This window comes from Phyllobates terribilis, unplaced genomic scaffold, assembly GCF_046119375.1.
Source record: "Phyllobates terribilis strain yellow unplaced genomic scaffold, ASM4611937v1 Scaffold_126__1_contigs__length_5098115, whole genome shotgun sequence".
Taxonomy (NCBI): Eukaryota; Metazoa; Chordata; class Amphibia; order Anura; family Dendrobatidae; genus Phyllobates; species Phyllobates terribilis.
In genome coordinates, this window is record NW_027362886.1 from 656,559 (window position 1) to 722,127 (window position 65,569).

Here is a 65,569-nt window from a genome sequence, read left to right on the forward strand (position 1 = left end):
GAGTAAGTGAGTGTGTGTGTGAGTGTGTGCGAGTGTTTGTGAGTGTGTGTGTGAGTGTGTGCGACTGTGTGTGCGAGTGTGTGCGCGTGTGTGCGAGTGTGTATGAGTGTATGTGCGAGTGTGTGTGCGAGTGTGTGCGAGTGTGTGTGTTTGAGTGTGTTCAAGTGTGTGCAAGTGTGTGTGCGAGTGCGTACAAGTGTGTGCGATTGTGCATGAGTGTGTGCGTGTGAGTGTGTGCGAGTGTGTGCGTGCGAGTGTGTGCGAGTGTGCTCGAGTGAGTGTGTGCAAGTGTGTGTGAGTGTGTATGAGCGAGTGTGTGCGTGTGTGCGAGTTTGTGTGCGAGTGAGTGTGTGTGAATGTGTGTGAGTGTGTGCGAGTGTGTGTGAGTGTGTGTGCGAGTGCGTGCGAGTGTGTGCGTTCGAGTGTGTGCAAGTGTGAGTGAGTGTGTGCGAGTGTGTGTGCGAGTGTGTGTGCGAGAGTGTGCGAGTGTGTGCGAGTGTGTGCAAATGTGCCTGAGTGTGCGGGAGTGTGCACGAGTGAGTGGGTGCGAGTGTGTGCGAGTGTGAATGATCGAGTGTGTGCGTGTGTGCGAGTTTGTGTGCGAGTGAGTGTGTGCGAATGTGTGCGAGTGTGTGCGAGTGTGTCTGTGCGAGTGTGTGTGCGAGTGTGTGCGTGCGAGTGTGTGTGTGCGATTGTGTGCGAGTGTGTGTGAGTGTGTGCGAGTGTGTGTGCGAGTGTGTGTGCGAGAGTGTGCGAGTGTGTGCAAATGTGCCCGACTGTGTGTGAGTGTGCACGAGTGAGTGGGTGCGAGTGTGTGCGAGTGTGTGTGAGTGTGTGCATGTGAGTGTGTGCGAACGTGTGCGAGTGTGTGTGAGTGTGTGTGCATGTGTGTGTGTGCGAGTGTGTGCGAGTGTGTGTGAGTGTGTGTGCGAGTGTGTGCAAGTGTGTTTGAGTGTGTGCGAGTGTGTGCGTGCGAGTGTGTGCGACTGTGCGAGTGTGTGAGTGCAAGTGTGTCCGAATGTGTGCGAGTGTGTGCGTGCGAGTGTGCGCTAGTGTGCACGAGTGTGTGCATGTAAGTGTGTGCGTGCGAGTGTGTGCGAGTGTGCTCGAGTGAATTGGTGAGAGTGTGTGCGAGTGTGTGTGACTGTGTGCGAGTAAGTGTGTGTGTATGAGTGAGTGTGTGTGAGTGTGTGTGCGAGTAAGTGTGTGCGAGTGAGTGTGTGCGAGTGTGTGCGAGTTTGTGTGCGAGTGTGTGTGCGAGTGTGTGCGTGCGAATGTGTGTGTTCGAGTGTGTGCGCGTGAGTGTGTGAGTGCGAATGTGTGTGCGTGTGAGTGTGTGCGAGTGTGTATGAGTGTATGTGCGAGTGTGTGCCAGTGTGTGCGAGTGTGTGTGTGCGAGTGTGTGCGAGTGTGTGCGAGAGTGTGCGAGTGTGTGTGAGTGTGTGTCTGTGAGTGTGTGTGCAATTGTGTACGAGTGTGTGCGAGTGTGTGTGAGTTTGTGCAAGTGTGTGCGTGTGTTCGTGCGAGTGCGTGCGAGTGAATGCGGGTGTGTGTATGCGAGTGTGTGTGCGATTGTGTATGAGTGTGTGTGAGTTTGTGCAAGTGTGTGCGTTTGTGTGTGAGTGCGTGCGAGCACGCGCAAATGTGTGCGAGAGTGTGCGAGTGTGGGCGTGCGAGTGTGTGCTAGTGTGCGCGAGTGTGTGAGTGTGTGCGAGTGTGCATGAGTAAGTGTGTGTGTAAGTGCGTGCGAGTGTTTCCGAGTGTGTGTGTGAGTGTGTAGGACTGTGTGTGCGAGTGTGTGTGCGAGTGTGTGAGTACGAGTGTGTTCGAGTGTGTGCAATTGTGTGCGAGTGTGTGTGTGAGTGCGTATGAGTGAGTGTGTGCGAGTGTGTGTTTGCTAGTGTGTGTGCGAGTGTGTGCGAGTGTGTGCGAGTGTATGTGCGAGTGTGTGCGTGTGAGTGTGTGCGTGTGTACGAGTTTGTGTGCGAGTGAGTGTGTGCGAATGTGTGCGAGTGTGTCTGTTCGAGTGTGTGTGCGAGTGTGTGTGCGAGTGTGTGCGTGCGAGTGTGTGCGCGAGAGTGTGCGAGTGTGTGCGAGTGTGTGCAAATGTGTCCGAGTGTGCGCGAGAGTGCACGAGTGAGTGGGTGCGAGTGTGTGTGAGTGTGGGCATGTGAGTGTGTGCGAGTGTGTGTGAGTGTGTGTGAGTGTGTGCATGTGTGTGTGCGAGTGTGTGCGAGTGTGTATGAGTGTGTGTGTGCGAGTGTGTGAAAGTGTGTGTGATTGTGTGCGAGTGTGTGTGTGCAAGTGTGTGCGAGTGTGTGCGAGTGTGTGCGAATGTGTATGAGTGTATGTGCGAGTGTGTGTGCGAGTGTGTGTGAGTGTGTGCGATTGTGTGTAGGAGTGTGTGTGAGTGTGTGCGATTGTGTGTGTGAGTGTGTAGGACTGTATGTGCGAGTGTGTGCGAGTGTGTGTGCGAGTGTGTGCGTGCGAGTGTGTTTGGGTTTTTGCGTGTGAGTGAGTGCGAGTGTGTGCAAATGTGTGTGAGCGTGTGCGAGTGTGTGCGAGTGTGTGTGAGTGTGTGCGAGTGTGTGCGTGTGAGTGAGTGTGTGTGTGAGTCTGTGCGAGTGTGTGCTTGCGAGTGTTTGCTAGTGTGCACGAGTGTGTGAGTGTGTGCGAGTGTGTGCGTGTGAGTAAGTGAGTGTGTGTGTGAGTGTGTGCGAGTGTTTGCGAGTGTGTGTGTGAGTGTGTGCGACTGTGTGTGCGAATGTGTGCGCGTGTGTGCGAGTGTGTATGAGTGTATTTGCGAGTGTGTGTGCAAGTGTGTGCGAGTGTGTGTGTTCGAGTGTGTGCAAGTGTGTGCAAGTGTGTGTGCGAGTGCATACAAGTGTGTGCGAGTGTGCATGAGTGTGCACGAGTGAGTGTGTGCGAGTGTGTGCGAGTGTGCATGAGCGAGTTTGTGTGAGTGTGTGCGTGTGTGCGAGTTTGTGTGCGAGTGAGTGTGTGCGAATGTGTGCAAGTGTGTGCGAGTGTGTCTGTGCGAGTGTGTGTGCGAGTGTGTGCATGCGAGTGTGTGCGTGCGATTGTGTGCGAGTGTGTGTGAGTGTGTGCGAGTGTGTGTGCGAGTGTGTGTGCGAGAGTGTGCGAGTGTGTGCGAGTGTGTGCAAATGTGCCCGACTGTGCGTGAGTGTGCACGAGTGAGTGGGTGCGAGTGTGTGCGAGTGTGTGTGAGTGTGTGCATGTGAGTGTGTGCGAACGTGTGCGAGTGTGTGTGAGTATGTGTGCGAGTGTGTGTGCATGTGTGTGTGTGCGAGTGTGTATGAGTGTGTGCGAGTGTGTGCAAATGTGTTTGAGTGTGTGCGTGCGCGTGTGTGCGAGTTTGTGTGCGAATGAGTGTGTGCGAATTTGTGCGAGTGTGTGTGAGTGTGTGTGAGTGTGTGTGTGTGAGTATGTCTGTGCGAGTGTGTGCGTGCGAGTGCGTGCGAGTGTGTGCAAGTGTGAGTGAGTGTTTGCGAGTGTGTGTGCAAGTGTGTGTGCGAGAGTGTGCGAGTGTGTGCAAATGTGCCCGAGTGTGCGCGAGTGTGCACGAGTGAGTGCGTGCGAGTGTGTGCGAGTGTATGTGCGAGTGTGTGCGTGTGAGTGTGTGTGTGTGCGAGTTTGTGTGCGAGTGAGTGTGTGCGAATGTGTGTGAGTGTGTGCGAGTGTGTCTGTAAGAGTGTGTGTGCGAGTGTGTGTGCGAGTGTGTGCGTGCGAGTGTGTGTGCGAGAGTGTGCGAGTGTGTGCGAGTGTGTGCAAATGTGCCCGAGTGTGCGTGAGTGTGCACGAGTGAGTGAGTGCGAGTGTGTGTGAGTGTGTGCATGTGAGTGTGTGCGAGTGTGTGCGAGTGTATGTGAGTGTGTGCGAGTGTGTGTGAGTGTGTGCGAGTGTGTGTGCATGTGTGTGTGCGAGTGTGTGCGAGTGTGTGTGCGAGTGTGTGAAAGTGTGTGTGAGTGTGTGCAAGTGTGTGTGTGCAAGTGTGTGTGAGTGTGTGCGAGTGTGTGCGAGTGTGTGTGAGTGTGTGCGAGTGTGTGTGCGAGTGTGTTCAATTGTGTGCGAGTGTGTGTGTGAGTGTGAGTGAGTGTGTACGAGTGTGGGCTTGTGTGTGCGAGTGTGTGTGCGAGTGTGTGTGAGTGTGTGCGAGTGTGTGTGTGAGTGTGTGAGAGTGTGTGCGATTGTGTGTGTGAGTGTGTAGGACTGTATGTGTGAGTGTGTATGAGTGTGTGTGTGAGTGTGTGCGAGTGTGTGCAAGTGTGTGCAAGTGTGTGCGAGTGAGTGTGTGCGAGTGTGTGTGCGAGTGTGTGCGTGCGAGTGTGTTTGGGTTTTTGCGTGTGAGTGAGTGCGAGTGTGTGCAAATGTGTGTGAGCGTGTGCGAGTGTGTGCGAGTGTGTGTGAGTGTGTGCGAGTGTGTGCGTGTGAGTGAGTGTGTGTGTGAGTCTGTGCGAGTGTGTGCTTGCGAGTGTTTGCTAGTGTGCACGAGTGTGTGAGTGTGTGCGAGTGTGTGCGTGTGAGTAAGTGAGTGTGTGTGTGAGTGTGTGCGAGTGTGTGCGAGTGTGTGTGTGAGTGTGTGCGACTGTGTGTGCGAATGTGTGCGCGTGTGTGCGAGTGTGTATGAGTGTATTTGCGAGTGTGTGTGCAAGTGTGTGCGAGTGTGTGTGTTCGAGTGTGTGCAAGTGTGTGCAAGTGTGTGTGCGAGTGCGTACAAGTGTGTGAGAGTGTGCATGAGTGTGTGCGTGTGAGTGTGTGCGAGTGTGTGCGTGCGAGTGTGTGCGAGTGTGCTCGAGTGAGTGTGTGTGAGTGTTTGCGAGAGTGTATGAGCGAGTGTGTGCATGTGTGCGAGTTTGTGTGCGAGTGAGTGTGTGCGAATGTGTGTGAGTGTGTGCGAGTGTGTGTGAGTTTGTGTGCGAGTGCGTGCGAGTGTGTGCGTTCGAGTGTGTGCAAGTGTGAGTGAGTGTGTGCGAGTTTGTGTGCGAGAGTGTGCAAGTGTGTGCGAGTGTGTTCAAATGTGCCTGAGTGTGCGGGAGTGTGCACGAGTGAGTGTGTGCGAGTGTGTGCGAGTGTGCATGAGCGAGTTTGTGTGAGTGTGTGCGTGTGTGCGAGTTTGTGTGCGAGTGAGTGTGTGCGAATGTGTGCGAGTGTGTGCGAGTGTGTCTGTGCGAGTGTGTGTGCGAGTGTGTGCATGCGAGTGTGTGCGTGCGATTGTGTGCGAGTGTGTGTGAGTGTGTGCGAGTGTGTGTGCGAGTGTGTGTGCGAGAGTGTGCGAGTGTGTGCGAGTGTGTGCAAATGTGCCCGACTGTGCGTGAGTGTGCACGAGTGAGTGGGTGCGAGTGTGTACGTGTGTGTGTGAGTGTGTGCATGTGAGTGTGTGCGAACATGTGCGAGTGTGTGTGAGTGTGTGTGCGAGTGTGTGTGCATGTGTGTGTGTGCGAGTGTGTATGAGTGTGTGTGCGAGTGTGTGCAAATGTGTTTGAGTGTGTGCGAGTGTGTGCGTGCGAGTGTGTGCGAGTGTGTGCGACTATGCGAGTGTGTGAGTGCGAGTGTGTCCGAATGTGTGCGAGTGTGTGCGTGCGAGTGTGCGCGAGTGTGCACGAGTGTGTGCATGTAAGTGTGTGCGTGCGAGAGTGTGCGAGTGTGCTCGAGTGAATTGGTGAGAGTGTGTGCGAGTGTGTGTGAGTGTGTGCGAGTAAGTGTGTGTGTATGAGTGAGTGTGTGTGAGTGTGTGCGAGTTTGTGTGCGAGTGTGTGCGAGTGAGTGTGTGCGAGTGTGTGCGAGTTTGTGTGCGAGTGTGTGTGCGAGTGTGTGCGTGCGAGTGTGTGTGTTCGAGTGTGTGCGCGCGAGTGTGTGCGAGTGTGTGAGTGCGAATGTGTGTGCGTGTGAGTGTGTGCGAGTGTGTATGAGTGTATGTGCGAGTGTGTGCCAGTGTGTGCGAGTGTGTGTGTTCGAGTGTGTGCGAGTGTGTGCGATTATGTGCGAGTGTGTGTGTGCGAGTGTGTGCAAATGTGCCCGAGTGTGCGCGAGTGTGCACGAGTGAGTGGGTGTGAGTGTGTGTGAGTGTGTGCATGTGAGTGTGTGCGAGTGTGCGCGAGTGTGTGTGAGTGTGTGCGAGTGTGTGTGCATGTGTGTGTGCGAGTGTGTGCGAGTGTGTATGAGTGTGTGTGCGAGTGTGTGAAAGTGTGTGTGAGTGTGTGCGAGTGTGTGTGTGCAAGTGTGTGCGAGTGTGTGCGAGTGTGTGCGAATGTGTATGAGTGTATGTGCGAGTGTGTGTGCGAGTGTGTGTGAGTGTGTGCGAGTGTGTGTAGGAGTGTGTGTGAGTGTGTGCGATTGTGTGTGTGAGTGTGTAGGACTGTATGTGCGAGTGTGTGCGAGTGTGTTCGAGTGTGTGTGTGTGTGTGCGAGTGTGTGAGTGTTTGCAAGTGTGTGTGTGCGAGTGTGTGTGTGAGTGTGTGCGACTGTGTGTGCACGTGTGTGTGCGAATGTGTATGAGTGTATGTGCGAGTGTGTGTGCGAGTGTGCGCGAGTGTGTGCGTGTGAGTGGGTGTGTGTGTGAGTGTGTGCAATTGTGTGCAAGTGTGTTTGTGAGTGTGTGCAAGTGTGTGCGTGCGAGTGTGTGCGTGCGAGTGTGTGCGATTGTGTGTGTGCGTGTGTGTGCGAGTGTGTACGAGTGTGTATGAGTGTGTGTGCGTGTGTGCAAGTGTGTGCGAGTGCGTGCGAGTGTGTGTGTGAGTGTGTGGGAGTGTGTGCGAGTGAGTGTGATTGAGTGTGTGCGAGTGTGTGCGAGTGTGTGTGTGCGATTGTGTATGAGTGATTGTGTGAGTGTGTGCGAGTGTGTGTGAAAGTGCGTGCGAGTGTGTGTGTGAGTGTGTGCGAGTGTTTGTGAGTGTGTGCGGGTGTGTGCGTGCGAGTATGTGCGAGTGTGTGCAAGCGTGTGCGAGTGTGTGCGAGTGTGTGCTTGCGAGTGTTTGCTAGTGTGCGTGAGTGTGTGTGCGTGTGAGTGTGTGCGTGCGAGTGTGTGCGAGAGTGTGCGAGTGTGTGCGAGTGTGTGTGTGCGAGTGTGTGTGCAATTGTGTATGAGTGTGTGCGAGTGTCTGTGAGTTTGTGCAAGTGTGTGCGTGTGTTCGTGCGAGTGCGTGCGAGTGAATGCGGGTGTGTGTATGCGAGTGTGTGTGCGATTGTGTATGAGTGTGTGTGAGTTTGTGCAAGTGTGTGCGTGTGCGTGCGAGTGCGTGCGAGCACGCGCAAATGTGTGCGAGAGTGTGTGAGTGTGGGCGTGCGAGTGTGTGCTAGTGTGCGCGAGTGTGTGAGTGTGTGCGAGTGTGCGTGAGTAATTGTGTGTAAGTGCGTGTGATTGTTTTCGAGTGTGTGTGAGTGTGTAGGACAGTGTGTGCGAGTGTGTGTGCGAGTGTGTGAGTACGAGTGTGTTCGAGTGTGTGCAATTGTGTGCGAGTGTGTGTGTGAGTGCGTATGAGTGAGTGTGTGCGAGTGTGTGTTTGCGAGTGTGTGTGCGAGTGTGTGCGAGTGTGTGCGAGTGTGTGCGAGTGTGTGCGAGTGTATGTGCGAGTGTGTGCGTGTGAGTGTGTGTGTGTGTGCGAGTTTGTGTGCGAGTGAGTGTGTGCGAATTTGTGCGAGTGTGTCTGTTCGAGTGTGTGCGAGTGTGTGTGCGAGTGTGTGCATGCGAGTGTGTGTGCGAGAGTGTGCGAGTGTGTGCGAGTGTGTGCAAATGTGCCAGAGTGTGCGCGAGTGTGTACGAGTGAGTGGGTGCGAGTGTGTGTGAGTGTGTGCATGTGAGTGTGTGCGAGTGTGTGCGAGTGTGTGTGAGTGTGTGCGAGTGTGTGTGCATGTGTGTGTGCGAGTGTGTTCGAGTGTGTATGAGTGTGTGTGCGAGTGTGTGTAGGAGTGTGTGTGAGTGTGTGTGATTGTGTGTGTGAGTGTGTAGGACTGTATGTGCGAGTGTGTGCGAGTGTGTTCGAGTGTGTGTGTGTGCGAGTGTGTGAGTGTGTGTGAGTGTGTGCAAGTGTGTGTGTGCGAGTGTGTGTGTGAGTGTGTGCGACTGTGTGCGCACGTGTGTGTGCGAATGTGTATGAGTGTATGTGCGAGTTTGTGTGCGAGTGTGTGCGAGTGTGGGTGCGAGTGTGTGTGTTTGAGTGTGTGCAAGTGTGTGCGAGTGGGTATACGTGTGCGTACGAGTGTGTGCGTGTGTGCGAGTGTGTGCTTGCGAGTGTGTGCGAGTGTGCTCGAGTGAGTGGGTGCGAGTGTGTGTGAGTGTGTGCGAGTGAGTGTGTGCTAGTGTGCACGAGTGTGTGAGTTTGTGCGAGTGTGCATGAGTGTGTGCGTGTGAGTGAGTGTGTGTGTGAGTGTGTGCAAGTGTGTGCAAGTGTGTTTGTGAGTGTGTGCGTGCGAGTGTGCGCGTGCGAGTGTGTGCGAATGTGTGTGTGCGTGTGTGTGCGAGTGTGTACGAGTGTGTATGAGTGTGTGTGCGTGTGTGCAAGTGTGTGCGAGTGCGTGCTTGTGTGTGTGTGAGTGTGTGGGAGTGTGTGCGAGTGAGTGTGATTGAGTGTGTGCGAGTGTGTGCGAGTGTGTGTGCGATTGTGTATGAGTGAGTGTGTGAGTGTGTGCGAGTGTGTGTGAAAGTGCGTGCGAGTGTGTGTGTGAGTGTGTGTGAGTGTGTGCGGGTGTGTGCGTGCGAGTGAGTGCGAGTGTGTGCAAGCGTGTGCGAGTGTGTGCGAGTGTGTGTGACTGTGCACGAGTGTGCAAGTGTGAGTGAATGTGTGTGTGAGTCTGTGCGAGTGTGTGCTTGCGAGTGTTTGCTAGTGTGCGTGAGTGTGTGTGCGTGTGAGTGTGTGCGTGCGAGTGTGTGTGAGTGTGTATGAGTGAGTGTGTGTGAGTGTGTGCATGTATGCGAGTTTGTGTGCGAGTGAGTGTGTGCGAATTTGTGCGAGTGTGTGTGAGTGTGTGTGTGAGTGTGTGTGTGTGAGTATGTGCGTGCGAGTGTGTGCGTGCGAGTGCGTGCGAGTGTGTGCAAGTGTGAGTGAGTGTTTGCGAGTGTGTGTGCAAGTGTGTGTGCGAGAGTGTGCGAGTGTGTGCAAATGTGCCCGAGTGTGCGCGAGTGTGCACGAGTGAGTGCGTGCGAGTGTGTGCGAGTGTATGTGCGAGTGTGTGCGTGTGATTGTGTGCGAGTTTGTGTGCGAGTGAGTGTGTGCAAATGTGTGCGAGTGTGTGCGTGTGATTGTGTGCGAGTGTGTGCGTGCGAGTGTGTGTGCGAGAGTGTGTGAGTGTGTGCGAGTGTGTGCAAATGTGCCAGAGTGTGCGCGAGTGTGCACGAGTGAGTGGGTGCGAGTGTGTGTGAGTGTGTGCATGTGAGTGTGTGCGAGTGTGTGTGAGTGTGTGCGAGTGTGTGTGAGTGTGTGCGAGTGTGTGTGCATGTGTGTGTGCGAGTGTGTGCGAGTGTGTGCGAGTGTGTGTGCGAGTGTGTGAAAGTGTGTGTGAGTGTGTGCGAGTGTGTGTGTGCAAGTGTGTGCGAGTGTGTGCGAGTGTGTGCTAGTGTGTGTGAGTGTGTGTGCGAGTGTGTGTGCGAGTGTGTTCAATTGTGTGCGAGTGTGTGTGTGAGTGTGAGTGAGTGTGTACGAGTGTGTGCGAGTGTGTGTGCGAGTGTGTGTGAGTGTGTGCGAGTGTGTGTGTGAGTGTGTGCGAGTGTGTGCGATTGTGTGTGTGAGTGTGTAGGACTGTATGTGCGAGTGTGTATGAGTGTGTGTGAGTGTGTGCGAGTGTGTGCAAGTGTGTGCGAGTGAGTGTGTGCGAGTGTGTGTGCGAGTTTGTGCGTGCGAGTGTGTTTGGGTTTTTGCGTGTGAGTGAGTGCGAGTGTGTGCAAATGTGTGTGAGCGTGTGCGAGTGTGTGCGAGTGTGTGTGAGTGTGTGCAAGTGTGTGCGTGTGAGTGAGTGTGTGTGTGAGTCTGTGCGAGTGTGTGCTTGCGAGTGTTTGCTAGTTTGCGCGAGTGTGTGAGTGTGTGCGAGTGTGTGCGTGTGAGTAAGTGAGTGTGTGTGTGAGTGTGTGCGAGTGTTTGTGAGTGTGTGTGTGAGTGTGTGCGACTGTGTGTGCGAGTGTGTGCGCGTGTGTGCGAGTGTGTATGAGTGTATGTGCGAGTGTGTGTGCGAGTGTGTGCGAGTGTGTGTGTTTGAGTGTGTTCAAGTGTGTGCAAGTGTGTGTGCGAGTGCGTACAAGTGTGTGCGATTGTGCATGAGTGTGTGCGTGTGAGTGTGTGCGAGTGTGTGCGTGCGAGTGTGTGCGAGTGTGCTCGAGTGAGTGTGTGCAAGTGTGTGTGAGTGTGTATGAGCGAGTGTGTGCGTGTGTGCGAGTTTGTGTGCGAGTGAGTGTGTGTGAATGTGTGTGAGTGTGTGCGAGTGTGTGTGAGTGTGTGTGCGAGTGCGTGCGAGTGTGTGCGTTCGAGTGTGTGCAAGTGTGAGTGAGTGTGTGCGAGTGTGTGTGCGAGTGTGTGTGCGAGAGTGTGCGAGTGTGTGCGAGTGTGTGCAAATGTGCCTGAGTGTGCGGGAGTGTGCACGAGTGAGTGGGTGCGAGTGTGTGCGAGTGTGAATGATCGAGTGTGTGCGTGTGTGCGAGTTTGTGTGCGAGTGAGTGTGTGCGAATGTGTGCGAGTGTGTGCGAGTGTGTCTGTGCGAGTGTGTGTGCGAGTGTGTGCGTGCGAGTGTGTGTGTGCGATTGTGTGCGAGTGTGTGTGAGTGTGTGCGAGTGTGTGTGCGAGTGTGTGTGCGAGAGTGTGCGAGTGTGTGCAAATGTGCCCGACTGTGTGTGAGTGTGCACGAGTGAGTGGGTGCGAGTGTGTGCGAGTGTGTGTGAGTGTGTGCATGTGAGTGTGTGCGAACGTGTGCGAGTGTGTGTGAGTGTGTGTGCATGTGTGTGTGTGCGAGTGTGTGCGAGTGTGTGTGAGTGTGTGTGCGAGTGTGTGCAAGTGTGTTTGAGTGTGTGCGAGTGTGTGCGTGCGAGTGTGTGCGACTGTGCGAGTGTGTGAGTGCAAGTGTGTCCGAATGTGTGCGAGTGTGTGCGTGCGAGTGTGCGCTAGTGTGCACGAGTGTGTGCATGTAAGTGTGTGCGTGCGAGTGTGTGCGAGTGTGCTCGAGTGAATTGGTGAGAGTGTGTGCGAGTGTGTGTGACTGTGTGCGAGTAAGTGTGTGTGTATGAGTGAGTGTGTGTGAGTGTGTGTGCGAGTAAGTGTGTGCGAGTGAGTGTGTGCGAGTGTGTGCGAGTTTGTGTGCGAGTGTGTGTGCGAGTGTGTGCGTGCGAATGTGTGTGTTCGAGTGTGTGCGCGTGAGTGTGTGAGTGCGAATGTGTGTGCGTGTGAGTGTGTGCGAGTGTGTATGAGTGTATGTGCGAGTGTGTGCCAGTGTGTGCGAGTGTGTGTGTGCGAGTGTGTGCGAGTGTGTGCGAGAGTGTGCGAGTGTGTGTGAGTGTGTGTCTGTGAGTGTGTGTGCAATTGTGTACGAGTGTGTGCGAGTGTGTGTGAGTTTGTGCAAGTGTGTGCGTGTGTTCGTGCGAGTGCGTGCGAGTGAATGCGGGTGTGTGTATGCGAGTGTGTGTGCGATTGTGTATGAGTGTGTGTGAGTTTGTGCAAGTGTGTGCGTTTGTGTGTGAGTGCGTGCGAGCACGCGCAAATGTGTGCGAGAGTGTGCGAGTGTGGGCGTGCGAGTGTGTGCTAGTGTGCGCGAGTGTGTGAGTGTGTGCGAGTGTGCATGAGTAAGTGTGTGTGTAAGTGCGTGCGAGTGTTTCCGAGTGTGTGTGTGAGTGTGTAGGACTGTGTGTGCGAGTGTGTGTGCGAGTGTGTGAGTACGAGTGTGTTCGAGTGTGTGCAATTGTGTGCGAGTGTGTGTGTGAGTGCGTATGAGTGAGTGTGTGCGAGTGTGTGTTTGCGAGTGTGTGTGCGAGTGTGTGCGAGTGTGTGCGAGTGTATGTGCGAGTGTGTGCGTGTGAGTGTGTGCGTGTGTACGAGTTTGTGTGCGAGTGAGTGTGTGCGAATGTGTGCGAGTGTGTCTGTTCGAGTGTGTGTGCGAGTGTGTGTGCGAGTGTGTGCGTGCGAGTGTGTGCGCGAGAGTGTGCGAGTGTGTGCGAGTGTGTGCAAATGTGTCCGAGTGTGCGCGAGAGTGCACGAGTGAGTGGGTGCGAGTGTGTGTGAGTGTGGGCATGTGAGTGTGTGCGAGTGTGTGTGAGTGTGTGTGAGTGTGTGCATGTGTGTGTGCGAGTGTGTGCGAGTGTGTATGAGTGTGTGTGTGCGAGTGTGTGAAAGTGTGTGTGATTGTGTGCGAGTGTGTGTGTGCAAGTGTGTGCGAGTGTGTGCGAGTGTGTGCGAATGTGTATGAGTGTATGTGCGAGTGTGTGTGCGAGTGTGTGTGAGTGTGTGCGATTGTGTGTAGGAGTGTGTGTGAGTGTGTGCGATTGTGTGTGTGAGTGTGTAGGACTGTATGTGCGAGTGTGTGCGAGTGTGTGTGCGAGTGTGTGCGTGCGAGTGTGTTTGGGTTTTTGCGTGTGAGTGAGTGCGAGTGTGTGCAAATGTGTGTGAGCGTGTGCGAGTGTGTGCGAGTGTGTGTGAGTGTGTGCGAGTGTGTGCGTGTGAGTGAGTGTGTGTGTGAGTCTGTGCGAGTGTGTGCTTGCGAGTGTTTGCTAGTGTGCACGAGTGTGTGAGTGTGTGCGAGTGTGTGCGTGTGAGTAAGTGAGTGTGTGTGTGAGTGTGTGCGAGTGTTTGCGAGTGTGTGTGTGAGTGTGTGCGACTGTGTGTGCGAATGTGTGCGCGTGTGTGCGAGTGTGTATGAGTGTATTTGCGAGTGTGTGTGCAAGTGTGTGCGAGTGTGTGTGTTCGAGTGTGTGCAAGTGTGTGCAAGTGTGTGTGCGAGTGCATACAAGTGTGTGCGAGTGTGCATGAGTGTGCACGAGTGAGTGTGTGCGAGTGTGTGCGAGTGTGCATGAGCGAGTTTGTGTGAGTGTGTGCGTGTGTGCGAGTTTGTGTGCGAGTGAGTGTGTGCGAATGTGTGCAAGTGTGTGCGAGTGTGTCTGTGCGAGTGTGTGTGCGAGTGTGTGCATGCGAGTGTGTGCGTGCGATTGTGTGCGAGTGTGTGTGAGTGTGTGCGAGTGTGTGTGCGAGTGTGTGTGCGAGAGTGTGCGAGTGTGTGCGAGTGTGTGCAAATGTGCCCGACTGTGCGTGAGTGTGCACGAGTGAGTGGGTGCGAGTGTGTGCGAGTGTGTGTGAGTGTGTGCATGTGAGTGTGTGCGAACGTGTGCGAGTGTGTGTGAGTGTGTGTGCGAGTGTGTGTGCATGTGTGTGTGTGCGAGTGTGTATGAGTGTGTGCGAGTGTGTGCAAATGTGTTTGAGTGTGTGCGTGCGAGTGTGTGCGAGTGTGTGCGATTATGCGAGTGTGTGAGTGCGAGTGTGTCCGAATGTGTGCGAGTGTGTGCGTGCGAGTGTGCGCGAGTGTGCACGAGTGTGTGCATGTAAGTGTGTGCGTGCGAGTGTGTGCGAGTGTGCTCGAGTGAATTGGTGAGAGTGTGTGCGAGTGTGTGTGAGTGTGTGCGAGTAAGTGTGTGTGTATGAGTGAGTGTGTGTGAGTGTGTGTGCGAGTTTGTGTGCGAGTGTGTGCGAGTGAGTGTGTGCGAGTGTGTGCGAGTTTGTGACCGAGTGTGTGTGCGAGTGTGTGCATGCGAGTGTGTGTGTTCGAGTGTGTGCGCGTGAGTGTGTGCGAGTGTGTGAGTGCGAATGTGTGTGCGTGTGAGTGTGTATGAGTGTATGTGCGAGTGTGTGCCAGTGTGTGCGAGTGTGTGTGTGCGAGTGTGTGCGAGTGTGTGCGATTGTGTGCGAGTGTGTGTGTGCGAGTGTGTGTGCAATTGTGTATGAGTGTGTGCGAGTGTCTGCGAGTTTGTGCAAGTGTGTGCGTGTGTTCGTGCGAGTGCGTGCGATTGAATGCGGGTGTGTGTATGCGAGTGTGTGTGCGATTGTGTATGAGTGTGTGTGAGTTTGTGCAAGTGTGTGCGTGTGCGTGCGAGTGCGTGCGAGCACGCGCAAATGTGTGCGAGAGTGTGCGAGTGTGGGCGTGCGAGTGTGTGCTAGTGTGCGCGAGTGTGTGAGTGTGTGCGAGTGTGCGTGAGTAATTGTGTGTAAGTGCGTGCGAGTGTTTCCGAGTGTGTGTGTGTGTAGGACAGTGTGAACGAGTGTGTGTGCGAGTGCGTGAGTACGAGTGTGTTCGAGTGTGTGCAATTGTGTGCGAGTGTGTGTGTGAGTGCGTATGAGTGAGTGTGTGCGAGTGTGTGCGAGTGTGTGTTTGCGAGTGTGTGTGCGAGTGTGTGCGAGTGTATGTGCGAGTGTGTTCATGTGAGTGTGTGCGTGTGTGCGAGTTTGTGTGCGAGTGAGTGTGTGCGAATGTGTGCGAGTGTGTCTGTTCGAGTGTGTGTGCGAGTGTGTGTGCGAGTGCTTGCGTGCGAGTGTGTGTGCGAGAGTGTGCGAGTGTGTGCGAGTGTGTGCAAATGTGCCCGAGTGTGCGCGAGTGTGCACGAGTGAGTGGGTGCGAGTGTGTGTGAGTGTGTGCATGTGAGTGTGTGCGAGTGTGTGCGAGTGTGTGTGAGTGTGTGCGAGTGTGTGTGCATGTGTGTGTGCGAGTGTCTATGAGTGTGTGTGCGAGTGTGTGAAAGTGTGTGTGAGTGTGTGCGAGTGTGTGTGTGCAAGTGTGTGCGAGTGTGTGCGAGTGTGAGCAAATGTGTATGAGTGTATGTGCGAGTGTGTGTGCGAGTGTGTGTGAGTGTGTGCGATTGTGTGTGTGAGTGTGTAGGACTGTATGTGCGAGTGTGTGCGAGTGTGTTCGAGTGTGTGTGAGTGTGTGCAAGTGTGTGTGTGCAAGTGTGTGTGTGAGTGTGTGCGACTGTGTGTGCACGTGTGTGTGCGAATGTGTATGAGTGTATGTGCGAGTGTGTGTGCGAGTGTGTGCGAGTGTGGGTGCGAGTGTGTGTGTTTGAGTGTGTGCAAATGTGTGCGAGTGGGTGTACGAGTGCGTACGAGTGTGTGCGAGTGTGCTCGAGTGAGTGGGTGCGAGTGTGTGTGAGTGTGTGCGAGTGAGTGTGTGCTAGTGTGTGCGATTGTGTGTGTGAGTGTGTAGGAATGTATGTGCGAGTGTGTATGAGTGTGCGTGAGTGTGTGCGAGTGTGTGCAAGTGTGTGCGAGTGAGTGTGTGCGAGTGTGTGTGCAAGTGTGTGCATGTGAGTGTGTGCGTGCGAGTGTGTTTGGGTTTGTGCGTGTGAGTGAGTGCGAGTGTTTGCAAATGTGTGTGAGCGTGTGCGAGTGTGTGCGAGTGTGTGTGAGTGTGTGCGAGTGTGTGAGTGTGTGAGTCTGTGCGAGTGTGTGCTTGCGATTGTTTGCTACTGTGCACGAGTGTGTGAGTGTGTGCGAGTGTGTGCGTGTGAGCAAGTGAGTGTGTGTGAGTGTGTGCGAGTGTTTGCGAGTGTGTGTGAGTGTGTGCGACTGTGTGTGCGAGTGTGTGCGCGTGTGTGCGAGTGTGTATCAGTGTATGTGCGAGTGTGTGTGCGAGTGTGTGCGAGTGTGGGTGTTCGAGTGTGTGCAAGTGTGTGCAAGTGTGTGTGCGAGTACGTACAAGTGTGTGCGAGTGTGCATGAGTGTGTGAGTGTGTGCGAGTGTGTGCGAGTGTGCTCGAGTGAGTGTGTGCGAGTGTGTATGAGTGAGTGTGTGTGTGTGCGAGTTTGTGTGCGAGTGAGTGTGTGCGAATGTGTGTGTGTGTGTGTGAGTGTGTGTGCGAGTGCTTGCGAGTGTGTGCGTTCGAGTGTGTGCAAGTGTGAGTGAGTGTGTGCGAGTGTGTGTGCGAGTGTGTGTGTGAGAGTGTGTGAGTGTGTGCGAGTGTGTGCAAATGTGCCTGAGTGTGCGGGAGTGTGCACGAGTGAATGGGTGCGAGTGTGTGCGAGTGTGCATGAGCGAGTGTGTGTGAGTGTGTGCGTGTGTGCGATTTTGTGTGCGAGTGAGTGTGCGAATGTGTGCGAGTGTGTCTGTGCGAGTGTGTGTGCGAGTGTGTGCGTGTGAGTGTGTGCGTGCGAGTGTGTGCGTGTGATTGTGTGCGAGTGTGTGTGAGTGTGTGCGAGTGTGTGCGAGTGTGTGCAAATGTGCCCGAGTGTGCGTGCGTGTGCACGAGTGAGTGGGTGCGAGTGTGTGCGAGTGTGTGTGAGTGTGTGCATGTGAATGTGTGCGAACGTGTGCGAGTGTGTGTGAGTGTGTGTGCGAGTTTGTGTGCATGTGTGTGTGTGCGAGTGTGTGCGAGTGTGTATCAGTGTGTGTGCGAGTGTGTGCAAGTGTGTGTGAGTGTGTGCGAGTGTGTGCGAGTGTGTGCGTGCGAGTGTGTGCGAGTGTGTGCGAGTGTGTGAGTGCGAGTGTGTCCGAATGTGTGCGAGTGTGTGCGAGTGTGTGAGTGCGAGTGTGTCCGAATGTGTGCGAGTGTGTGCATGCGAGTGTGCGCGAGTGTGCACGAGTGTGTGCATGTAAGTGTGTGCGTGTGAGTGTGTGCGAGTGTGCTCGAGTGAATTGGTGAGAGTGTGTGCGAGTGTGTGTGAGTGTGTGCGAGTAAGTGTGTGTGAGTGTGTATGAGTGAGTGTGTGTGAGTGTGTGTGTGCGAGTTTGTGTGCGAGTGTGTGTGAGTGAGTGTGTGCGAGTGTGTGCGAGTTTGTGTGCGAGTGTGTGTGCGAGTGTGTGTGCGAGAGTGTGTGAGTGTGTGCGACTGTGTGCAAATGTGCCTGAGTGTGCGGGAGTGTGCACGAGTGAGTGGGTGCGAGTGTGTGCGAGTGTGCATGAGCGAGTGTGTGTGAGTGTGTGCGTGTGTGCGAGTTTGTGTGCGAGTGGGTGTGTGCGAATGTGTGCGAGTGTGTGCGAGTGTGTCTGTGCGAGTGTGTGTGCGAGTGTGTGCGTGCGAGTGTGTGCGTGCGATTGTGTGCGAGTGTGTGTGAGTGTGTGCGAGTGTGTGTGCGAGTGTGTGTGCGAGAGTGTGCGAGTGTGTGCGAGTGTGTGCAAATATGCCCAACTGTGCGTGAGTGTGCACGAGTGAGTGGGTGCGAATGTTTGCGAGTGTGTGTGAGTGTATGCATGTGAGTGTGTGTGAACGTGTGCGAGTGTGTGTGAGTGTGTGTGCGAGTGTGTGTGCATGTGTGTGTGTGCGAGTGTGTGCGAGTGTGTATGAGTGTGTGTGTGAGTGTGTGCAAGTGTGTTTGAGTGTGTGCGAGTGTGTGCGTGTGAGTGTGTGCGAGTGTGTTCGACTGTGCGAGTGTGTGAGTGCGAGTGTGTCCGAATGTGTGCGAGTGTGTGCATGCGAGTGTGCGCGAGTGTGCACGAGTGTGTGCATGTAAGTGTGTGCGTGCGAGTGTGTGCGAGTGTGCTCGAGTGAATTGGAGAGAGTGGGTGCGAGTGTGTGTGAGTGTGTGCGAGTAAGTGTGTGTGTATGAGTGAGTGTGTGTGAGTGTGTGTGTGAGTTTGTGTGCGAGTGTGTGCGAGTGAGTGTGTGCGAGTGTGTGCGAGTTTGTGTGCGAGTGTGTGTGCGAGTGTGTGCGTGCGAGTGTGTGTGTTCAAGTGTGTGCGCGCTAGTGTGTGCGAGTGTATGAGTGCGAATGTGTGTGCATGTGAGTGTGTGCGAGTGTGTATGAGTGTATGTGCGAGTGTGTGCCAGTGTGTGCGAGTGTGTGTGTGCGAGTGTGTGCGAGTGTGTGCGAGTGTGTGTGTGGGAGTGTGTGTGCAATCGTGTATGAGTGTGTGTGAGTGTGTGTGAGTTTGTGCAAGTGTGTGCCTGTGTTCGTGCGAGTGCATGCGAGTGAATGCGGGTGTGTGTATGCGAGTGTGTGTGCGATTGTGTATGAGTGTGTGTGAGTTTGTGCAAGTGAGTGCGTGTGCGTGCGAGTGCGTGCGAGCACGCGCAAATGTGTGCGAGAGTGTGTGAGTGTGGGCGTGCGAGTGTGTGCTAGTGTGCGCGAGTGTGTGAGTGTGTGCGAGTGTGTGTGAGTAATTGTGTATAAGTGCGTGCGAGTGTTTCCGAGTGTGTGTGAGTGTGTAGGACAGTGTGTGCGAGTGTGTGTGCGAGTGTGTGAGTACGAGTGTGTTCGAGTGTGTGCAATTGTGTGCGAGTGTGTGTGTGAGTGCATATGAGTGAGTGTGTGCGAGTGTGTGCGAGTGTGTGTTTGCGAGTGTGTGTGCGAGTGTGTGCGAGTGTGTGCGAGTGTGTGCGAGTGTGTGCGAGTGTATGTGCGAGTGTGTGCGAGTGAGTGTGTGCGTGTGTGCGAGTTTGTGTGCGAGTGAGTGTGTGCGAATTTGTGCGAGTGTGTCTGTTCGAGTGTGTGCGAGTGTGTGTGCGAGTGTGTGCATGCGAGTGTGTGTGCGAGAGTGTGCGAGTGTGTGCGAGTGTGTGCAAATGTGCCCGAGTGTGCGCGAGTGTGCACGAGTGAGTGGGTGCGAGTGTGTGTGAGTGTGTGCATGTGAGTGTGTGCGAGTGTGTGCGAGTGTGTGTGAGTGTGTGCGAGTGTGTGTGCATGTGTGTGTGCGAGTGTGTTCGAGTGTGTATGAGTGTGTGTGCGAGTGTGTGAAAGTGTGTGTGAGTGTGTGCGAGTGTGTGTGTGCAAGTGTGTGCGAGTGTGTGCGAGTGTGTGCGAATGTGTATGAGTGTATGTGCGAGTGTGTGTGCGAGTGTGTGTGAGTGTGTGCGAGTGTGTGTAGGAGTGTGTGTGAGTGTGTGCGATTGTGTGTGTGAGTGTGTAGGACTGTATGTGCGAGTGTGTGCGAGTGTGTTCGAGTGTGTGTGTGTGCGAGTGTGTGAGTGTGTGCAAGTGTGTGTGTGCGAGTGTGTGTGTGAGTGTGTGTGACTGTGTGCGCACGTGTGTGTGCGAATGTGTATGAGTGTATGTGCGAGTGTGTGTGCGAGTGTTTGCGAGTGTGGGTGCGAGTGTGTGTGTTTGAGTGTGTGCAAGTGTGTGTGAGTGGGTATACGTGTGCGTACGAGTGTGTGCGTGTGTGCGAGTGTGTGCTTGCGAGTGTGTGCGAGCGTGCTCGAGTGAGTGGGTGCGAGTGTGTGTGAGTGTGTGCGAGTGTGTGCGAGTGAGTGTGTGCTAGTGTGCGCGAGAGTGTGAGTTTGTGCGAGTGTGCATGAGTGTGTGCGTGTGAGTGAGTGTGTGTGTGAGTGTGTGCAAGTGTGTGCAAGTGTGTTTGTGAGTGTGTGCAAGTGTGTGCGTGCGAGTGTGCACGTGCGAGTGTGTGCGAATGTGTGTGTGCGTGTGTGTGCGAGTGTGTACGAGTGTGTATGAGTGTGTGTGCGTGTGTGCAAGTGTGTGCGAGTGCGTGCGAGTGTGTGTGTGAGTGTGTGGGAGTGTGTGCGAGTGAGTGTGATTGAGTGTGTGCGAGTGTGTGCGAGTGTGTGTGCGATTGTGTATGAGTGAGTGTGTGAGTGTGTGCGAGTGTGTGTGAAAGTGCGTGCGAGTGTGTGTGTGAGTGTGTGTGAGTGTGTGTGGGTGTGTGCGTGCGAGTGAGTGCGAGTGTGTGCAAGCGTGTGCGAGTGTGTGCGAGTGTGTGTGACTGTGCACGAGTGTGCAAGTGTGAGTGAATGTGTGTGTGAGTCTGTGCGAGTGTGTGCTTGCGAGTGTTTGCTAGTGTGCGTGAGTGTGTGTGCGTGTGAGTGTGTGCGTGCGAGTGTGTGTGAGTGTGTATGAGTGAGTGTGTGCGTGTGTGCGAGTTTGTGTGCGAGTGAGTGTGTGCGAATTTGTGCGAGTGTGTGTGAGTGTGTGTGTGAGTGTGTGTGTGTGAGTATGTGCGTGCGAGTGTGTGCGTGCGAGTGCGTGCGAGTGTGTGCAAGTGTGAGTGAGTGTTTGCGAGTGTGTGTGCAAGTGTGTGTGCGAGAGTGTGCGAGTGTGTGCAAATGTGCCCGAGTGTGCGCGAGTGTGCACGAGTGAGTGCGTGCGAGTGTGTGCGAGTGTATGTGCGAGTGTGTGCGTGTGATTGTGTGCGTGTGTGCGAGTTTGTGTGCGAGTGAGTGTGTGCAAATGTGTGCGAGTGTGTGCGAGTGTGTCTGTGCGAGTGTGTGTGCGAGTGTGTGCGAGTGTGTGCGTGCGAGTGTGTGTGCGAGAGTGTGCGAGTGTGTGCGAGTGTGTGCAAATGTGCCAGAGTGTGCGCGAGTGTGTACGAGTGAGTGGGTGCGAGTGTGTGTGAGTGTGTGCATGTGAGTGTGTGCGAGTGTGTGTGAGTGTGTGCGAGTGTGTGTGAGTGTGTGCGAGTGTGTGTGCATGTGTGTGTGCGAGTGTGTGCGAGTGTGTGCGAGTGTGTGTGCGAGTGTGTGAAAGTGTGTGTGAGTGTGTGCGAGTGTGTGTGTGCAAGTGTGTGCGAGTGTGTGCGAGTGTGTGCGAGTGTGTGTGAGTGTGTGTGCGAGTGTGTGTGCGAGTGTGTTCAATTGTGTGCGAGTGTGTGTGTGAGTGTGAGTGAGTGTGTACGAGTGTGTGCGAGTGTGTGCGAGTGTGTGTGCGAGTGTGTGTGAGTGTGTGCGAGTGTGTGTGTGAGTGTGTGCGAGTGTGTGCGATTGTGTGTGTGAGTGTGTAGGACTGTATGTGCGAGTGTGTATGAGTGTGTGTGAGTGTGTGCGAGTGTGTGCAAGTGTGTGCGAGTGAGTGTGTGCGAGTGTGTGTGCGAGTTTGTGCGTGCGAGTGTGTTTGGGTTTTTGCGTGTGAGTGAGTGCGAGTGTGTGCAAATGTGTGTGAGCGTGTGCGAGTGTGTGCGAGTGTGTGTGAGTGTGTGCGAGTGTGTGCGTGTGAGTGAGTGTGTGTGTGAGTCTGTGCGAGTGTGTGCTTGCGAGTGTTTGCTAGTGTGCGCGAGTGTGTGAGTGTGTGCGAGTGTGTGCGTGTGAGTAAGTGAGTGTGTGTGTGAGTGTGTGCGAGTGTTTGTGAGTGTGTGTGTGTGAGTGTGTGCGACTGTGTGTGCGAGTGTGTGCGCGTGTGTGCGAGTGTGTATGAGTGTATGTGCGAGTGTGTGTGCGAGTGTGTGCGAGTGTGTGTGTTCGAGTGTGTGCAAGTGTGTGCAAGTGTGTGTGCGAGTGCGTACAAGTGTGTGAGAGTGTGCATGAGTGTGTGCGTGTGAGTGTGTGCGAGTGTGTGCGTGCGAGTGTGTGCGAGTGTGCTCGAGTGAGTGTGTGTGAGTGTTTGCGAGAGTGTATGAGCGAGTGTGTGCATGTGTGCGAGTTTGTGTGCGAGTGAGTGTCTGCGAATGTGTGTGAGTGTGTGCGAGTGTGTGTGAGTTTGTGTGCGAGTGCGTGCGAGTGTGTGCGTTCGAGTGTGTGCAAGTGTGAGTGAGTGTGTGCGAGTTTGTGTGCGAGAGTGTGCAAGTGTGTGCGAGTGTGTTCAAATGTGCCTGAGTGTGCGGGAGTGTGCACGAGTGAGTGTGTGCGAGTGTGTGCGAGTGTGCATGAGCGAGTTTGTGTGAGTGTGTGCGTGTGTGCGAGTTTGTGTGCGAGTGAGTGTGTGCGAATGTGTGCGAGTGTGTGCGAGTGTGTCTGTGCGAGTGTGTGTGCGAGTGTGTGCATGCGAGTGTGTGCGTGCGATTGTGTGCGAGTGTGTGTGAGTGTGTGCGAGTGTGTGTGCGAGTGTGTGTGCGAGAGTGTGCGAGTGTGTGCGAGTGTGTGCAAATGTGCCCGACTGTGCGTGAGTGTGCACGAGTGAGTGGGTGCGAGTGTGTGCGTGTGTGTGTGAGTGTGTGCATGTGAGTGTGTGCGAACGTGTGCGAGTGTGTGTGAGTGTGTGTGCGAGTGTGTGTGCATGTGTGTGTGTGCGAGTGTGTATGAGTGTGTGTGCGAGTGTGTGCAAATGTGTTTGAGTGTGTGCGTGCGAGTGTGTGCGAGTGTGTGCGACTATGCGAGTGTGTGAGTGCGAGTGTGTCCGAATGTGTGCGAGTGTGTGCGTGCGAGTGTGCGCGAGTGTGCACGAGTGTGTGCATGTAAGTGTGTGCGTGCGAGAGTGTGCGAGTGTGCTCGAGTGAATTGGTGAGAGTGTGTGCGAGTGTGTGTGAGTGTGTGCGAGTAAGTGTGTGTGTATGAGTGAGTGTGTGTGAGTGTGTGCGAGTTTGTGTGCGAGTGTGTGCGAGTGAGTGTGTGCGAGTGTGTGCGAGTTTGTGTGCGAGTGTGTGTGCGAGTGTGTGCGTGCGAGTGTGTGTGTTCGAGTGTGTGCGCGCGAGTGTGTGCGAGTGTGTGAGTGCGAATGTGTGTGCGTGTGAGTGTGTGCGAGTGTGTATGAGTGTATGTGCGAGTGTGTGCCAGTGTGTGCGAGTGTGTGTGTTCGAGTGTGTGCGAGTGTGTGCGATTATGTGCGAGTGTGTGTGTGCGAGTGTGTGCAAATGTGCCCGAGTGTGCGCGAGTGTGCACGAATGAGTGGGTGTGAGTGTGTGTGAGTGTGTGCATGTGAGTGTGTGCGAGTGTGTGCGAGTGTGTGTGAGTGTGTGCGAGTGTGTGTGCATGTGTGTGTGCGAGTGTGTTCGAGTGTGTATGAGTGTGTGTGCGAGTGTGTGAAAGTGTGTGTGAGTGTGTGCGAGTGTGTGTGTGCAAGTGTGTGCGAGTGTGTGCGAGTGTGTGCGAATGTGTATGAGTGTATGTGCGAGTGTGTGTGCGAGTGTGTGTGAGTGTGTGCGAGTGTGTGTAGGAGTGTGTGTGAGTGTGTGCGATTGTGTGTGTGAGTGTGTAGGACTGTATGTGCGAGTGTGTGCGATTGTGTTCGAGTGTGTGTGTGTGTGTGCGAGTGTGTGAGTGTTTGCAAGTGTGTGTGTGCGAGTGTGTGTGTGAGTGTGTGCGACTGTGTGTGCACGTGTGTGTGCGAATGTGTATGAGTGTATGTGCGAGTGTGTGTGCGAGTGTGCGCGAGTGTGTGCGTGTGAGTGGGTGTGTGTGTGAGTGTGTGCATGTGTGTGCAAGTGTGTTTGTGAGTGTGTGCAAGTGTGTGCGTGCGAGTGTGTGCGTGCGAGTGTGTGCGATTGTGTGTGTGCGTGTGTGTGCGAGTGTGTACGAGTGTGTATGAGTGTGTGTGCGTGTGTGCAAGTGTGTGCGAGTGCGTGCGAGTGTGTGTGTGAGTGTGTGGGAGTGTGTGCGAGTGAGTGTGATTGAGTGTGTGCGAGTGTGTGCGAGTGTGTGTGTGCGATTGTGTATGAGTGATTGCGTGAGTGTGTGCGAGTGTGTGTGAAAGTGCGTGCGAGTGTGTGTGTGAGTGTGTGCGAGTGTGTGTGAGTGTGTGCGGGTGTGTGCGTGCGAGTAAGTGCGAGTGTGTGCAAGCGTGTGCGAGTGTGTGCGAGTGTGTGCTTGCGAGTGTTTGCTAGTGTGCGTGAGTGTGTGTGCGTGTGAGTGTGTGCGTGCGAGTGTGTGCGAGAGTGCGAGTGTGTGCGAGTGTGTGTGTGCGAGTGTGTGTGCAATTGTGTATGAGTGTGTGCGAGTGTCTGTGAGTTTGTGCAAGTGTGTGCGTGTGTTCGTGCGAGTGCGTGCGAGTGAATGCGGGTGTGTGTATGCGAGTGTGTGTGCGATTGTGTATGAGTGTGTGTGAGTTTGTGCAAGTGTGTGCGTGTGCGTGCGAGTGCGTGCGAGCACGCGCAAATGTGTGCGAGAGTGTGTGAGTGTGGGCGTGCGAGTGTGTGCTAGTGTGCGCGAGTGTGTGAGTGTGTGCGAGTGTGCGTGAGTAATTGTGTATAAGTGCGTGCGAGTGTTTCCGAGTGTGTGTGAGTGTGTAGGACAGTGTGTGTGAGTGTGTGTGCGAGTGTGTGAGTACGAGTGTGTTCGAGTGTGTGCAATTGTGTGCGAGTGTGTGTGTGAGTGCGTATGAGTGAGTGTGTGCGAGTGTGTGTTTGCGAGTGTGTGTGCGAGTGTGTGCGAGTGTGTGCGAGTGTGTGCGAGTGTGTGCGAGTGTATGTGCGAGTGTGTGCGTGTGAGTGTGTGCGTGTGTGCGAGTTTGTGTGCGAGTGAGTGTGTGCGAATTTGTGCGAGTGTGTCTGTTCGAGTGTGTGCGAGTGTGTGTGCGAGTGTGTGCATGCGAGTGTGTGTGCGAGAGTGTGCGAGTGTGTGCGAGTGTGTGCAAATGTGCCCGAGTGTGCGCGATTGTGCACGAGTGAGTGGGTGCGAGTGTGTGTGAGTGTGTGCATGTGAGTGTGTGCGAGTGTGTGCGAGTGTGTGTGAGTGTGTGCGAGTGTGTGTGCATGTGTGTGTGCGAGTGTGTTCGAGTGTGTATGAGTGTGTGTGCGAGTGTGTGCGAGTGTGTGTAGGAGTGTGTGTGAGTGTGTGCGATTGTGTGTGTGAGTGTGTAGGACTGTATGTGCGAGTGTGTGCGAGTGTGTTCGAGTGTGTGTGTGTGCGAGTGTGTGAGTGTGTGTGAGTGTGTGCAAGTGTGTGTGTGCGAGTGTGTGTGTGAGTGTGTGCGACTGTGTGCGCACGTGTGTGTGCGAATGTGTATGAGTGTATGTGCGAGTTTGTGTGCGAGTGTGTGCGAGTGTGGGTGCGAGTGTGTGTGTTTGAGTGTGTGCAAGTGTGTGCGAGTAGGTATACGTGTGCGTACGAGTGTGTGCGTGTGTGCGAGTGTGTGCTTGCGAGTGTGTGCGAGTGTGCTCGAGTGAGTGGGTGCGAGTGTGTGTGAGTGTGTGCGAGTGAGTGTGTGCTAGTGTGCACGAGTGTGTGAGTTTGTGCGAGTGTGCATGAGTGTGTGCGTGTGAGTGAGTGTGTGTGTGAGTGTGTGCAAGTGTGTGCAAGTGTGTTTGTGAGTGTGTGCAAGTGTGTGCGTGCGAGTGTGCGCGTGCGAGTGTGTGCGAATGTGTGTGTGTGTGTGTGTGCGAGTGTGTACGAGTGTGTATGAGTGTGTGTGCGTGTGTGCAAGTGTGTGCGAGTGCGTGCTTGTGTGTGTGTGAGTGTGTGGGAGTGTGTGCGAGTGAGTGTGATTGAGTGTGTGCGAGTGTGTGCGAGTGTGTGTGCGATTGTGTATGAGTGAGGGTGTGAGTGTGTGCGAGTGTGTGTGAAAGTGCGTGCGAGTGTGTGTGTGAGTGTGTGTGAGTGTGTGCGGGTGTGTGCGTGCGAGTGAGTGCGAGTGTGTGCAAGCGTGTGCGAGTGTGTGCGAGTGTGTGTGACTGTGCACGAGTGTGCAAGTGTGAGTGAATGTGTGTGTGAGTCTGTGCGAGTGTGTGCTTGCGAGTGTTTGCTAGTGTGCGTGAGTGTGTGTGCGTGTGAGTGTGTGCGTGCGAGTGTGTGTGAGTGTGTATGAGTGAGTGTGTGTGAGTGTGTGCGTGTATGCGAGTTTGTGTGCGAGTGAGTGTGTGCGAATTTGTGCGAGTGTGTGTGAGTGTGTGTGTGAGTGTGTGTGTGTGAGTATGTGCGTGTGAGTGTGTGCGTGCGAGTGCGTGCGAGAGTGTGCAAGTGTGAGTGAGTGTTTGCGAGTGTGTGTGCAAGTGTGTGTGCGAGAGTGTGCGAGTGTGTGCAAATGTGCCCGAGTGTGCGCGAGTGTGCACGAGTGAGTGCGTGCGAGTGTGTGCGAGTGTATGTGCGAGTGTGTGCGTGTGATTGTGTGCGAGTTTGTGTGCGAGTGAGTGTGTGCAAATGTGTGCGAGTGTGTGCGTGTGATTGTGTGCGAGTGTGTGTGCGAGTGTGTGCGAGTGTGTGCGTGCGAGTGTGTGTGCGAGAGTGTGCGAGTGTGTGCGAGTGTGTGCAAATGTGCCAGAGTGTGCGCGAGTGTGCACGAGTGAGTGGGTGCGAGTGTGTGTGAGTGTGTGCATGTGAGTGTGTGCGAGTGTGTGTGAGTGTGTGCGAGTGTGTGTGAGTGTGTGCGAGTGTGTGTGCATGTGTGTGTGCGAGTGTGTGCGAGTGTGTGCGAGTGTGTGTGCGTGTGTGTGAAAGTGTGTGTGAGTGTGTGCGAGTGTGTGTGTGCAAGTGTGTGCGAGTGTGTGCGAGTGTGTGCTAGTGTGTGTGAGTGTGTGTGCGAGTGTGTGTGCGAGTGTGTTCAATTGTGTGCGAGTGTGTGTGTGAGTGTGAGTGAGTGTGTACGAGTGTGTGCGAGTGTGTGTGCGAGTGTGTGAGTGTGTGCGAGTGTGTGTGTGAGTGTGTGCGAGTGTGTGCGATTGTGTGTGTGAGTGTGTAGGACTGTATGTGCGAGTGTGTATGAGTGTGTGTGAGTGTGTGCGAGTGTGTGCAAGTGTGTGCGAGTGAGTGTGTGCGAGTGTGTGTGCGAGTTTGTGCGTGCGAGTGTGTTTGGGTTTTTGCGTGTGAGTGAGTGCGAGTGTGTGCAAATGTGTGTGAGCGTGTGCGAGTGTGTGCGAGTGTGTGTGAGTGTGTGCGAGTGTGTGCGTGTGAGTGAGTGTGTGTGTGAGTCTGTGCGAGTGTGTGCTTGCGAGTGTTTGCTAGTTTGCGCGAGTGTGTGAGTGTGTGCGAGTGTGTGCGTGTGAGTAAGTGAGTGTGTGTGTGAGTGTGTGCGAGTGTTTGTGAGTGTGTGTGTGAGTGTGTGCGACTGTGTGTGCGAGTGTGTGCGCGTGTGTGCGAGTGTGTATGAGTGTATGTGCGAGTGTGTGTGCGAGTGTGTGCGAGTGTGTGTGTTCGAGTGTGTGCAAGTGTGTGCAAGTGTGTGTGCGAGTGCGTACAAGTGTGTGCGATTGTGCATGAGTGTGTGCGTGTGAGTGTGTGCGAGTGTGTGCGTGCGAGTGTGTGCGAGTGTGCTCGAGTGAGTGTGTGCAAGTGTGTGTGAGTGTGTATGAGCGAGTGTGTGCGTGTGTGCGAGTTTGTGTGCGAGTGAGTGTGTGTGAATGTGTGTGAGTGTGTGCGAGTGTGTGTGAGTGTGTGTGCGAGTGCGTGCGAGTGTGTGCGTTCGAGTGTGTGCAAGTGTGAGTGAGTGTGTGCGAGTGTGTGTGCGAGTGTGTGTGCGAGAGTGTGCGAGTGTGTGCGAGTGTGTGCAAATGTGCCTGAGTGTGCGGGAGTGTGCACGAGTGAGTGGGTGCGAGTGTGTGCGAGTGTGAATGAGCGAGTGTGTGCGTGTGTGCGAGTTTGTGTGCGAGTGAGTGTGTGCGAATGTGTGCGAGTGTGTGCGAGTGTGTCTGTGCGAGTGTGTGTGCGAGTGTGTGCGTGCGATTGTGTGCGAGTGTGTGTGAGTGTGTGCGAGTGTGTGTGCGAGTGTGTGTGCGAGAGTGTGCGAGTGTGTGCAAATGTGCCCGACTGTGTGTGAGTGTGCACGAGTGAGTGGGTGCGAGTGTGTGCGAGTGTGTGTGAGTGTGTGCATGTGAGTGTGTGCGAACGTGTGCGAGTGTGTGTGAGTGTGTGTGCATGTGTGTGTGTGCGAGTGTGTGCGAGTGTGTGTGAGTGTGTGTGCGAGTGTGTGCAAGTGTGTTTGAGTGTGTGCGAGTGTGTGCGTGCGAGTGTGTGCGACTGTGCGAGTGTGTGAGTGCAAGTGTGTCCGAATGTGTGCGAGTGTGTGCGTGCGAGTGTGAGCGAGCGTGCACGAGTGTGTGCATGTAAGTGTGTGCGTGCGAGTGTGTGCGAGTGTGCTCGAGTGAATTGGTGAGAGTGTGTGCGAGTGTGTGTGACTGTGTGCGAGTAAGTGTGTGTGTATGAGTGAGTGTGTGTGAGTGTGTGTGCGAGTTTGTGTGCGAGTGTGTGCGAGTGAGTGTGTGCGAGTGTGTGCGAGTGAGTGTGTGCTAGTGTGTGCGATTGTGTGTGCGAGTGTGTAGGAATGTATGTGCGAGTGTGTATGAGTGTGCGTGAGTGTGTGCGAGTGTGTGCAAGTGTGTGCGAGTGAGTGTGTGCGAGTGTGTGTGCAAGTGTGTGCATGTGAGTGTGTGCGTGCGAGTGTGTTTGGGTTTGTGCGTGTGAGTGAGTGCGAGTGTTTGCAAATGTGTGTGAGCATGTGCGAGTGTGTGCGAGTGTGTGTGAGTGTGTGGGAGTGTGTGTGTGTGTGTGTGAGTCTGTGCGAGTGTGTGCTTGCGATTGTTTGCTACTGTGCACGAGTGTGTGAGTGTGTGCGAGTGTGTGCGTGTGAGTAAGTGAGTGTGTGTGAGTGTGTGCGAGTGTTTGCGTGTGTGTGTGAGTGTGTGCGACTGTGTGTGCGAGTGTGTGCGCGTGTGTGCGAGTGTGTATGAGTGTATGTGCGAGTGTGTGTGCGAGTGTGTGCGAGTGTGGGTGTTCGAGTGTGTGCAAGTGTGTGCAAGTGTGTGTGCGAGTGCGTACAAGTGTGTGCGAGTGTGCATGAGTGTGTGAGTGTGTGCGAGTGTGTGCGTGCGAGTGTGTGCGAGTGTGCTCGAGTGAGTGTGTGCGAGTGTGTATGAGCGAGTGTGTGTGTGTGTGTGCGAGTTTGTGTGCGAGTGAGTGTGTGCGAATGTGTGTGTGTGTGTGTGTGTGAGTGTGTGTGCGAGTGCTTGCGAGTGTGTGCGTTCGAGTGTGTGCAAGTGTGAGTGAGTGTGTGCGAGTGTGTGTGCGAGTGTGTGTGTGAGAGTGTGTGAGTGTGTGCGAGTGTGTGCAAATGTGCCTGAGTGTGCGGGAGTGTGCACGAGTGAATGGGTGCGAGTGTGTGCGAGTGTGCATGAGCGAGTGTGTGTGAGTGTGTGCGTGTGTGCGATTTTGTGTGCGAGTGAGTGTGCGAATGTGTGCGAGTGTGTCTGTGCGAGTGTGTGTGCGAGTGTGTGCGTGTGAGTGTGTGCGTGCGAGTGTGTGCGTGTGATTGTGTGCGAGTGTGTGTGAGTGTGTGCGAGTGTGTGCGCGAGTGTGTGCGAGTGTGTGCAAATGTGCCCGAGTGTGCGTGAGTGTGCACGAGTGAGTGGGTGCGAGTGTGTGCGAGTGTATGTGAGTGTGTGCATGTGAATGTGTGCGAACGTGTGCGAGTGTGTGTGAGTGTGTGGGTGCGAGTGTGTGTGTTCGAGTGTGTGCGCGTGAGTGTGTGCGAGTGTGTGAGTGCGAATGTGTGTGCGTGTGAGTGTGTGTGAGTGTGTATGAGTGTATGTGCGAGTGTGTGCCAGTGTGTGCGAGTGTGTGTGTGCGAGTGTGTGCGAGTGTGTGCGATTGTGTGCGAGTGTGTGTGTGCGAGTGTGTGTGCAATTGTGTATGAGTGTGTGCGAGTGTCTGCGAGTTTGTGCAAGTGTGTGCGTGTGTTCGTGCGAGTGCGTGCGAGTGAATGCGGGTGTGTGTATGCGAGTGTGTGTGCGATTGTGTATGAGTGTGTGTGAGTTTGTGCAAGTGTGTGCGTGTGCGTGCGAGTGCGTGCGAGCACGCGCAAATGTGTGCGAGAGTGTGCGAGTGTGGGCGTGCGAGTGTGTGCTAGTGTGCGCGAGTGTGTGAGTGTGTGCGAGTGTGCGTGAGTAATTGTGTGTAAGTGCGTGCGAGTGTTTCCGAGTGTGTGTGTGTGTAGGACAGTGTGAACGAGTGTGTGTGCGAGTGCGTGAGTACGAGTGTGTTCGAGTGTGTGCAATTGTGTGCGAGTGTGTGTGTGAGTGCGTATGAGTGAGTGTGTGCGAGTGTGTGCGAGTGTGTGTTTGCGAGTGTGTGTGCGAGTGTGTGCGAGTGTATGTGCGAGTGTGTTCATGTGAGTGTGTGCGTGTGTGCGAGTTTGTGTGCGAGTGAGTGTGTGCGAATGTGTGCGAGTGTGTCTGTTCGAGTGTGTGTGCGAGTGTGTGTGCGAGTGTTTGCGTGCGAGTGTGTGTGCGAGAGTGTGCGAGTGTGTGCGAGTGTGTGCAAATGTGCCCGAGTGTGCGCGAGTGTGCACGAGTGAGTGGGTGCGAGTGTGTGTGAGTGTGTGCATGTGAGTGTGTGCGAGTGTGTGCGAGTGTGTGTGAGTGTGTGCGAGTGTGTGTGCATGTGTGTGTGCGAGTGTGTATGAGTGTGTGTGCGAGTGTGTGAAAGTGTGTGTGAGTGTGTGCGAGTGTGTGTGTGCAAGTGTGTGCGAGTGTGTGCGAGTGTGAGCAAATGTGTATGAGTGTATGTGCGAGTGTGTGTGCGAGTGTGTGTGAGTGTGTGCGATTGTGTGTGTGAGTGTGTAGGACTGTATGTGCGAGTGTGTGCGAGTGTGTTCGAGTGTGTGTGTGTGTGCGAGTGTGTGAGTGTGTGTGAGTGTGTGCAAGTGTGTGTGTGCAAGTGTGTGTGTGAGTGTGTGCGACTGTGTGTGCACGTGTGTGTGCGAATGTGTATGAGTGTATGTGCGAGTGTGTGTGCGAGTGTGTGCGAGTGTGGGTGCGAGTGTGTGTGTTTGAGTGTGTGCAAATGTGTGCGAGTGGGTGTACGAGTGCGTACGAGTGTGTGCGAGTGTGCTCGAGTGAGTGGGTGCGAGTGTGTGTGAGTGTGTGCGAGTGAGTGTGTGCTAGTGTGTGCGATTGTGTGTGTGAGTGTGTAGGAATGTATGTGCGAGTGTGTATGAGTGTGCGTGAGTGTGTGCGAGTGTGTGCAAGTGTGTGCGAGTGAGTGTGTGCGAGTGTGTGTGCAAGTGTGTGCATGTGAGTGTGTGCGTGCGAGTGTGTTTGGGTTTGTGCGTGTGAGTGAGTGCGAGTGTTTGCAAATGTGTGTGAGCGTGTGCGAGTGTGTGCGAGTGTGTGTGAGTGTGTGCGAGTGTGTGAGTGTGTGTGTGAGTCTGTGCGAGTGTGTGCTTGCGATTGTTTGCTACTGTGCACGAGTGTGTGAGTGTGTGCGAGTGTGTGCGTGTGAGCAAGTGAGTGTGTGTGAGTGTGTGCGAGTGTTTGCGAGTGTGTGTGAGTGTGTGCGACTGTGTGTGCGAGTGTGTGCGCGTGTGTGCGAGTGTGTATCAGTGTATGTGCGAGTGTGTGTGCGAGTGTGTGCGAGTGTGGGTGTTCGAGTGTGTGCAAGTGTGTGCAAGTGTGTGTGCGAGTGCGTACAAGTGTGTGCGAGTGTGCATGAGTGTGTGAGTGTGTGCGAGTGTGTGCGTGCGAGTGTGTGCGAGTGTGCTCGAGTGAGTGTGTGCGAGTGTGTATGAGTGAGTGTGTGTGTGTGCGAGTTTGTGTGCAAGTGAGTGTGTGCGAATGTGTGTGTGTGTGTGTGTGAGTGTGTGTGCGAGTGCTTGCGAGTGTGTGCGTTCGAGTGTGTGCAAGTGTGAGTGAGTGTGTGCGAGTGTGTGTGCGAGTGTGTGTGTGAGAGTGTGTGAGTGTGTGCGAGTGTGTGCAAATGTGCCTGAGTGTGCGGGAGTGTGCACGAGTGAATGGGTGCGAGTGTGTGCGAGTGTGCATGAGCGAGTGTGTGTGAGTGTGTGCGTGTGTGCGATTTTGTGTGCGAGTGAGTGTGCGAATATGTGCGAGTGTGTCTGTGCGAGTGTGTGTGCGAGTGTGTGCGTGTGAGTGTGTGCGTGCGAGTGTGTGCGTGTGATTGTGTGCGAGTGTGTGTGAGTGTGTGCGAGTGTGTGCGAGTGTGTGCAAATGTGCCCGAGTGTGCGTGCGTATGCACGAGTGAGTGGGTGCGAGTGTGTGCGAGTGTGTGTGAGTGTGTGCATGTGAATGTGTGCGAACGTGTGCGAGTGTGTGTGAGTGTGTGTGCGAGTTTGTGTGCATGTGTGTGTGTGCGAGTGTGTGCGAGTGTGTATCAGTGTGTGTGCGAGTGTGTGCAAGTGTGTGTGAGTGTGTGCGAGTGTGTGCGAGTGTGTGCGTGCGAGTGTGTGCGAGTGTGTGCGAGTGTGTGAGTGCGAGTGTGTCCGAATGTGTGCGAGTGTGTGCGAGTGTGTGAGTGCGAGTGTGTCCGAATGTGTGCGAGTGTGTGCATGCGAGTGTGCGCGAGTGTGCACGAGTGTGTGCATGTAAGTGTGTGCGTGTGAGTGTGTGCGAGTGTGCTCGAGTGAATTGGTGAGAGTGTGTGCGAGTGTGTGTGAGTGTGTGCGAGTAAGTGTGTGTGAGTGTGTATGAGTGAGTGTGTGTGAGTGTGTGTGTGCGAGTTTGTGTGCGAGTGTGTGTGAGTGAGTGTGTGCGAGTGTGTGCGAGTTTGTGTGCGAGTGTGTGTGCGAGTGTGTGTGCGAGAGTGTGTGAGTGTGTGCGACTGTGTGCAAATGTGCCTGAGTGTGCGGGAGTGTGCACGAGTGAGTGGGTGCGAGTGTGTGCGAGTGTGCATGAGCGAGTGTGTGTGAGTGTGTGCGTGTGTGCGAGTTTGTGTGCGAGTGGGTGTGTGCGAATGTGTGCGAGTGTGTGCGAGTGTGTCTGTGCGAGTGTGTGTGCGAGTGTGTGCGTGCGAGTGTGTGCGTGCGATTGTGTGCGAGTGTGTGTGAGTGTGTGCGAGTGTGTGTGCGAGTGTGTGTGCGAGAGTGTGCGAGTGTGTGCGAGTGTGTGCAAATATGCCCAACTGTGCGTGAGTGTGCACGAGTGAGTGGGTGCGAATGTTTGCGAGTGTGTGTGAGTGTATGCATGTGAGTGTGTGTGAACGTGTGCGAGTGTGTGTGAGTGTGTGTGCGAGTGTGTGTGCATGTGTGTGTGTGCGAGTGTGTGCGAGTGTGTATGAGTGTGTGTGCGAGTGTGTGCAAGTGTGTTTGAGTGTGTGCGAGTGTGTGCGTGTGAGTGTGTGCGAGTGTGTTCGACTGTGCGAGTGTGTGAGTGCGAGTGTGTCCGAATGTGTGCGAGTGTGTGCATGCGAGTGTGCGCGAGTGTGCACGAGTGTGTGCATGTAAGTGTGTGCGTGCGAGTGTGTGCGAGTGTGCTCGAGTGAATTGGAGAGAGTGGGTGCGAGTGTGTGTGAGTGTGTGCGAGTAAGTGTGTGTGTATGAGTGAGTGTGTGTGAGTGTGTGTGTGAGTTTGTGTGCGAGTGTGTGCGAGTGAGTGTGTGCGAGTGTGTGCGAGTTTGTGTGCGAGTGTGTGTGCGAGTGTGTGCGTGCGAGTGTGTGTGTTCAAGTGTGTGCGCGCTAGTGTGTGCGAGTGTATGAGTGCGAATGTGTGTGCATGTGAGTGTGTGCGAGTGTGTATGAGTGTATGTGCGAGTGTGTGCCAGTGTGTGCGAGTGTGTGTGTGCGAGTGTGTGCGAGTGTGTGCGAGTGTGTGTGTGGGAGTGTGTGTGCAATCGTGTATGAGTGTGTGTGAGTGTGTGTGAGTTTGTGCAAGTGTGTGCCTGTGTTCGTGCGAGTGCATGCGAGTGAATGCGGGTGTGTGTATGCGAGTGTGTGTGCGATTGTGTATGAGTGTGTGTGAGTTTGTGCAAGTGAGTGCGTGTGCGTGCGAGTGCGTGCGAGCACGCGCAAATGTGTGCGAGAGTGTGTGAGTGTGGGCGTGCGAGTGTGTGCTAGTGTGCGCGAGTGTGTGAGTGTGTGCGAGTGTGTGTGAGTAATTGTGTATAAGTGCGTGCGAGTGTTTCCGAGTGTGTGTGAGTGTGTAGGACAGTGTGTGCGAGTGTGTGTGCGAGTGTGTGAGTACGAGTGTGTTCGAGTGTGTGCAATTGTGTGCGAGTGTGTGTGTGAGTGCATATGAGTGAGTGTGTGCGAGTGTGTGCGAGTGTGTGTTTGCGAGTGTGTGTGCGAGTGTGTGCGAGTGTGTGCGAGTGTGTGCGAGTGTATGTGCGAGTGTGTGCGAGTGAGTGTGTGCGTGTGTGCGAGTTTGTGTGCGAGTGAGTGTGTGCGAATTTGTGCGAGTGTGTCTGTTCGAGTGTGTGCGAGTGTGTGTGCGAGTGTGTGAATGCGAGTGTGTGTGCGAGAGTGTGCGAGTGTGTGCGAGTGTGTGCAAATGTGCCCGAGTGTGCGCGAGTGTGCACGAGTGAGTGGGTGCGAGTGTGTGTGAGTGTGTGCATGTGAGTGTGTGCGAGTGTGTGTGAGTGTGTGCGAGTGTGTGTGCATGTGTGTGTGCGAGTGTGTTCGAGTGTGTATGAGTGTGTGTGCGAGTGTGTGAAAGTGTGTGTGAGTGTGTGCGAGTGTGTGTGTGCAAGTGTGTGCGAGTGTGTGCGAGTGTGTGCGAATGTGTATGAGTGTATGTGCGAGTGTGTGTGCGAGTGTGTGTGAGTGTGTGCGAGTGTGTGTAGGAGTGTGTGTGAGTGTGTGCGATTGTGTGTGTGAGTGTGTAGGACTGTATGTGCGAGTGTGTGCGAGTGTGTTCGAGTGTGTGTGTGTGCGAGTGTGTGAGTGTGTGCAAGTGTGTGTGTGCGAGTGTGTGTGTGAGTGTGTGTGACTGTGTGCGCACGTGTGTGTGCGAATGTGTATGAGTGTATGTGCGAGTGTGTGTGCGAGTGTTTGCGAGTGTGGGTGCGAGTGTGTGTGTTTGAGTGTGTGCAAGTGTGTGTGAGTGGGTATACGTGTGCGTACGAGTGTGTGCGTGTGTGCGAGTGTGTGCTTGCGAGTGTGTGCGAGCGTGCTCGAGTGAGTGGGTGCGAGTGTGTGTGAGTGTGTGCGAGTGTGTGCGAGTGAGTGTGTGCTAGTGTGCGCGAGAGTGTGAGTTTGTGCGAGTGTGCATGAGTGTGTGCGTGTGAGTGAGTGTGTGTGTGAGTGTGTGCAAGTGTGTGCAAGTGTGTTTGTGAGTGTGTGCAAGTGTGTGCGTGCGAGTGTGCACGTGCGAGTGTGTGCGAATGTGTGTGTGCGTGTGTGTGCGAGTGTGTACGAGTGTGTATGAGTGTGTGTGCGTGTGTGCAAGTGTGTGCGAGTGCGTGCGAGTGTGTGTGTGAGTGTGTGGGAGTGTGTGCGAGTGAGTGTGATTGAGTGTGTGCGAGTGTGTGCGAGTGTGTGTGCGATTGTGTATGAGTGAGTGTGTGAGTGTGTGCGAGTGTGTGTGAAAGTGCGTGCGAGTGTGTGTGTGAGTGTGTGTGAGTGTGTGTGGGTGTGTGCGTGCGAGTGAGTGCGAGTGTGTGCAAGCGTGTGCGAGTGTGTGCGAGTGTGTGTTACTGTGCACGAGTGTGCAAGTGTGAGTGAATGTGTGTGTGAGTCTGTGCGAGTGTGTGCTTGCGAGTGTTTGCTAGTGTGCGTGAGTGTGTGTGCGTGTGAGTGTGTGCGTGCGAGTGTGTGTGAGTGTGTATGAGTGAGTGTGTGCGTGTGTGCGAGTTTGTGTGCGAGTGAGTGTGTGCGAATTTGTGCGAGTGTGTGTGAGTGTGTGTGTGAGTGTGTGTGTGTGAGTATGTGCGTGCGAGTGTGTGCGTGCGAGTGCGTGCGAGTGTGTGCAAGTGTGAGTGAGTGTTTGCGAGTGTGTGTGCAAGTGTGTGTGCGAGAGTGTGCGAGTGTGTGCAAATGTGCCCGAGTGTGCGCGAGTGTGCACGAGTGAGTGCGTGCGAGTGTGTGCGAGTGTATGTGCGAGTGTGTGCGTGTGATTGTGTGCGTGTGTGCGAGTTTGTGTGCGAGTGAGTGTGTGCAAATGTGTGCGAGTGTGTGCGAGTGTGTCTGTGCGAGTGTGTGTGCGAGTGTGTGCGAGTGTGTGCGTGCGAGTGTGTGTGCGAGAGTGTGCGAGTGTGTGCGAGTGTGTGCAAATGTGCCAGAGTGTGCGCGAGTGTGTACGAGTGAGTGGGTGCGAGTGTGTGTGAGTGTGTGCATGTGAGTGTGTGCGAGTGTGTGTGAGTGTGTGCGAGTGTGTGTGAGTGTGTGCGAGTGTGTGTGCATGTGTGTGTGCGAGTGTGTGCGAGTGTGTGCGAGTGTGTGTGCGAGTGTGTGAAAGTGTGTGTGAGTGTGTGCGAGTGTGTGTGTGCAAGTGTGTGCGAGTGTGTGCGAGTGTGTGCGAGTGTGTATGAGTGTATGTGCGAGTGTGTGTGCGAGTGTGTGCGAGTGTGTGTGTTCGAGTGTGTGCAAGTGTGTGCAAGTGTGTGTGCGAGTGCGTACAAGTGTGTGAGAGTGTGCATGAGTGTGTGCGTGTGAGTGTGTGCGAGTGTGTGCGTGCGAGTGTGTGCGAGTGTGCTCGAGTGAGTGTGTGTGAGTGTTTGCGAGAGTGTATGAGCGAGTGTGTGCATGTGTGCGAGTTTGTGTGCGAGTGAGTGTCTGCGAATGTGTGTGAGTGTGTGCGAGTGTGTGTGAGTTTGTGTGCGAGTGCGTGCGAGTGTGTGCGTTCGAGTGTGTGCAAGTGTGAGTGAGTGTGTGCGAGTTTGTGTGCGAGAGTGTGCAAGTGTGTGCGAGTGTGTTCAAATGTGCCTGAGTGTGCGGGAGTGTGCACGAGTGAGTGTGTGCGAGTGTGTGCGAGTGTGCATGAGCGAGTTTGTGTGAGTGTGTGCGTGTGTGCGAGTTTGTGTGCGAGTGAGTGTGTGCGAATGTGTGCGAGTGTGTGCGAGTGTGTCTGTGCGAGTGTGTGTGCGAGTGTGTGCATGCGAGTGTGTGCGTGCGATTGTGTGCGAGTGTGTGTGAGTGTGTGCGAGTGTGTGTGCGAGTGTGTGTGCGAGAGTGTGCGAGTGTGTGCGAGTGTGTGCAAATGTGCCCGACTGTGCGTGAGTGTGCACGAGTGAGTGGGTGCGAGTGTGTGCGTGTGTGTGTGAGTGTGTGCATGTGAGTGTGTGCGAACGTGTGCGAGTGTGTGTGAGTGTGTGTGCGAGTGTGTGTGCATGTGTGTGTGTGCGAGTGTGTATGAGTGTGTGTGCGAGTGTGTGCAAATGTGTTTGAGTGTGTGCGTGCGAGTGTGTGCGAGTGTGTGCGACTATGCGAGTGTGTGAGTGCGAGTGTGTCCGAATGTGTGCGAGTGTGTGCGTGCGAGTGTGCGCGAGTGTGCACGAGTGTGTGCATGTAAGTGTGTGCGTGCGAGAGTGTGCGAGTGTGCTCGAGTGAATTGGTGAGAGTGTGTGCGAGTGTGTGTGAGTGTGTGCGAGTAAGTGTGTGTGTATGAGTGAGTGTGTGTGAGTGTGTGCGAGTTTGTGTGCGAGTGTGTGCGAGTGAGTGTGTGCGAGTGTGTGCGAGTTTGTGTGCGAGTGTGTGTGCGAGTGTGTGCGTGCGAGTGTGTGTGTTCGAGTGTGTGCGCGCGAGTGTGTGCGAGTGTGTGAGTGCGAATGTGTGTGCGTGTGAGTGTGTGCGAGTGTGTATGAGTGTATGTGCGAGTGTGTGCCAGTGTGTGCGAGTGTGTGTGTTCGAGTGTTTGCGAGTGTGTGCGATTATGTGCGAGTGTGTGTGTGCGAGTGTGTGCAAATGTGCCCGAGTGTGCGCGAGTGTGCACGAGTGAGTGGGTGTGAGTGTGTGTGAGTGTGTGCATGTGAGTGTGTGCGAGTGTGTGCGAGTGTGTGTGAGTGTGTGCGAGTGTGTGTGCATGTGTGTGTGCGAGTGTGTTCGAGTGTGTATGAGTGTGTGTGCGAGTGTGTGAAAGTGTGTGTGAGTGTGTGCGAGTGTGTGTGTGCAAGTGTGTGCGAGTGTGTGCGAGTGTGTGCGAATGTGTATGAGTGTATGTGCGAGTGTGTGTGCGAGTGTGTGTGAGTGTGTGCGAGTGTGTGTAGGAGTGTGAGTGAGTGTGTGCGATTGTGTGTGTGAGTGTGTAGGACTGTATGTGCGAGTGTGTGCGAGTGTGTTCGAGTGTGTGTGTGTGTGTGCGAGTGTGTGAGTGTTTGCAAGTGTGTGTGTGCGAGTGTGTGTGTGAGTGTGTGCGACTGTGTGTGCACGTGTGTGTGCGAATGTGTATGAGTGTATGTGCGAGTGTGTGTGCGAGTGTGCGCGAGTGTGTGCGTGTGAGTGGGTGTGTGTGTGAGTGTGTGCATGTGTGTGCAAGTGTGTTTGTGAGTGTGTGCAAGTGTGTGCGTGCGAGTGTGTGCGTGCGAGTGTGTGCGATTGTGTGTGTGCGTGTGTGTGCGAGTGTGTACGAGTGTGTATGAGTGTGTGTGCGTGTGTGCAAGTGTGTGCGAGTGCGTGCGAGTGTGTGTGTGAGTGTGTGGGAGTGTGTGCGAGTGAGTGTGATTGAGTGTGTGCGAGTGTGTGCGAGTGTGTGTGTGCGATTGTGTATGAGTGATTGCGTGAGTGTGTGCGAGTGTGTGTGAAAGTGCGTGCGAGTGTGTGTGTGAGTGTGTGCGAGTGTGTGTGAGTGTGTGCGGGTGTGTGCGTGCGAGTAAGTGCGAGTGTGTGCAAGCGTGTGCGAGTGTGTGCGAGTGTGTGCTTGCGAGTGTTTGCTAGTGTGCGTGAGTGTGTGTGCGTGTGAGTGTGTGCGTGCGAGTGTGTGCGAGAGTGCGAGTGTGTGCGAGTGTGTGTGTGCGAGTGTGTGTGCAATTGTGTATGAGTGTGTGCGAGTGTCTGTGAGTTTGTGCAAGTGTGTGCGTGTGTTCGTGCGAGTGCGTGCGAGTGAATGCGGGTGTGTGTATGCGAGTGTGTGTGCGATTGTGTATGAGTGTGTGTGAGTTTGTGCAAGTGTGTGCGTGTGCGTGCGAGTGCGTGCGAGCACGCGCAAATGTGTGCGAGAGTGTGTGAGTGTGGGCGTGCGAGTGTGTGCTAGTGTGCGCGAGTGTGTGAGTGTGTGCGAGTGTGCGTGAGTAATTGTGTGTAAGTGCGTGCGAGTGTTTCCGAGTGTGTGTGAGTGTGTAGGACAGTGTGTGTGAGTGTGTGTGCGAGTGTGTGAGTACGAGTGTGTTCGAGTGTGTGCAATTGTGTGCGAGTGTGTGTGTGAGTGCGTATGAGTGAGTGTGTGCGAGTGTGTGTTTGCGAGTGTGTGTGCGAGTGTGTGCGAGTGTGTGCGAGTGTGTGCGAGTGTGTGCGAGTGTATGTGCGAGTGTGTGCGTGTGAGTGTGTGCGTGTGTGCGAGTTTGTGTGCGAGTGAGTGTGTGCGAATTTGTGCGAGTGTGTCTGTTCGAGTGTGTGCGAGTGTGTGTGCGAGTGTGTGCATGCGAGTGTGTGTGCGAGAGTGTGCGAGTGTGTGCGAGTGTGTGCAAATGTGCCCGAGTGTGCGCGATTGTGCACGAGTGAGTGGGTGCGAGTGTGTGTGAGTGTGTGCATGTGAGTGTGTGCGAGTGTGTGCGAGTGTGTGTGAGTGTGTGCGAGTGTGTGTGCATGTGTGTGTGCGAGTGTGTTCGAGTGTGTATGAGTGTGTGTGCGAGTGTGTGCGAGTGTGTGTAGGAGTGTGTGTGAGTGTGTGCGATTGTGTGTGTGAGTGTGTAGGACTGTATGTGCGAGTGTGTGCGAGTGTGTTCGAGTGTGTGTGTGTGCGAGTGTGTGAGTGTGTGTGAGTGTGTGCAAGTGTGTGTGTGCGAGTGTGTGTGTGAGTGTGTGCGACTGTGTGCGCACGTGTGTGTGCGAATGTGTATGAGTGTATGTGTGAGTTTGTGTGCGAGTGTGTGCGAGTGTGGGTGCGAGTGTGTGTGTTTGAGTGTGTGCAAGTGTGTGCGAGTAGGTATACGTGTGCGTACGAGTGTGTGCGTGTGTGCGAGTGTGTGCTTGCGAGTGTGTGCGAGTGTGCTCGAGTGAGTGGGTGCGAGTGTGTGTGAGTGTGTGCGAGTGAGTGTGTGCTTGTGTGCACGAGTGTGTGAGTTTGTGCGAGTGTGCATGAGTGTGTGCGTGTGAGTGAGTGTGTGTGTGAGTGTGTGCAAGTGTGTGCAAGTGTGTTTGTGAGTGTGTGCAAGTGTGTGCGTGCGAGTGTGCGCGTGCGAGTGTGTGCGAATGTGTGTGTGTGTGTGTGTGCGAGTGTGTACGAGTGTGTATGAGTGTGTGTGCGTGTGTGCAAGTGTGTGCGAGTGCGTGCTTGTGTGTGTGTGAGTGTGTGGGAGTGTGTGCGAGTGAGTGTGATTGAGTGTGTGCGAGTGTGTGCGAGTGTGTGTGCGATTGTGTATGAGTGAGGGTGTGAGTGTGTGCGAGTGTGTGTGAAAGTGCGTGCGAGTGTGTGTGTGAGTGTGTGTGAGTGTGTGCGGGTGTGTGCGTGCGAGTGAGTGCGAGTGTGTGCAAGCGTGTGCGAGTGTGTGCGAGTGTGTGTGACTGTGCACGAGTGTGCAAGTGTGAGTGAATGTGTGTGTGAGTCTGTGCGAGTGTGTGCTTGCGAGTGTTTGCTAGTGTGCGTGAGTGTGTGTGCGTGTGAGTGTGTGCGTGCGAGTGTGTGTGAGTGTGTATGAGTGAGTGTGTGTGAGTGTGTGCGTGTATGCGAGTTTGTGTGCGAGTGAGTGTGTGCGAATTTGTGCGAGTGTGTGTGAGTGTGTGTGTGAGTGTGTGTGTGTGAGTATGTGCGTGCGAGTGTGTGCGTGCGAGTGCGTGCGAGTGTGTGCAAGTGTGAGTGAGTGTTTGCGAGTGTGTGTGCAAGTGTGTGTGCGAGAGTGTGCGAGTGTGTGCAAATGTGCCCGAGTGTGCGCGAGTGTGCACGAGTGAGTGCGTGCGAGTGTGTGCGAGTGTATGTGCGAGTGTGTGCGTGTGATTGTGTGCGAGTTTGTGTGCGAGTGAGTGTGTGCAAATGTGTGCGAGTGTGTGCGTGTGATTGTGTGCGAGTGTGTGTGCGAGTGTGTGCGAGTGTGTGCGTGCGAGTGTGTGTGCGAGAGTGTGCGAGTGTGTGCGAGTGTGTGCAAATGTGCCAGAGTGTGCGCGAGTGTGCACGAGTGAGTGGGTGCGAGTGTGTGTGAGTGTGTGCATGTGAGTGTGTGCGAGTGTGTGTGAGTGTGTGCGAGTGTGTGTGAGTGTGTGCGAGTGTGTGTGCATGTGTGTGTGCGAGTGTGTGCGAGTGTGTGCGAGTGTGTGTGCGAGTGTGTGAAAGTGTGTGTGAGTGTGTGCGAGTGTGTGTGTGCAAGTGTGTGCGAGTGTGTGCGAGTGTGTGCTAGTGTGTGTGAGTGTGTGTGCGAGTGTGTGTGCGAGTGTGTTCAATTGTGTGCGAGTGTGTGTGTGAGTGTGAGTGAGTGTGTACGAGTGTGTGCGAGTGTGTGTGCGAGTGTGTGTGAGTGTGTGCGAGTGTGTGTGTGAGTGTGTGCGAGTGTGTGCGATTGTGTGTGTGAGTGTGTAGGACTGTATGTGCGAGTGTGTATGAGTGTGTGTGAGTGTGTGCGAGTGTGTGCAAGTGTGTGCGAGTGAGTGTGTGCGAGTGTGTGTGCGAGTTTGTGCGTGCGAGTGTGTTTGGGTTTTTGCGTGTGAGTGAGTGCGAGTGTGTGCAAATGTGTGTGAGCGTGTGCGAGTGTGTGCGAGTGTGTGTGAGTGTGTGCGAGTGTGTGCGTGTGAGTGAGTGTGTGTGTGAGTCTGTGCGAGTGTGTGCTTGCGAGTGTTTGCTAGTTTGCGCGAGTGTGTGAGTGTGTGCGAGTGTGTGCGTGTGAGTAAGTGAGTGTGTGTGTGAGTGTGTGCGAGTGTTTGTGAGTGTGTGTGTGAGTGTGTGCGACTGTGTGTGCGAGTGTGTGCGCGTGTGTGCGAGTGTGTATGAGTGTATGTGCGAGTGTGTGTGCGAGTGTGTGCGAGTGTGTGTGTTCGAGTGTGTGCAAGTGTGTGCAAGTGTGTGTGCGAGTGCGTACAAGTGTGTGCGATTGTGCATGAGTGTGTGCGTGTGAGTGTGTGCGAGTGTGTGCGTGCGAGTGTGTGCGAGTGTGCTCGAGTGAGTGTGTGCAAGTGTGTGTGAGTGTGTATGAGCGAGTGTGTGCGTGTGTGCGAGTTTGTGTGCGAGTGAGTGTGTGTGAATGTGTGTGAGTGTGTGCGAGTGTGTGTGAGTGTGTGTGCGAGTGCGTGCGAGTGTGTGCGTTCGAGTGTGTGCAAGTGTGAGTGAGTGTGTGCGAGTGTGTGTGCGAGTGTGTGTGCGAGAGTGTGCGAGTGTGTGCGAGTGTGTGCAAATGTGCCTGAGTGTGCGGGAGTGTGCACGAGTGAGTGGGTGCGAGTGTGTGCGAGTGTGAATGAGCGAGTGTGTGCGTGTGTGCGAGTTTGTGTGCGAGTGAGTGTGTGCGAATGTGTGCGAGTGTGTGCGAGTGTGTCTGTGCGAGTGTGTGTGCGAGTGTGTGCGTGCGATTGTGTGCGAGTGTGTGTGAGTGTGTGCGAGTGTGTGTGCGAGTGTGTGTGCGAGAGTGTGCGAGTGTGTGCAAATGTGCCCGACTGTGTGTGAGTGTGCACGAGTGAGTGGGTGCGAGTGTGTGCGAGTGTGTGTGAGTGTGTGCATGTGAGTGTGTGCGAACGTGTGCGAGTGTGTGTGAGTGTGTGTGCATGTGTGTGTGTGCGAGTGTGTGCGAGTGTGTGTGAGTGTGTGTGCGAGTGTGTGCAAGTGTGTTTGAGTGTGTGCGAGTGTGTGCGTGCGAGTGTGTGCGACTGTGCGAGTGTGTGAGTGCAAGTGTGTCCGAATGTGTGCGAGTGTGTGCGTGCGAGTGTGAGCGAGCGTGCACGAGTGTGTGCATGTAAGTGTGTGCGTGCGAGTGTGTGCGAGTGTGCTCGAGTGAATTGGTGAGAGTGTGTGCGAGTGTGTGTGACTGTGTGCGAGTAAGTGTGTGTGTATGAGTGAGTGTGTGTGAGTGTGTGTGCGAGTTTGTGTGCGAGTGTGTGCGAGTGAGTGTGTGCGAGTGTGTGCGAGTGAGTGTGTGCTAGTGTGTGCGATTGTGTGTGTGAGTGTGTAGGAATGTATGTGCGAGTGTGTATGAGTGTGCGTGAGTGTGTGCGAGTGTGTGCAAGTGTGTGCGAGTGAGTGTGTGCGAGTGTGTGTGCAAGTGTGTGCATGTGAGTGTGTGCGTGCGAGTGTGTTTGGGTTTGTGCGTGTGAGTGAGTGCGAGTGTTTGCAAATGTGTGTGAGCGTGTGCGAGTGTGTGCGAGTGTGTGTGAGTGTGTGGGAGTGTGTGAGTGTGTGTGTGAGTCTGTGCGAGTGTGTGCTTGCGATTGTTTGCTACTGTGCACGAGTGTGTGAGTGTGTGCGAGTGTGTGCGTGTGAGTAAGTGAGTGTGTGTGAGTGTGTGCGAGTGTTTGCGTGTGTGTGTGAGTGTGTGCAACTGTGTGTGCGAGTGTGTGCGCGTGTGTGCGAGTGTGTATGAGTGTATGTGCGAGTGTGTGTGCGAGTGTGTGCGAGTGTGGGTGTTCGAGTGTGTGCAAGTGTGTGCAAGTGTGTGTGCGAGTGCGTACAAGTGTGTGCGAGTGTGCATGAGTGTGTGAGTGTGTGCGAGTGTGTGCGTGCGAGTGTGTGCGAGTGTGCTCGAGTGAGTGTGTGCGAGTGTGTATGAGCGAGTGTGTGTGTGTGTGTGCGAGTTTGTGTGCGAGTGAGTGTGTGCGAATGTGTGTGTGTGTGTGTGTGTGAGTGTGTGTGCGAGTGCTTGCGAGTGTGTGCGTTCGAGTGTGTGCAAGTGTGAGTGAGTGTGTGCGAGTGTGTGTGCGAGTGTGTGTGTGAGAGTGTGTGAGTGTGTGCGAGTGTGTGCAAATGTGCCTGAGTGTGCGGGAGTGTGCACGAGTGAATGGGTGCGAGTGTGTGCGAGTGTGCATGAGCGAGTGTGTGTGAGTGTGTGCGTGTGTGCGATTTTGTGTGCGAGTGAGTGTGCGAATGTGTGCGAGTGTGTCTGTGCGAGTGTGTGTGCGAGTGTGTGCGTGTGAGTGTGTGCGTGCGAGTGTGTGCGTGTGATTGTGTGCGAGTGTGTGTGAGTGTGTGCGAGTGTGTGCGCGAGTGTGTGCGAGTGTGTGCAAATGTGCCCGAGTGTGCGTGAGTGTGCACGAGTGAGTGGGTGCGAGTGTGTGCGAGTGTATGTGAGTGTGTGCATGTGAATGTGTGCGAACGTGTGCGAGTGTGTGTGAGTGTGTGTGCGAGTTTGTGTGCATGTGTGTGTGTGCGAGTGTGTGCGAGAGTGTATGAGTGTGTGTGCGAGTGTGTGCAAGTGTGTGTGAGTGTGTGCGAGTGTGTGCGAGTGTGTGCGTGCGAGTGTGTGCGAGTGTGTGCGAGTGTGTGAGTGCGAGTGTGTCCGAATGTGTGCGAGTGTGTGCGAGTGTGTGAGTGCGAGTGTGTCCGAATGTGTGCGAGTGTTTGCATGCGAGTGTGCGCGAGTGTGCACGAGTGTGTGCATGTAAGTGTGTGCGTGTGAGTGTGTGCGAGTGTGCTCGAGTGAATTGGTGAGAGTGTGTGCGAGTGTGTGTGAGTGTGTGCGAGTAAGTGTGTGTGAGTGTGTATGAGTGAGTGTGTGTGAGTGTGTGTGTTTGAGTTTGTGTGCGAGTGTGTGCGAGTGAGTGTGTGCGAGTGTGTGCGAGTTTGTGTGCGAGTGTGTGTGCGAGTGTGTGTGCGAGAGTGTGTGAGTGTGTGCGACTGTGTGCAAATGTGCCTGAGTGTGCGGGAGTGTGCACGAGTGAGTGGGTGCGAGTGTGTGCGAGTGTGCATGAGCGAGTGTGTGTGAGTGTGTGCGTGTGTGCGAGTTTGTGTGCAAGTGAGTGTGTGCGAATGTGTGCGAGTGTGTGCGAGTGTGTCTGTGCGAGTGTGTGTGCGAGTGTGTGCGTGCGAGTGTGTGCGTGCGATTGTGTGCGAGTGTGTGTGAGTGTGTGCGAGTGTGTGTGCGAGTGTGTGTGCGAGAGTGTGCGAGTGTGTGCGAGTGTGTGCAAATATGCCCAACTGTGCGTGAGTGTGCACGAGTGAGTGGGTGCGAATGTTTGCGAGTGTGTGTGAGTGTGTGCATGTGAGTGTGTGCGAACGTGTGCGAGTGTGTGTGTGCGAGTGTGTGTGCATGTGTGTGTGTGCGAGTGTGTGCGAGTGTGTATGAGTGTGTGTGCGAGTGTGTGCAAGTGTGTTTGAGTGTGTGCGAGTGTGTGCGTGCGAGTGTGTGCGAGTGTGTTCGACTGTGCGAGTGTGTGAGTGCGAGTGTGTCCGAATGTGTGCGAGTGTGTGCATGCGAGTGTGTCCGAATGTGTGCGAGTGTGTGCATGCGAGTGTGCGCGAGTGTGCACGAGTGTGTGCATGTAAGTGTGTGCGTGCGAGTGTGTGCGAGTGTGCTCGAGTGAATTGGTGAGAGTGTGTGCGAGTGTGTGTGAGTGTGTGCGAGTGTGTGTGAGTGTGTGCGAGTAAGTGTGTGTGTATGAGTGAGTGTGTGTGAGTGTGTGTGTGAGTTTGTGTGCGAGTGTGTGCGAGTGAGTGTGTGCGAGTGTGTGCGAGTTTGTGTGCGAGTGTGTGTGCGAGTGTGTGTGCGAGTGTGTGCGTGCGAGTGTGTGTGTTCAAGTGTGTGCGCGCTAGTGTGTGCGAGTGTATGAGTGCGAATGTGTGTGCATGTGAGTGTGTGCGAGTGTGTATGAGTGTATGTGCGAGTGTGTGCCAGTGTGTGCGAGTGTGTGTGTGCGAGTGTGTGCGAGTGTGTGCGAGTGTGTGTGTGGGAGTGTGTGTGCAATCGTGTATGAGTGTGTGTGAGTGTGTGTGAGTTTGTGCAAGTGTGTGCGTGTGTTCGTGCGAGTGCATGCGAGTGAATGCGGGTGTGTGTATGCGAGTGTGTGTGCGATTGTGTATGAGTGTGTGTGAGTTTGTGCAAGTGAGTGCGTGTGCGTGCGAGTGCGTGCGAGCACGCGCAAATGTGTGCGAGAGTGTGTGAGTGTGGGCGTGCGAGTGTGTGCTAGTGTGCGCGAGTGTGTGAGTGTGTGCGAGTGTGTGTGAGTAATTGTGTGTAAGTGCGTGCGAGTGTTTCCGAGTGTGTGTGAGTGTGTAGGACAGTGTGTGCGAGTGTGTGTGCGAGTGTGTGAGTACGAGTGTGTTCGAGTGTGTGCAATTGCGTGCGAGTGTGTGTGTGAGTGCATATGAGTGAGTGTGTGCGAGTGTGTGCGAGTGTGTGTTTGCGAGTGTGTGTGCGAGTGTGTTCGAGTGTGTGCGAGTGTGTGCGAGTGTGTGCGAGTGTATGTGCGAGTGTGTGCGTGTGAGTGTGTGCGTGTGTGCGAGTTTGTGTGCGAGTGAGTGTGTGCGAATTTGTGCGAGTGTGTCTGTTCGAGTGTGTGCGAGTGTGTGTGCGAGTGTGTGCATGCGAGTGTGTGTGCTAGAGTGTGCGAGTGTGTGCGAGTGTGTGCAAATGTGCCCGAGTGTGCGCGAGTGTGCACGAGTGAGTGGGTGCGAGTGTGTGTGAGTGTGTGCATGTGAGTGTGTGCGAGTGTGTGCGAGTGTGTGTGAGTGTGTGCGAGTGTGTGTGCATGTGTGTGTGCGAGTGTGTTCGAGTGTGTATGAGTGTGTGTGCGAGTGTGTGAAAGTGTGTGTGAGTGTGTGCGAGTGTGTGTGTGCAAGTGTGTGCGAGTGTGTGCGAGTGTGTGCGAATGTGTATGAGTGTATGTGCGAGTGTGTGTGCGAGTGTGTGTGAGTGTGTGCGAGTGTGTGTAGGAGTGTGTGTGAGTGTGTGCGATTGTGTGTGTGAGTGTGTAGGACTGTATGTGCGAGTGTGTGCGAGTGTGTTCGAGTGTGTGTGTGTGCGAGTGTGTGAGTGTGTGAGTGTGTGCAAGTGTGTGTGTGCGAGTGTGTGTGTGAGTGTGTGCGACTGTGTGCGCACGTGTGTGTGCGAATGTGTATGAGTGTATGTGCGAGTGTGTGTGCGAGTGTGTGCGAGTGTGGGTGCGAGTGTGTGTGTTTGAGTGTGTGCAAGTGTGTGCGAGTAGGTATACGTGTGCGTACGAGTGTGTGCGTGTGTGCGAGTGTGTGCTTGCGAGTGTGTGCGAGTGTGCTCGAGTGAGTGGGTGCGAGTGTGTGTGAGTGTGTGCGAGTGAGTGTGTGCTAGTGTGCACGAGTGTGTGAGTTTGTGCGAGTGTGCATGAGTGTGTGCGTGTGAGTGAGTGTGTGTGTGAGTGTGTGCAAGTGTGTGCAAGTGTGTTTGTGAGTGTGTGCAAGTGTGTGCGTGCGAGTGTGCGCGTGCGAGTGTGTGCGAATGTGTGTGTGTGTGTGTGCGAGTGTGTACGAGTGTGTATGAGTGTGTGTGCGTGTGTGCAAGTGTGTGCGAGTGCGTGCTTGTGTGTGTGTGAGTGTGTGGGAGTGTGTGCGAGTGAGTGTGATTGAGTGTGTGCGAGTGTGTGCGAGTGTGTGTGCGATTGTGTATGAGTGAGGGTGTGAGTGTGTGCGAGTGTGTGTGAAAGTGCGTGCGAGTGTGTGTGTGAGTGTGTGTGAGTGTGTGCGGGTGTGTGCGTGCGAGTGAGTGCGAGTGTGTGCAAGCGTGTGCGAGTGTGTGCGAGTGTGTGTGACTGTGCACGAGTGTGCAAGTGTGAGTGAATGTGTGTGTGAGTCTGTGCGAGTGTGTGCTTGCGAGTGTTTGCTAGTGTGCGTGAGTGTGTGTGCGTGTGAGTGTGTGCGTGCGAGTGTGTGTGAGTGTGTATGAGTGAGTGTGTGTGAGTGTGTGCGTGTATGCGAGTTTGTGTGCGAGTGAGTGTGTGCGAATTTGTGCGAGTGTGTGTGAGTGTGTGTGTGAGTGTGTGTGTGTGAGTATGTGCGTGCGAGTGTGTGCGTGCGAGTGTGTGCGAGTGTGTGCAAGTGTGAGTGAGTGTTTGCGAGTGTGTGTGCAAGTGTGTGTGCGAGAGTGTGCGAGTGTGTGCAAATGTGCCCGAGTGTGCGCGAGTGTGCACGAGTGAGTGCGTGCGAGTGTGTGCGAGTGTATGTGCGAGTGTGTGCGTGTGATTGTGTGCGAGTTTGTGTGCGAGTGAGTGTGTGCAAATGTGTGCGAGTGTGTGCGTGTGATTGTGTGCGAGTGTGTGTGAGTGTGTGCGAGTGTGTGTGAGTGTGTGCGAGTGTGTGTGCATGTGTGTGTGCGAGTGTGTGCGAGTGTGTGCGAGTGTGTGTGCGAGTGTGTGAAAGTGTGTGTGAGTGTGTGCGAGTGTGTGTGTGCAAGTGTGTGCGAGTGTGTGCGAGTGTGTGCTAGTGTGTGTGAGTGTGTGTGCGAGTGTGTGTGCGAGTGTGTTCAATTGTGTGCGAGTGTGTGTGTGAGTGTGAGTGAGTGTGTACGAGTGTGTGCGAGTGTGTGTGCGAGTGTGTGTGAGTGTGTGCGAGTGTGTGTGTGAGTGTGTGCGAGTGTGTGCGATTGTGTGTGTGAGTGTGTAGGACTGTATGTGCGAGTGTGTATGAGTGTGTGTGAGTGTGTGTGAGTGTGTGCAAGTGTGTGCGAGTGAGTGTGTGCGAGTGTGTGTGCGAGTTTGTGCGTGCGAGTGTGTTTGGGTTTTTGCGTGTGAGTGAGTGCGAGTGTGTGCAAATGTGTGTGAGCGTGTGCGAGTGTGTGCGAGTGTGTGTGAGTGTGTGCGAGTGTGTGCGTGTGAGTGAGTGTGTGTGTGAGTCTGTGCGAGTGTGTGCTTGCGAGTGTTTGCTAGTTTGCGCGAGTGTGTGAGTGTGTGCGAGTGTGTGCGTGTGAGTAAGTGAGTGTGTGTGTGAGTGTGTGCGAGTGTTTGTGAGTGTGTGTGTGAGTGTGTGCGACTGTGTGTGCGAGTGTGTGCGCGTGTGTGCGAGTGTGTATGAGTGTATGTGCGAGTGTGTGTGCGAGTGTGTGCGAGTGTGTGTGTTCGAGTGTGTGCAAGTGTGTGCAAGTGTGTGTGCGAGTGCGTACAAGTGTGTGCGATTGTGCATGAGTGTGTGCGTGTGAGTGTGTGCGAGTGTGTGCGTGCGAGTGTGTGCGAGTGTGCTCGAGTGAGTGTGTGCAAGTGTGTGTGAGTGTGTATGAGCGAGTGTGTGCGTGTGTGCGAGTTTGTGTGCGAGTGAGTGTGTGTGAATGTGTGTGAGTGTGTGCGAGTGTGTGTGAGTGTGTGTGCGAGTGCGTGCGAGTGTGTGCGTTCGAGTGTGTGCAAGTGTGAGTGAGTGTGTGCGAGTGTGTGTGCGAGTGTGTGTGCGAGAGTGTGCGAGTGTGTGCGAGTGTGTGCAAATGTGCCTGAGTGTGCGGGAGTGTGCACGAGTGAGTGGGTGCGAGTGTGTGCGAGTGTGAATGAGCGAGTGTGTGCGTGTGTGCGAGTTTGTGTGCGAGTGAGTGTGTGCGAATGTGTGCGAGTGTGTGCGAGTGTGTCTGCGAGTGTGTGTGCGAGTGTGTGCGTGCGATTGTGTGCGAGTGTGTGTGAGTGTGTGCGAGTGTGTGTGCGAGTGTGTGTGCGAGAGTGTGCGAGTGTGTGCAAATGTGCCCGACTGTGTGTGAGTGTGCACGAGTGAGTGGGTGCGAGTGTGTGCGAGTGTGTGTGAGTGTGTGCATGTGAGTGTGTGCGAACGTGTGCGAGTGTGTGTGAGTGTGTGTGCATGTGTGTGTGTGCGAGTGTGTGCGAGTGTGTGTGAGTGTGTGTGCGAGTGTGTGCAAGTGTGTTTGAGTGTGTGCGAGTGTGTGCGTGCGAGTGTGTGCGACTGTGCGAGTGTGTGAGTGCAAGTGTGTCCGAATGTGTGCGAGTGTGTGCGTGCGAGTGTGAGCGAGCGTGCACGAGTGTGTGCATGTAAGTGTGTGCGTGCGAGTGTGTGCGAGTGTGCTCGAGTGAATTGGTGAGAGTGTGTGCGAGTGTGTGTGACTGTGTTCGAGTAAGTGTGTGTGTATGAGTGAGTGTGTGTGAGTGTGTGTGCGAGTTTGTGTGCGAGTGTGTGCGAGTGAGTGTGTGCGAGTGTGTGCGAGTGAGTGTGTGCTAGTGTGTGCGATTGTGTGTGTGAGTGTGTAGGAATGTATGTGCGAGTGTGTATGAGTGTGCGTGAGTGTGTGCGAGTGTGTGCAAGTGTGTGCGAGTGAGTGTGTGCGAGTGTGTGTGCAAGTGTGTGCATGTGAGTGTGTGCGTGCGAGTGTGTTTGGGTTTGTGCGTGTGAGTGAGTGCGAGTGTTTGCAAATGTGTGTGAGCGTGTGCGAGTGTGTGCGAGTGTGTGTGAGTGTGTGGGAGTGTGTGAGTGTGTGTGTGAGTCTGTGCGAGTGTGTGCTTGCGATTGTTTGCTACTGTGCACGAGTGTGTGAGTGTGTGCGAGTGTGTGCGTGTGAGTAAGTGAGTGTGTGTGAGTGTGTGCGAGTGTTTGCGTGTGTGTGTGAGTGTGTGCGACTGTGTGTGCGAGTGTGTGCGCGTGTGTGCGAGTGTGTATGAGTGTATGTGCGAGTGTGTGTGCGAGTGTGTGCGAGTGTGGGTGTTCGAGTGTGTGCAAGTGTGTGCAAGTGTGTGTGCGAGTGCGTACAAGTGTGTGCGAGTGTGCATGAGTGTGTGAGTGTGTGCGAGTGTGTGCGTGCGAGTGTGTGCGAGTGTGCTCGAGTGAGTGTGTGCGAGTGTGTATGAGCGAGTGTGTGTGTGTGTGTGCGAGTTTGTGTGCGAGTGAGTGTGTGCGAATGTGTGTGTGTGTGTGTGAGTGTGAGTGCGAGTGCTTGCGAGTGTGTGCGTTCGAGTGTGTGCAAGTGTGAGTGAGTGTGTGCGAGTGTGTGTGCGAGTGTGTGTGAGAGTGTGTGAGTGTGTGCGAGTGTGTGCAAATGTGCCTGAGTGTGCGGGAGTGTGCACGAGTGAATGGGTGCGAGTGTGTGCGAGTGTGCATGAGCGAGTGTGTGTGAGTGTGTGCGTGTGTGCGATTTTGTGTGCGAGTGAGTGTGCGAATGTGTGCGAGTGTGTCTGTGCGAGTGTGTGTGCGAGTGTGTGCGTGTGAGTGTGTGCGTGCGAGTGTGTGCGTGTGATTGTGTGCGAGTGTGTGTGAGTGTGTGCGAGTGTGTGCGCGAGTGTGTGCGAGTGTGTGCAAATGTGCCCGAGTGTGCGTGAGTGTGCACGAGTGAGTGGGTGCGAGTGTGTGCGAGTGTATGTGAGTGTGTGCATGTGAATGTGTGCGAACGTGTGCGAGTGTGTGTGAGTGTGTGTGCGAGTTTGTGTGCATGTGTGTGTGTGCGAGTGTGTGCGAGAGTGTATGAGTGTGTGTGCGAGTGTGTGCAAGTGTGTGTGAGTGTGTGCGAGTGTGTGCGAGTGTGTGCGTGCGAGTGTGTGCGAGTGTGTGCGAGTGTGTGAGTGCGAGTGTGTCCGAATGTGTGCGAGTGTGTGCGAGTGTGTGAGTGCGAGTGTGTCCGAATGTGTGCGAGTGTTTGCATGCGAGTGTGCGCGAGTGTGCACGAGTGTGTGCATGTAAGTGTGTGCGTGTGAGTGTGTGCGAGTGTGCTCGAGTGAATTGGTGAGAGTGTGTGCGAGTGTGTGTGAGTGTGTGCGAGTAAGTGTGTGTGAGTGTGTATGAGTGAGTGTGTGTGAGTGTGTGTGTTTGAGTTTGTGTGCGAGTGTGTGCGAGTGAGTGTGTGCGAGTGTGTGCGAGTTTGTGTGCGAGTGTGTGTGCGAGTGTGTGTGCGAGAGTGTGTGAGTGTGTGCGACTGTGTGCAAATGTGCCTGAGTGTGCGGGAGTGTGCACGAGTGAGTGGGTGCGAGTGTGTGCGAGTGTGCATGAGCGAGTGTGTGTGAGTGTGTGCGTGTGTGCGAGTTTGTGTGCAAGTGAGTGTGTGCGAATGTGTGCGAGTGTGTGCGAGTGTGTCTGTGCGAGTGTGTGTGCGAGTGTGTGCGTGCGAGTGTGTGCGTGCGATTGTGTGCGAGTGTGTGTGAGTGTGTGCGAGTGTGTGTGCGAGTGTGTGTGCGAGAGTGTGCGAGTGTGTGCGAGTGTGTGCAAATATGCCCAACTGTGCGTGAGTGTGCACGAGTGAGTGGGTGCGAATGTTTGCGAGTGTGTGTGAGTGTGTGCATGTGAGTGTGTGCGAACGTGTGCGAGTGTGTGTGAGTGTGTGTGCGAGTGTGTGTGCATGTGTGTGTGTGCGAGTGTGTGCGAGTGTGTATGAGTGTGTGTGCGAGTGTGTGCAAGTGTGTTTGAGTGTGTGCGAGTGTGTGCGTGCGAGTGTGTGCGAGTGTGTTCGACTGTGCGAGTGTGTGAGTGCGAGTGTGTCCGAATGTGTGCGAGTGTGTGCATGCGAGTGTGTCCGAATGTGTGCGAGTGTGTGCATGCGAGTGTGCGCGAGTGTGCACGAGTGTGTGCATGTAAGTGTGTGCGTGCGAGTGTGTGCGAGTGTGCTCGAGTGAATTGGTGAGAGTGTGTGCGAGTGTGTGTGAGTGTGTGCGAGTGTGTGTGAGTGTGTGCGAGTAAGTGTGTGTGTATGAGTGAGTGTGTGTGAGTGTGTGTGTGAGTTTGTGTGCGAGTGTGTGCGAGTGAGTGTGTGCGAGTGTGTGCGAGTTTGTGTGCGAGTGTGTGTGCGAGTGTGTGCGTGCGAGTGTGTGTGTTCAAGTGTGTGCGCGCTAGTGTGTGCGAGTGTATGAGTGCGAATGTGTGTGCATGTGAGTGTGTGCGAGTGTGTATGAGTGTATGTGCGAGTGTGTGCCAGTGTGTGCGAGTGTGTGTGTGCGAGTGTGTGCGAGTGTGTGCGAGTGTGTGTGTGGGAGTGTGTGTGCAATCGTGTATGAGTGTGTGTGAGTGTGTGTGAGTTTGTGCAAGTGTGTGCGTGTGTTCGTGCGAGTGCATGCGAGTGAATGCGGGTGTGTGTATGCGAGTGTGTGTGCGATTGTGTATGAGTGTGTGTGAGTTTGTGCAAGTGAGTGCGTGTGCGTGCGAGTGCGTGCGAGCACGCGCAAATGTGTGCGAGAGTGTGTGAGTGTGGGCGTGCGAGTGTGTGCTAGTGTGCGCGAGTGTGTGAGTGTGTGCGAGTGTGTGTGAGTAATTGTGTGTAAGTGCGTGCGAGTGTTTCCGAGTGTGTGTGAGTGTGTAGGACAGTGTGTGCGAGTGTGTGTGCGAGTGTGTGAGTACGAGTGTGTTCGAGTGTGTGCAATTGCGTGCGAGTGTGTGTGTGAGTGCATATGAGTGAGTGTGTGCGAGTGTGTGCGAGTGTGTGTTTGCGAGTGTGTGTGCGAGTGTGTTCGAGTGTGTGCGAGTGTGTGCGAGTGTGTGCGAGTGTATGTGCGAGTGTGTGCGTGTGAGTGTGTGCGTGTGTGCGAGTTTGTGTGCGAGTGAGTGTGTGCGAATTTGTGCGAGTGTGTCTGTTCGAGTGTGTGCGAGTGTGTGTGCGAGTGTGTGCATGCGAGTGTGTGTGCTAGAGTGTGCGAGTGTGTGCGAGTGTGTGCAAATGTGCCCGAGTGTGCGCGAGTGTGCACGAGTGAGTGGGTGCGAGTGTGTGTGAGTGTGTGCATGTGAGTGTGTGCGAGTGTGTGCGAGTGTGTGTGAGTGTGTGCGAGTGTGTGTGCATGTGTGTGTGCGAGTGTGTTCGAGTGTGTATGAGTGTGTGTGCGAGTGTGTGAAAGTGTGTGTGAGTGTGTGCGAGTGTGTGTGTGCAAGTGTGTGCGAGTGTGTGCGAGTGTGTGCGAATGTGTATGAGTGTATGTGCGAGTGTGTGTGCGAGTGTGTGTGAGTGTGTGCGAGTGTGTGTAGGAGTGTGTGTGAGTGTGTGCGATTGTGTGTGTGAGTGTGTAGGACTGTATGTGCGAGTGTGTGCGAGTGTGTTCGAGTGTGTGTGTGTGCGAGTGTGTGAGTGTGTGAGTGTGTGCAAGTGTGTGTGTGCGAGTGTGTGTGTGAGTGTGTGCGACTGTGTGCGCACGTGTGTGTGCGAATGTGTATGAGTGTATGTGCGAGTGTGTGTGCGAGTGTGTGCGAGTGTGGGTGCGAGTGTGTGTGTTTGAGTGTGTGCAAGTGTGTGCGAGTGGGTATACGTGTGCGTACGAGTGTGTGCGTGTGTGCGAGTGTGTGCTTGCGAGTGTGTGCGAGCGTGCTCGAGTGAGTGGGTGCGAGTGTGTGTGAGTGTGTGCGAGTGAGTGTGTGCTAGTGTGCGCGAGTGTGTGAGTTTGTGCGAGTGTGCATGAGTGTGTGCGTGTGAGTGAGTGTGTGTGTGAGTGTGTGCAAGTGTGTGCAAGTGTGTTTGTGAGTGTGTGCAAGTGTGTGCGTGCGAGTGTGCGCGTGCGAGTGTGTGCGAATGTGTGTGTGCGTGTGTGTGCGAGTGTGTACGAGTGTGTATGAGTGTGTGTGCGTGTGTGCAAGTGTGTGCGAGTGCGTGCGAGTGTGTGTGTGAGTGTGTGGGAGTGTGTGCGAGTGAGTGTGATTGAGTGTGTGCGAGTGTGTGCGAGTGTGTGTGCGATTGTGTATGAGTGAGTGTGTGAGTGTGTGCGAGTGTGTGTGAAAGTGCGTGCGAGTGTGTGCGTGAGTGTGTGTGAGTGTGTGTGGGTGTGTGCGTGCGAGTGAGTGCGAGTGTGTGCAAGCGTGTGCGAGTGTGTGCGAGTGTGTGTGACTGTGCACGAGTGTGCAAGTGTGAGTGAATGTGTGTGTGAGTCTGTGCGAGTGTGTGCTTGTGAGTGTTTGCTAGTGTGCGTGAGTGTGTGTGCGTGTGAGTGTGTGCGTGCGAGTGTGTGTGAGTGTGTATGAGTGAGTGTGTGCGTGTGTGCGAGTTTGTGTGCGAGTGAGTGTGTGCGAATTTGTGCAAGTGTGTGTGAGTGTGTGTGTGAGTGTGTGTGTGTGAGTATGTGCGTGCGAGTGTGTGCGTGCGAGTGCGTGCGAGTGTGTGCAAGTGTGAGTGAGTGTTTGCGAGTGTGTGTGCAAGTGTGTGTGCGAGAGTGTGCGAGTGTGTGCAAATGTGCCCGAGTGTGCGCGAGTGTGCACGAGTGAGTGCGTGCGAGTGTGTGCGAGTGTATGTGCGAGTGTGTGCGTGTGATTGTGTGCGTGTGTGCGAGTTTGTGTGCGAGTGAGTGTGTGCAAATGTGTGCGAGTGTGTGCGAGTGTGTCTGTGCGAGTGTGTGTGCGAGTGTGTGCGAGTGTGTGCGTGCGAGTGTGTGTGCGAGAGTGTGCGAGTGTGTGCGAGTGTGTGCAAATGTGCCAGAGTGTGCGCGAGTGTGTACGAGTGAGTGGGTGCGAGTGTGTGTGAGTGTGTGCATGTGAGTGTGTGCGAGTGTGTGTGAGTGTGTGCGAGTGTGTGTGAGTGTGTGCGAGTGTGTGTGCATGTGTGTGTGCGAGTGTGTGCGAGTGTGTGCGAGTGTGTGTGCGAGTGTGTGAAAGTGTGTGTGAGTGTGTGCGAGTGTGTGTGTGCAAGTGTGTGCGAGTGTGTGCGAGTGTGTGCGAGTGTGTGTGAGTGTGTGTGCGAGTGTGTGTGCGAGTGTGTGTGAGTGTGTGCGAGTGTGTGTGTGAGTGTGTAGGACTGTATGTGCGAGTGTGTATGAGTGTGTGTGAGTGTGTGCGAGTGTGTGCAAGTGTGTGCGAGTGAGTGTGTGCGAGTGTGTGTGCGAGTTTGTGCGTGCGAGTGTGTTTGGGTTTTTGCGTGTGAGTGAGTGCGAGTGTGTGCAAATGTGTGTGAGCGTGTGCGAGTGTGTGCGAGTGTGTGTGAGTGTGTGCGAGTGTGTGCGTGTGAGTGAGTGTGTGTGTGAGTCTGTGCGAGTGTGTGCTTGCGAGTGTTTGCTAGTGTGCGCGAGTGTGTGAGTGTGTGCGAGTGTGTGCGTGTGAGTAAGTGAGTGTGTGTGTGAGTGTGTGCGAGTGTTTGTGAGTGTGTGTGTGTGAGTGTGTGCGACTGTGTGTGCGAGTGTGTGCGCGTGTGTGCGAGTGTGTATGAGTGTATGTGCGAGTGTGTGTGCGAGTGTGTGCGAGTGTGTGTGTTCGAGTGTGTGCAAGTGTGTGCAAGTGTGTGTGCGAGTGCGTACAAGTGTGTGAGAGTGTGCATGAGTGTGTGCGTGTGAGTGTGTGCGAGTGTGTGCGTGCGAGTGTGTGCGAGTGTGCTCGAGTGAGTGTGTGTGAGTGTTTGCGAGAGTGTATGAGCGAGTGTGTGCATGTGTGCGAGTTTGTGTGCGAGTGAGTGTCTGCGAATGTGTGTGAGTGTGTGCGAGTGTGTGTGAGTTTGTGTGCGAGTGCGTGCGAGTGTGTGCGTTCGAGTGTGTGCAAGTGTGAGTGAGTGTGTGCGAGTTTGTGTGCGAGAGTGTGCAAGTGTGTGCGAGTGTGTTCAAATGTGCCTGAGTGTGCGGGAGTGTGCACGAGTGAGTGTGTGCGAGTGTGTGCGAGTGTGCATGAGCGAGTTTGTGTGAGTGTGTGCGTGTGTGCGAGTTTGTGTGCGAGTGAGTGTGTGCGAATGTGTGCGAGTGTGTGCGAGTGTGTCTGTGCGAGTGTGTGTGCGAGTGTGTGCATGCGAGTGTGTGCGTGCGATTGTGTGCGAGTGTGTGTGAGTGTGTGCGAGTGTGTGTGCGAGTGTGTGTGCGAGAGTGTGCGAGTGTGTGCGAGTGTGTGCAAATGTGCCCGACTGTGCGTGAGTGTGCACGAGTGAGTGGGTGCGAGTGTGTGCGTGTGTGTGTGAGTGTGTGCATGTGAGTGTGTGCGAACGTGTGCGAGTGTGTGTGAGTGTGTGTGCGAGTGTGTGTGCATGTGTGTGTGTGCGAGTGTGTATGAGTGTGTGTGCGAGTGTGTGCAAATGTGTTTGAGTGTGTGCGTGCGAGTGTGTGCGAGTGTGTGCGACTATGCGAGTGTGTGAGTGCGAGTGTGTCCGAATGTGTGCGAGTGTGTGCGTGCGAGTGTGCGCGAGTGTGCACGAGTGTGTGCATGTAAGTGTGTGCGTGCGAGAGTGTGCGAGTGTGCTCGAGTGAATTGGTGAGAGTGTGTGCGAGTGTGTGTGAGTGTGTGCGAGTAAGTGTGTGTGTATGAGTGAGTGTGTGTGAGTGTGTGCGAGTTTGTGTGCGAGTGTGTGCGAGTGAGTGTGTGCGAGTGTGTGCGAGTTTGTGTGCGAGTGTGTGTGCGAGTGTGTGCGTGCGAGTGTGTGTGTTCGAGTGTGTGCGCGCGAGTGTGTGCGAGTGTGTGAGTGCGAATGTGTGTGCGTGTGAGTGTGTGCGAGTGTGTATGAGTGTATGTGCGAGTGTGTGCCAGTGTGTGCGAGTGTGTGTGTTCGAGTGTGTGCGAGTGTGTGCGATTATGTGCGAGTGTGTGTGTGCGAGTGTGTGCAAATGTGCCCGAGTGTGCGCGAGTGTGCACGAGTGAGTGGGTGTGAGTGTGTGTGAGTGTGTGCATGTGAGTGTGTGCGAGTGTGTGCGAGTGTGTGTGAGTGTGTGCGAGTGTGTGTGCATGTGTGTGTGCGAGTGTGTTCGAGTGTGTATGAGTGTGTGTGCGAGTGTGTGAAAGTGTGTGTGAGTGTGTGCGAGTGTGTGTGTGCAAGTGTGTGCGAGTGTGTGCGAGTGTGTGCGAATGTGTATGAGTGTATGTGCGAGTGTGTGTGCGAGTGTGTGTGAGTGTGTGCGAGTGTGTGTAGGAGTGTGTGTGAGTGTGTGCGATTGTGTGTGTGAGTGTGTAGGACTGTATGTGCGAGTGTGTGCGAGTGTGTTCGAGTGTGTGTGTGTGTGTGCGAGTGTGTGAGTGTTTGCAAGTGTGTGTGTGCGAGTGTGTGTGTGAGTGTGTGCGACTGTGTGTGCACGTGTGTGTGCGAATGTGTATGAGTGTATGTGCGAGTGTGTGTGCGAGTGTGCGCGAGTGTGTGCGTGTGAGTGGGTGTGTGTGTGAGTGTGTGCATGTGTGTGCAAGTGTGTTTGTGAGTGTGTGCAAGTGTGTGCGTGCGAGTGTGTGCGTGCGAGTGTGTGCGATTGTGTGTGTGCGTGTGTGTGCGAGTGTGTACGAGTGTGTATGAGTGTGTGTGCGTGTGTGCAAGTGTGTGCGAGTGCGTGCGAGTGTGTGTGTGAGTGTGTGGGAGTGTGTGCGAGTGAGTGTGATTGAGTGTGTGCGAGTGTGTGCGAGTGTGTGTGTGCGATTGTGTATGAGTGATTGCGTGAGTGTGTGCGAGTGTGTGTGAAAGTGCGTGCGATTGTGTGTGTGAGTGTGTGCGAGTGTGTGTGAGTGTGTGCGGGTGTGTGCGTGCGAGTAAGTGCGAGTGTGTGCAAGCGTGTGCGAGTGTGTGCGAGTGTGTGCTTGCGAGTGTTTGCTAGTGTGCGTGAGTGTGTGTGCGTGTGAGTGTGTGCGTGCGAGTGTGTGCGAGAGTGCGAGTGTGTGCGAGTGTGTGTGTGCGAGTGTGTGTGCAATTGTGTATGAGTGTGTGCGAGTGTCTGTGAGTTTGTGCAAGTGTGTGCGTGTGTTCGTGCGAGTGCGTGCGAGTGAATGCGGGTGTGTGTATGCGAGTGTGTGTGCGATTGTGTATGAGTGTGTGTGAGTTTGTGCAAGTGTGTGCGTGTGCGTGCGAGTGCGTGCGAGCACGCGCAAATGTGTGCGAGAGTGTGTGAGTGTGGGCGTGCGAGTGTGTGCTAGTGTGCGCGAGTGTGTGAGTGTGTGCGAGTGTGCGTGAGTAATTGTGTGTAAGTGCGTGCGAGTGTTTCCGAGTGTGTGTGAGTGTGTAGGACAGTGTGTGTGAGTGTGTGTGTGAGTGTGTGAGTACGAGTGTGTTCGAGTGTGTGCAATTGTGTGCGAGTGTGTGTGTGAGTGCGTATGAGTGAGTGTGTGCGAGTGTGTGTTTGCGAGTGTGTGTGCGAGTGTGTGCGAGTGTGTGCGAGTGTGTGCGAGTGTGTGCGAGTGTATGTGCGAGTGTGTGCGTGTGAGTGTGTGCGTGTGTGCGAGTTTGTGTGCGAGTGAGTGTGTGCGAATTTGTGCGAGTGTGTCTGTTCGAGTGTGTGCGAGTGTGTGTGCGAGTGTGTGCATGCGAGTGTGTGTGCGAGAGTGTGCGAGTGTGTGCGAGTGTGTGCAAATGTGCCCGAGTGTGCGCGATTGTGCACGAGTGAGTGGGTGCGAGTGTGTGTGAGTGTGTGCATGTGAGTGTGTGCGAGTGTGTGCGAGTGTGTGTGAGTGTGTGCGAGTGTGTGTGCATGTGTGTGTGCGAGTGTGTTCGAGTGTGTATGAGTGTGTGTGCGAGTGTGTGCGAGTGTGTGTAGGAGTGTGTGTGAGTGTGTGCGATTGTGTGTGTGAGTGTGTAGGACTGTATGTGCGAGTGTGTGCGAGTGTGTTCGAGTGTGTGTGTGTGCGAGTGTGTGAGTGTGTGTGAGTGTGTGCAAGTGTGTGTGTGCGAGTGTGTGTGTGAGTGTGTGCGACTGTGTGCGCACGTGTGTGTGCGAATGTGTATGAGTGTATGTGCGAGTTTGTGTGCGAGTGTGTGCGAGTGTGGGTGCGAGTGTGTGTGTTTGAGTGTGTGCAAGTGTGTGCGAGTAGGTATACGTGTGCGTACGAGTGTGTGCGTGTGTGCGAGTGTGTGCTTGCGAGTGTGTGCGAGTGTGCTCGAGTGAGTGGGTGCGAGTGTGTGTGAGTGTGTGCGAGTGAGTGTGTGCTAGTGTGCACGAGTGTGTGAGTTTGTGCGAGTGTGCATGAGTGTGTGCGTGTGAGTGAGTGTGTGTGTGAGTGTGTGCAAGTGTGTGCAAGTGTGTTTGTGAGTGTGTGCAAGTGTGTGCGTGCGAGTGTGCGCGTGCGAGTGTGTGCGAATGTGTGTGTGTGTGTGTGTGCGAGTGTGTACGAGTGTGTATGAGTGTGTGTGCGTGTGTGCAAGTGTGTGCGAGTGCGTGCTTGTGTGTGTGTGAGTGTGTGGGAGTGTGTGCGAGTGAGTGTGATTGAGTGTGTGCGAGTGTGTGCGAGTGTGTGTGCGATTGTGTATGAGTGAGGGTGTGAGTGTGTGCGAGTGTGTGTGAAAGTGCGTGCGAGTGTGTGTGTGAGTGTGTGTGAGTGTGTGCGGGTGTGTGCGTGCGAGTGAGTGCGAGTGTGTGCAAGCGTGTGCGAGTGTGTGCGAGTGTGTGTGACTGTGCACGAGTGTGCAAGTGTGAGTGAATGTGTGTGTGAGTCTGTGCGAGTGTGTGCTTGCGAGTGTTTGCTAGTGTGCGTGAGTGTGTGTGCGTGTGAGTGTGTGCGTGCGAGTGTGTGTGAGTGTGTATGAGTGAGTGTGTGTGAGTGTGTGCGTGTATGCGAGTTTGTGTGCGAGTGAGTGTGTGCGAATTTGTGCGAGTGTGTGTGAGTGTGTGTGTGAGTGTGTGTGTGTGAGTATGTGCGTGCGAGTGTGTGCGTGCGAGTGCGTGCGAGTGTGTGCAAGTGTGAGTGAGTGTTTGCGAGTGTGTGTGCAAGTGTGTGTGCGAGAGTGTGCGAGTGTGTGCAAATGTGCCCGAGTGTGCGCGAGTGTGCACGAGTGAGTGCGTGCGAGTGTGTGCGAGTGTATGTGCGAGTGTGTGCGTGTGATTGTGTGCGAGTTTGTGTGCGAGTGAGTGTGTGCAAATGTGTGCGAGTGTGTGCGTGTGATTGTGTGCGAGTGTGTGTGCGAGTGTGTGCGAGTGTGTGCGTGCGAGTGTGTGTGCGAGAGTGTGCGAGTGTGTGCGAGTGTGTGCAAATGTGCCAGAGTGTGCGCGAGTGTGCACGAGTGAGTGGGTGCGAGTGTGTGTGAGTGTGTGCATGTGAGTGTGTGCGAGTGTGTGTGAGTGTGTGCGAGTGTGTGTGAGTGTGTGCGAGTGTGTGTGCATGTGTGTGTGCGAGTGTGTGCGAGTGTGTGCGAGTGTGTGTGCGAGTGTGTGAAAGTGTGTGTGAGTGTGTGCGAGTGTGTGTGTGCAAGTGTGTGCGAGTGTGTGCGAGTGTGTGCTAGTGTGTGTGAGTGTGTGTGCGAGTGTGTGTGCGAGTGTGTTCAATTGTGTGCGAGTGTGTGTGTGAGTGTGAGTGAGTGTGTACGAGTGTGTGCGAGTGTGTGTGCGAGTGTGTGTGAGTGTGTGCGAGTGTGTGTGTGAGTGTGTGCGAGTGTGTGCGATTGTGTGTGTGAGTGTGTAGGACTGTATGTGCGAGTGTGTATGAGTGTGTGTGAGTGTGTGCGAGTGTGTGCAAGTGTGTGCGAGTGAGTGTGTGCGAGTGTGTGTGCGAGTTTGTGCGTGCGAGTGTGTTTGGGTTTTTGCGTGTGAGTGAGTGCGAGTGTGTGCAAATGTGTGTGAGCGTGTGCGAGTGTGTGCGAGTGTGTGTGAGTGTGTGCGAGTGTGTGCGTGTGAGTGAGTGTGTGTGTGAGTCTGTGCGAGTGTGTGCTTGCGAGTGTTTGCTAGTTTGCGCGAGTGTGTGAGTGTGTGCGAGTGTGTGCGTGTGAGTAAGTGAGTGTGTGTGTGAGTGTGTGCGAGTGTTTGTGAGTGTGTGTGTGAGTGTGTGCGACTGTGTGTGCGAGTGTGTGCGCGTGTGTGCGAGTGTGTATGAGTGTATGTGCGAGTGTGTGTGCGAGTGTGTGCGAGTGTGTGTGTTCGAGTGTGTGCAAGTGTGTGCAAGTGTGTGTGCGAGTGCGTACAAGTGTGTGCGATTGTGCATGAGTGTGTGCGTGTGAGTGTGTGCGAGTGTGTGCGTGCGAGTGTGTGCGAGTGTGCTCGAGTGAGTGTGTGCAAGTGTGTGTGAGTGTGTATGAGCGAGTGTGTGCGTGTGTGCGAGTTTGTGTGCGAGTGAGTGTGTGTGAATGTGTGTGAGTGTGTGCGAGTGTGTGTGAGTGTGTGTGCGAGTGCGTGCGAGTGTGTGCGTTCGAGTGTGTGCAAGTGTGAGTGAGTGTGTGCGAGTGTGTGTGCGAGTGTGTGTGCGAGAGTGTGCGAGTGTGTGCGAGTGTGTGCAAATGTGCCTGAGTGTGCGGGAGTGTGCACGAGTGAGTGGGTGCGAGTGTGTGCGAGTGTGAATGAGCGAGTGTGTGCGTGTGTGCGAGTTTGTGTGCGAGTGAGTGTGTGCGAATGTGTGCGAGTGTGTGCGAGTGTGTCTGTGCGAGTGTGTGTGCGAGTGTGTGCGTGCGATTGTGTGCGAGTGTGTGTGAGTGTGTGCGAGTGTGTGTGCGAGTGTGTGTGCGAGAGTGTGCGAGTGTGTGCAAATGTGCCCGACTGTGTGTGAGTGTGCACGAGTGAGTGGGTGCGAGTGTGTGCGAGTGTGTGTGAGTGTGTGCATGTGAGTGTGTGCGAACGTGTGCGAGTGTGTGTGAGTGTGTGTGCATGTGTGTGTGTGCGAGTGTGTGCGAGTGTGTGTGAGTGTGTGTGCGAGTGTGTGCAAGTGTGTTTGAGTGTGTGCGAGTGTGTGCGTGCGAGTGTGTGCGACTGTGCGAGTGTGTGAGTGCAAGTGTGTCCGAATGTGTGCGAGTGTGTGCGTGCGAGTGTGAGCGAGCGTGCACGAGTGTGTGCATGTAAGTGTGTGCGTGCGAGTGTGTGCGAGTGTGCTCGAGTGAATTGGTGAGAGTGTGTGCGAGTGTGTGTGACTGTGTGCGAGTAAGTGTGTGTGTATGAGTGAGTGTGTGTGAGTGTGTGTGCGAGTTTGTGTGCGAGTGTGTGCGAGTGAGTGTGTGCGAGTGTGTGCGAGTGAGTGTGTGCTAGTGTGTGCGATTGTGTGTGTGAGTGTGTAGGAATGTATGTGCGAGTGTGTATGAGTGTGCGTGAGTGTGTGCGAGTGTGTGCAAGTGTGTGCGAGTGAGTGTGTGCGAGTGTGTGTGCAAGTGTGTGCATGTGAGTGTGTGCGTGCGAGTGTGTTTGGGTTTGTGCGTGTGAGTGAGTGCGAGTGTTTGCAAATGTGTGTGAGCGTGTGCGAGTGTGTGCGAGTGTGTGTGAGTGTGTGGGAGTGTGTGAGTGTGTGTGTGAGTCTGTGCGAGTGTGTGCTTGCGATTGTTTGCTACTGTGCACGAGTGTGTGAGTGTGTGCGAGTGTGTGCGTGTGAGTAAGTGAGTGTGTGTGAGTGTGTGCGAGTGTTTGCGTGTGTGTGTGAGTGTGTGCGACTGTGTGTGCGAGTGTGTGCGCGTGTGTGCGAGTGTGTATGAGTGTATGTGCGAGTGTGTGTGCGAGTGTGTGCGAGTGTGGGTGTTCGAGTGTGTGCAAGTGTGTGCAAGTGTGTGTGCGAGTGCGTACAAGTGTGTGCGAGTGTGCATGAGTGTGTGAGTGTGTGCGAGTGTGTGCGTGCGAGTGTGTGCGAGTGTGCTCGAGTGAGTGTGTTCGAGTGTGTATGAGCGAGTGTGTGTGTGTGTGTGCGAGTTTGTGTGCGAGTGAGTGTGTGCGAATGTGTGTGTGTGTGTGTGTGAGTGTGTGTGCGAGTGCTTGCGAGTGTGTGCGTTCGAGTGTGTGCAAGTGTGAGTGAGTGTGTGCGAGTGTGTGTGCGAGTGTGTGTGTGAGAGTGTGTGAGTGTGTGCGAGTGTGTGCAAATGTGCCTGAGTGTGCGGGAGTGTGCACGAGTGAATGGGTGCGAGTGTGTGCGAGTGTGCATGAGCGAGTGTGTGTGAGTGTGTGCGTGTGTGCGATTTTGTGTGCGAGTGAGTGTGCGAATGTGTGCGAGTGTGTCTGTGCGAGTGTGTGTGCGAGTGTGTGCGTGTGAGTGTGTGCGTGCGAGTGTGTGCGTGTGATTGTGTGCGAGTGTGTGTGAGTGTGTGCGAGTGTGTGCGCGAGTGTGTGCGAGTGTGTGCAAATGTGCCCGAGTGTGCGTGAGTGTGCACGAGTGAGTGGGTGCGAGTGTGTGCGAGTGTATGTGAGTGTGTGCATGTGAATGTGTGCGAACGTGTGCGAGTGTGTGTGAGTGTGTGTGCGAGTTTGTGTGCATGTGTGTGTGTGCGAGTGTGTGCGAGAGTGTGTGTGCGAGTGTGTGCAAGTGTGTGTGAGTGTGTGCGAGTGTGTGCGAGTGTGTGCGTGCGAGTGTGTGCGAGTGTGTGCGAGTGTGTGAGTGCGAGTGTGTCCGAATGTGTGCGAGTGTGTGCGAGTGTGTGAGTGCGAGTGTGTCCGAATGTGTGCGAGTGTTTGCATGCGAGTGTGCGCGAGTGTGCACGAGTGTGTGCATGTAAGTGTGTGCGTGTGAGTGTGTGCGAGTGTGCTCGAGTGAATTGGTGAGAGTGTGTGCGAGTGTGTGTGAGTGTGTGCGAGTAAGTGTGTGTGAGTGTGTATGAGTGAGTGTGTGTGAGTGTGTGTGTTTGAGTTTGTGTGCGAGTGTGTGCGAGTGAGTGTGTGCGAGTGTGTGCGAGTTTGTGTGCGAGTGTGTGTGCGAGTGTGTGTGCGAGAGTGTGTGAGTGTGTGCGACTGTGTGCAAATGTGCCTGAGTGTGCGGGAGTGTGCACGAGTGAGTGGGTGCGAGTGTGTGCGAGTGTGCATGAGCAAGTGTGTGTGAGTGTGTGCGTGTGTGCGAGTTTGTGTGCAAGTGAGTGTGTGCGAATGTGTGCGAGTGTGTGCGAGTGTGTCTGTGCGAGTGTGTGTGCGAGTGTGTGCGTGCGAGTGTGTGCGTGCGATTGTGTGCGAGTGTGTGTGAGTGTGTGCGAGTGTGTGTGCGAGTGTGTGTGCGAGAGTGTGCGAGTGTGTGCGAGTGTGTGCAAATATGCCCAACTGTGCGTGAGTGTGCACGAGTGAGTGGGTGCGAATGTTTGCGAGTGTGTGTGAGTGTGTGCATGTGAGTGTGTGCGAACGTGTGCGAGTGTGTGTGAGTGTGTGTGCGAGTGTGTGTGCATGTGTGTGTGTGCGAGTGTGTGCGAGTGTGTATGAGTGTGTGTGCGAGTGTGTGCAAGTGTGCTTGAGTGTGTGCGAGTGTGTGCGTGCGAGTGTGTGCGAGTGTGTTCGACTGTGCGAGTGTGTGAGTGCGAGTGTGTCCGAATGTGTGCGAGTGTGTGCATGCGAGTGTGTCCGAATGTGTGCGAGTGTGTGCATGCGAGTGTGCGCGAGTGTGCACGAGTGTGTGCATGTAAGTGTGTGCGTGCGAGTGTGTGCGAGTGTGCTCGAGTGAATTGGTGAGAGTGTGTGCGAGTGTGTGTGAGTGTGTGCGAGTGTGTGTGAGTGTGTGCGAGTAAGTGTGTGTGTATGAGTGAGTGTGTGTGAGTGTGTGTGTGAGTTTGTGTGCGAGTGTGTGCGAGTGAGTGTGTGCGAGTGTGTGCGAGTTTGTGTGCGAGTGTGTGTGCGAGTGTGTGCGTGCGAGTGTGTGTGTTCAAGTGTGTGCGCGCTAGTGTGTGCGAGTGTATGAGTGCGAATGTGTGTGCATGTGAGTGTGTGCGAGTGTGTATGAGTGTATGTGCGAGTGTGTGCCAGTGTGTGCGAGTGTGTGTGTGCGAGTGTGTGCGAGTGTGTGCGAGTGTGTGTGTGGGAGTGTGTGTGCAATCGTGTATGAGTGTGTGTGAGTGTGTGTGAGTTTGTGCAAGTGTGTGCGTGTGTTCGTGCGAGTGCATGCGAGTGAATGCGGGTGTGTGTATGCGAGTGTGTGTGCGATTGTGTATGAGTGTGTGTGAGTTTGTGCAAGTGAGTGCGTGTGCGTGCGAGTGCGTGCGAGCACGCGCAAATGTGTGCGAGAGTGTGTGAGTGTGGGCGTGCGAGTGTGTGCTAGTGTGCGCGAGTGTGTGAGTGTGTGCGAGTGTGTGTGAGTAATTGTGTGTAAGTGCGTGCGAGTGTTTCCGAGTGTGTGTGAGTGTGTAGGACAGTGTGTGCGAGTGTGTGTGCGAGTGTGTGAGTACGAGTGTGTTCGAGTGTGTGCAATTGCGTGCGAGTGTGTGTGTGAGTGCATATGAGTGAGTGTGTGCGAGTGTGTGCGAGTGTGTGTTTGCGAGTGTGTGTGCGAGTGTGTTCGAGTGTGTGCGAGTGTGTGCGAGTGTGTGCGAGTGTATGTGCGAGTGTGTGCGTGTGAGTGTGTGCGTGTGTGCGAGTTTGTGTGCGAGTGAGTGTGTGCGAATTTGTGCGAGTGTGTCTGTTCGAGTGTGTGCGAGTGTGTGTGCGAGTGTGTGCATGCGAGTGTGTGTGCTAGAGTGTGCGAGTGTGTGCGAGTGTGTGCAAATGTGCCCGAGTGTGCGCGAGTGTGCACGAGTGAGTGGGTGCGAGTGTGTGTGAGTGTGTGCATGTGAGTGTGTGCGAGTGTGTGCGAGTGTGTGTGAGTGTGTGCGAGTGTGTGTGCATGTGTGTGTGCGAGTGTGTTCGAGTGTGTATGAGTGTGTGTGCGAGTGTGTGAAAGTGTGTGTGAGTGTGTGCGAGTGTGTGTGTGCAAGTGTGTGCGAGTGTGTGCGAGTGTGTGCGAATGTGTATGAGTGTATGTGCGAGTGTGTGTGCGAGTGTGTGTGAGTGTGTGCG